We start from the raw sequence: 72,089 nt of genomic DNA on the forward strand, positions 1-72,089 counted from the left end.
TCTTCTGTTCATTGGGGCGGACCGCCACCTCCACCAAGCCATCGAAGAACTGCTGCACGACATCGTCCGCGGGCTCCTGCCAAGTTGGAACAATTCCATGCGAATCGCACAACGGCATCATTGCACGGATGCGGTCGAGCGAGGAATTGTTGCACAGCGGAACGACACCTTGCGGCAACCTGAACCATTCGGGATGCTGAGGGTCGTGCTTGAACAGCTCCTTGAGCATCGCGTCCAACTCCAGGACAGTGAAGTTGAAGTTGAGGCCCGGGTGCAGCCTCATGATGTCCGCCGGACCCCCGAGCATCCAAGCGGGTCTCCTCCTCTCCTGCAGGGGGGCGATGCGGCGGCGAAGAAAATCTGCGCCAATGGCGCCCACAGTAAGCCCGGCAAGCTTGAGGCGCAGGATCCGGGTGACGGCAATCTTCAGCCTATCGTCTTCCGGCGCCAAGCTGCTCCAATCGTTGCTGCGCACTGCTAGGGCTTGGCGCTGGGCAGTAAATGGCTGTGGGTTCTCCTCAACGATCCAGCACCAATCTGCTCTCCACTCCTCCCATTTGCTGCGGAGCTCCGCCTCCAGATAGGCCTCCTTCTTGCCGGCCCTCGAAATCCAGGCGATCCCGCCGGATAGGGGTCCCCCTCTCTCGACCCGGGGCATGAAGAAGTGGCGGAAGAGAGCTACATTTGGGTGGACTCCGACAAAGTTTTCGCAGAGATGTGCGAAAATTGCCATGGTCAGAACGGCGTTGGGGGTGAAGTCAAGGAGGTGAAACCCGTAGGTGTTCATGATATCATAGAAGAACTCAGAGAAGGGCGGGCAGAGCCCGCAGTAGAAGAACAGCGCGAAGAAAGGGTATCCGTTTGGAGCCCGTTTCAAAGCGGCGGCGGAGAGTACCTTCGTGCGCGGATGCGCTCGCGTCTCCGTCGACCAGAAGAGGTAGTACCACTCCCTCAGCTCCTTCGTGGCGAGCTCGGGGGGGAAAGTTGCCCGCTCCTTTCGCAGCGCCTCGAGCCGCAGCGCCTCGGCCGACTTCGCAGCCTTCCCGGTTTTTGGAGCCATGGCGGAGGTGGTGGGGGAGATCGAAGGCGTTGGTGGCACTGGCGGCGATGGGGGGCGGAGCGCCACTTTCTTTCGGCTTTGGAAGAAGGGGGGAGCGGCGGAGATTTCTGAGATTGGGGAAGCAACTGGCGAGATGGGGAAACTGCCCCTGTTTCCCCTGCTTATAAAGAGGGAGGAGGCGAATGTTACGCTTTTTCCGAATAAAGAACCACCCACGATCTCTCCCACGACCCCGCATTCGACGCGTGCCGTTAAGGGAGGGCGCGGTGGATACGGAGTGAGATACGGTGTAACCCAGGCCGCGCGTGCCCGTGCCCTGTTTTGGGCCTGGCCCAACTGCGCTCGGCACCGTGTGTGGCCCAGGCCCGGGGGCTCCTGTCGGTGTACTAGAGTAGGGGTACCCTAGTATCCCGAACTTGTGCACGGGCAGTCGCAGCACTCCGCGGCAAGGCTTGCCGGGTGACCGCCAAGGTCCTCCATGGTTCCTTTGGAGCCATTCAAGAACAAAGTGTTTAAGCCAAGGAGACAAGGCCCCGGCAAGAGGAGCTTGCCGGGAAGAACAAGGCCCCGACAAGAGGAGCTTGCCGGGAAGGCCAGCCAGGGCATCTCAAGAAACTTGCCGCGATGCGCTACGCGTCCCGGCAAGACCCGGCGAGCGACAAGCTTCCGGACGCGACAAGACAACAACTGCGGCAAGACGCTTGCCGCGGCAAGCTACCACTCTGTACCTACGCTCCAGCACATCCGTCAACGTGTCGCCCTGGGACCGTTCCAGGCGCGCGTGGCGAGAGGCTGTGCAGCCAAGCGGTGCGAGGTGGCAAGCGGAGATGACAAGATCGCCATCATGGCAAGCGGTGGTGCCCCTAACGGTCACTTTTCTGCACTGTTTGGGCGACACAGACGGGCATTTAATGCCTTTGTTCCCTGCCGTCAGGGTTAGGTATGATACACTGTGCAAGTAGGTATACCTACCGCACCTCTTTCCCATTTTTACCCTTGCATGCGTTGCCACCTGTCGGTGACCCCTTGAGCGTATAAAAGGAGGCCCATGCACAACGTAGAGGGGGGTTCAAAACCAGAAAACACTCACGCTCGGTCTTGTAGCTCTCAACGCTCCCGAGCAAGAACACAATACAATCCAACAAGCAGCAGTAGGAGTATTATCTCTCCGGAGAGCTCCGAAGATGGGTAAAATTGCTCGTGTGTTTCGCCTCGATCCGCTCTTCCTGCGATCTCCGCCCCCCGCCGGACCGAAAGGGGCCCTGCCCCATAGGTGTTCGTTCCCATGACGACAATGACCTACACCTTTATAAAGAAGGAGTAGATGGTATTATTAGACGTTGTGTACCTGAGCATGAACAGGAACAGATCCTAGGCAAGTGTCACTCCGAGGCATATGGAGGACACCACGCAGGAGATAGAACTGCACATAAGGTATGCAATCCGGTTTTTATTGGCCTACTCTCTTCAAAGATGCCCGTAAGTTTGTCTTGTCTTGTGATGAATGTCAAATAATTGGTAATATTACTAGACGTCAAGAATTGCCTATGAACTATTCACTTATTGTTGAACCATTTGATGTTTGGGGCTTTGATTATATGGGACCTTTTCCTTCCTCTAATGGATATACACATATTTTAGTTGTTGTTGATTACGTTACTAAGTGGGTACAAGCTATTCCAACTAGTAGTGTTGATCATAACACTTCTATTAAGATGCTTAAAGAAGTTATTTTTCCGAGTTTTGGAGTCCCTAGATACTTAATGACTGATGGTGGTTCACATTTTATTCATGGGGATTTTTGTAAAATGCTTGCTAAGTATGATGTTAATCATAGAATCGCATCCCCATACCATCCACAGTCTAGTGGTTAGGTAGAATTGAGTAATAGAGAGATTAAATTAATTTTGCAAAAGACTATTAATAGATCTAGAAAGAATTGGTCCAAGAAACTTGATGATGCATTATGGGCCTATAGAACTGCATATAAGAATCCTATGCGTATGTCTCCGTATAAAATGGTTTATGGAAAAGCATATCACTTACCTCTCGAACTAGACCACAAGGCATATTGGGCTATTAAAGAGCTCAATTATGATTTCAAACTTGCCGGTGAGAAGAGGTTATTTGACATTAGCTCACTTGATGAATGGAGAACCCAGGCCTATGAGAACGCCAAACTATTTAAAGAAAAAATTAAAAGATGGTATGACAAAAGGATACAAAAGCGTGAGTTTAACGTAGGTGATTATGTTTTGCTATACAACTCTCGTTTAAGATTTTTTGCAGGAAAACTTCTCTCTAAATGGGAAGGTCCTTATGTTGTCGAGGAGGTCTATTGTTCTGGTGCCATAAAAATCAACAATGCCGAGGGCACAAATCCGAAGGTGGTGAATGGACAGAGATTCACACATTATATCTCAGGTAATCCCATAGATGTTGAAACCAACGTTATTGACACCGTAACTCCAGAGGAGTACATAAGGGACACTTTCCAGAACGTTTCAGACTCTGAAAAGGAATAGGTATGTGGTACGGTAAGTAAACCGACTCCAAAAAAGTTCTAATAGCAATTTTTCTTCGTTTTTGAATATTTAAAAAATTAGGAAAATAAGAAGTAGTCCTAAAGGAACACGAGGCATCCACGAGGGTGGAGGGTGTAATGCCCCGGATTCGTTGCGCCAGGTGTCCACCAGTTACTTGCCGTTTTTGCCTTGTCATTTGCTTGCATGTTGCATTTTGCCATGTCATCATCTGCATTTCATCTGCATGCTTTTCAAAACTTGCATCCGTTCGGGTCCCCCCGGTTCTCTCCGTTGTCCGTTCCGAGCCCTTCCACACTCGCACGCGCCCGCGGCACCTCCGAAATATTATTTTATAAGTGGCCGAAAAATGTTCTCAGAATGAGTTGAAACTTGGCGTGCGGTCTTATTATAGTGTAGACAGAGCGCCTGTCAAGTTTCGTCGCATTCGGAGTCCGTTTGTTAGCCCAACCGTTAAATGTATAGCGGTACCGTTGTCGGTACCTTCGTCGGATGTTTCAGTGTTCGAAACTGTCGCCGGGCCTCTCTTTTTCTTCTCCTCTCAGCCCAACCCCTCTTCTCAGCCCACCTGCAGCCCACCTAACCCCCCCTCCGTTCTGGTTCGTCAGATCACGATCGGAGGCTCCGAAATGTCCTCAAACCCCCCAACCCTAGCCCCTCCATGCTATGGACACCCCCTCTCCATTTTTGGCTTCCCCTAGTCCTTCACCTACCCCTAGCCCTCCTTCCAACTACCGCCGCCGCCCCTGCCTCATCCCTGCTCAGGAGCGGGGAGGACGACGCCACCAACCCCGCTCGGCGCCTAGTGGGCCCTGGCCACCCCGCGGCCCAGCCCAGCGTCGGCCGCTGCCCCGGCCTGCCTCCTCAACCAACTAGGCCAGGCCCATGGTGAGCCAACCGCCTAAAACCCGCCCGGTCGCATTTTAGTTATTGTGCGCCCGTTCTGTTTTTCCATAAAAACTGCCAAGTCCCTTTAATTTCAGCATTTTGTGCGCCTGTTCATCGCATCATAACTCCATGCATACTGCTCCATTTCGTGCGTGTAATATATAAAATTGTTCGTCTCGACGAGTACTTCATTTCATTCCATTGCATCATGTTCATTTGAGTCCATCTTGATGCCTGAATCATCGCTGCAAAAGTGCTAGTTGATGTTAATCTGCTGAAACTGTTATAACTTGATGATTTGTCATTTTTGTTGCATTTGATGTGTGTATCCTATGAGCATGACCTCTACATGTGTTTTGAACTATGTCATGCCATATTCACAGTGGCGCCATCCATGTATTTTTGTGGGGCTTGTAGTGAGTGCATCGAGCTTGTTAAGTAGGGTACTTGTTGTTGCTATTTTGCTAGGCTGATTCTGTTATATTTTGATGCTATGTAAACCTGCTGCTACAAGTCATTCTATGCATAATCTGGAGATGTTCACTAAGGATATTTTGTTATACATGTCATGCTCTATCCATTGAAGCCCCTGGTTGCATTTGTAGCCTACTGTAACTTGTTGTAATCTTGCTCTCAAGTTGCTAAATAATGTTGTTGTCAGCCTGTTAACTTTAAGTTCAATGTTGCCATGATTGTTGCTAGTGATCCATGCATCCTATGAACTTGTTCTTGCCATGCTTAGCTTCTCAAACATGTATTCTTACTGTTGGTAACCTTTTCATGCCATGTATTGCTCTGTGGTGAGTGGTTCAAGCTCACCAACATGCTTACTTATTGTTGTTTCTGCCATGTATGAATCTGTCATATAACTTGCCATGTTTACATGGGTGCCATCATATCTTCTGTGCCTTTTTGGCTCATGGTCAGTAAGAGACTTTTGTTATATGGGATTAGTAGATTCATGCTATGCCTTTGTTTGCCATGCTAAGTTCCTTTGACATGTTTTTTGATAGCTCTAAACATTGCAACCTGATGTTATTTCTGCCAAGTCTGTAAACTGTTATTATTTGCAATCTTGCCATGTCCTTTTGAGCATGTTCTAGTAGTTTCTGGAGATAGCTCAGTGTTCATGTTTTGTCATGCTTTACCTGTACTTCATGCCCATGCCTTTTTTATTATGTTGGGGTGTTGTAGCTTATTGTTTGATGCTTTCAAGATGCCTAGTTGCTGTTTTGGACAGCTTGTCCTTTGAATTTCTAGAGTGTATGTGTTGAACCGTTGCTCCGTTTTGAGTGTGCTCTATATGAAACTTGCTTGATTTTGCATGTAGCTTAATATTATCATGTTGCATCCATGTTTGGAAGTGTTTGCTTGATGTTTGCATGCATTTTGCATCAATGCCATGTTTAACTTGTTTTGCTCATATCTTCTAGGCCGTAGCTCCAAATCTAATGAACTTTATATGTAACTTGACTAGAATCTCGTGTAGATCATCTTGGTGCATCTTAACTTGCTGTTTAACAACTTGAACATAAGGTTTATTCAGTTCTGGACCAATTTTAAATTTACATATGAGGACTTACCGGAATTGTTATATGTTGTTTCCGGCCTCATTTAAACTTGTTTTGATGTGTTGCACTTGTATGCATCATCTCTTGCCATGAGTAGCCTCATGTAGCTTTGTCATGCATCATGCTTGTTGTGCATCTTGTCTTGTCTATGTGTGGTGTGTTTACTATGTTGTGTGCTTCTTCTCGATAGTTCCCGTTTCGAGGATTCGTTCCTCTACGCTTGGTTCGTCTTCGTGGCTTCATCTTCTTCATGGACTCGTTCTTCATGACCGCTACCCTGGATCTCACTACTATCATTTCTATGCTAGTTGCTTCGTTCTATCGCTATGATGCGCTTCCTATAACCTATTCTTCAAGCCTCCCCAAATTGCCATGAACCTCTAACCTTTGTCACCCTTCCTAGCAAACCGTTGTTTGGCTATGTTACCGCTTTGCTCAGCCCCTCTTATAACGTTGCTAGTTGCAGGTGAAGTTGAAGATTGCTCCATGGTGGACAGGATTATGTTGGGATATCACAATATCTCTTATTTAATTAATGCATCTATATACTTGGTAAAGGGTGGAAGGCTCGGCCTTATGCCTGGTGTTTTGTTCCACTCTTGCCGCCCTAGTTTCCGTCATACCGGTATTATGTTCCCGGATTTTGCGTTCCTTACGCGGTCGGGTGATTTATGGGACCCCCTTGACAGTTTGCTTTGAATAAAACTCCTCCATCAAGGCCCAACCTTGGTTTTACCATTTGTCTCACCACCACCTACATTTCCCTTGGGAGTAATTAACCCAAGGATCATCTTTATTTTAGCCCCCCCGGGCCAATGCTTGTCTAAGTGTTGGTCCGAACCGAGTAGACTGCGGGGCCCCCTCGGGGAAACTCGAGGTCTGGTTTTACTCGTAGGATGTCTCATCCGGTGTTGCCCTAAGAACGAGATATGTGCAGCTCCTATCGGGATTGTCAGCGCATCGGGCGGCTTTGCTGGTCTTTGTTTTACCATTGTCGAAATGTCTTGTAAACCGGGATTCCGAGACTGATCGGGTCTTCCTGGGAGAAGGAATATCCTTCGTTGATCGCGGGAGCTTATCATGGGCTAAGTTGGGATACCCCTGTAGGGTTATAAACTTTCGAGAGCCGTTCCCGCGGTTATGTGGCAGATGGGAATTTGTTAAGTCCGGTTGTAGATAACTTGACACCAGATCCGAATTAAAACGCATCAACCGCGTGTGTAGCCGTGATGGTCTCTTTTCGGCGGAGTCCGGGAAGTGAACACGGTTTCTGTGTTATGTTTGACGTAAGTAGGTGTTCAGGATCACCTCTTGATCATTGCTAGCTTCACGACCATTCCTTTGCTTCTCTTCTCGCTCCTATTTGCGTATGTTAGCCACCATATATGCTTAGTCGCTGCTACAACCTTACCAGTTTACCCCTTCCTCTCCCTTTTAGCTTTGCTAGTCTTGATACCCATGGTAATGGGATTGCTGAGTCCTCGTGGCTCACAGATTACTACAACAATAGTTGCAGGTACAGGTTATGCGATGATCATGACGCGAGAGCGATGTTTGCTTGCTTGAGTTCTTCTTCTGCTTCTTCTTCGATCAGGGGATAGGTTCCAGGTCGGCAGCCTGGGCTAGCAGGGTGGATGTCGTTTGAGCTTCTGTTTGTTTTTTACATTCGTAGTCGGATGTTGATCTTATGTATGATGTGATGTTGTATTCGTGTGGCATTATATGCCTCTTGTATGTATCACCATCTATTATGTAATGTTGATGTAATGATATCCACCTTGCAAAAGCGTTTCAATATGCGGTTCTATCCTTGGTGGGACCTTCGAGTCTCTTTAGGATAGTATCGCATATTGGGCGTGACAAGTTGGTATCAGAGCCTCAACCGACCTTAGGAGCCCCCTTGATTGAGCGTGTAGTTTGGCCGTGGTTGAGTCTAGAAGAAAACTGATTTCTGAGTCTAGTTATATCGGAGAGTAAGAGTTCTTTTTACTCCTCTGCCCCTTCGTCGCTCTGGTTAGGAATCTTGACGTAGGTGTTTTGAATTACTCCTCTTCCCATTCAAACTTTTCTTTAGGTTCACGCAGTTGGTTTTCCGATCGTTGTTCCTCGGCTCTTTGCATCCGGTGCATTTCTCGTCAAGGTGATTCGACCCTCTCCGTTTTTACAAGTTCGATCCTCAGTTCGCTCTCAATGAAGTTGTTTTCCCATCCTCAGTTGTCCTTGTTTTTCTTCCCACCCTCCCTCCCTTCTTCTTCTCGGAGTCAGAGTCCATAATCAAGTATCCATCCTACTTGTATGAAGCCTTTGCTTTCTCTCCTCAATAATTTTTACCGGTGTTTTCTCTTCAAGATATTCGTCGGTTCCCCCTTCCGAGTTGCCTTTGTTTTCCCGCCCTCTCACCCTCTTCTCCACGGAACATGAGTCTCTTTCGAGCATCAATTTCATTCGTGTGGAGTCTCTTCAGTCTTCCCTCAGTTGTTCCAACCGGTGAATTCTCTTCTCGTTCGTCATTCTGCATCTCTTTCTTTTCCGGTGGACTCTATTCAAGTTTTTTTTGGGTTGATCTCATTCTTTTCCCTCGGCTCAAGTGTTCTCCCAGCTCGTTCGTCTCTCGCTAGTTATCCTTCCAGAGTGTTCAAGACATCTCAGGAGATTCATCTGTGTTCGAATTAATTCGAGTGGTAAAGCTACTGCCTTGTGACCATGAGGTCATGGGTTCAAGTCCTGGAAACAGCCTCTTACAGAAATGTAGGGAAAGGCTGCGTACTATAGACCCAAAGTGGTCGGACCCTTCCCTGGACCCTGCGCAAGCGGGAGCTACATGCACCAGGTTGCCCTTTTTTTGTCACCTCATTCAAATATTTCAATTGTTCCGGTGCATCATCTATCTGTTCAACACCCCTTTCCAACGGTGTTTCTTTTAGTGGGCCCTAACCCACAGGTCTTTTCCCAGGATCTTACCTGACTCTTCTAATTTCCCGGAGCTATTCTCAAATTCTTTTTGAAGTTTGACGTGAGAATGAATTTCATTAGTCAGATGCCATCTCCAAGATCGCTTTCAAATTCTTTTCATCTTTGGTTCAACCCTTCCTCTTTTACATTCTCCCGGAGTGCCTTAACAAATTTTGATGGTGTTTTCTCGTCGTCATTTGAAGACCAAAGAAGAGTTTGTCCTCTAAATCTTGTCCATTCTCCCGGAGATTCATGGTTCTAGCTTCATGTTATCCTCTCATATTATTCGGTTTGTCAGATATTCTTTTCTTACCCATCCGGAGTATGTCAGGAGTTGTTTTTCCATTTCTTTTCACCGGAGGCCGTCATTCCTGTTATCGTTCTCTATTTATCCCGGTGCTTCGTTCAAATGTCCTTTAATCAGCTCGAGTTCTTCATGTTCTTTTGCATCTAAATCCCCTCAAACATAATTGTTCTTCTAATTCTTCCCGGGGATTCATTCTCTTTCATCAGTCATTTTGAATCCTTACGGTGGTTCGTTCAAGATTATTTTTCCTTCATTATCATTTTTAATCCATTCGTTTCTTTCCAATCCTACTGGTGGTTCATGAAGACTTTCTCAAGTTTTGTGCTATACCACTTAATCCTTTTCAAGAAGAATAAGTAGTATGCAAAATCCATTGCTTGTCATCAATTTAATTTGATGAAGGATAAGCATACAATAAATCTTATTCTTATTTCCTCAAAGTGAGTAATCCCTTCCCTCAGAGTTTGTTCTTGGTGAATAAATTCTAGTTCCAAGTGTTTTCATCTTTTTCTTTTCCGGAGTTCAATTTCCTCGGCCATCTTGTCAGAACCTCCATCTAAATCATCGCAAGGTTCATCTTATTCTTTCTTCCTTCATTCTATCTCATCATCCTTTTGTTACCGGAGTTCTTCATGGTGGATCGTCATGATTTAATTCATTCTGCAAAGTGTTCATCAAGGTTCTTTTGGAGGAGCTCAAGAATCTTTCTTTCTTGCGTCTCAAAGTGCAATTAATTCTCCATATTCTTTTGAAGTGGAGTTTTGCATTTCTTCGTCCTTCTCAGTTATCCAATCATTTCCATTTTTGGCTGGTTATCACCTTATGATCTTGAGATGTTACCTATAAGTCCACAACAAGCTTATTCATTTCATTGTTGATTTTCTCAACAACTCCGTCTAATTCTTCCTTCAAAAGATGCTTTCAATTTCATTCATGGCACAAGTTGTCATTTTCTTCTCCGTTCTTTTCATTCAACTCTTTCAATTCTTTCCGGAGGTTTTGTGTCATGTCTTCATCAAGTGTCATTCCATCCTCCCAAGTTCATGTTCTAATCCTTCCTTTTTCAGCCGGAGTGCTGCCTAAATCCTTTTAGTCTTATTCATTTCTTATCTCGTTCTAACCGGAGTGGTTTCATAGTCTATCTGATTCCGTGAGTTTGCAATTCTTGTCATTCTCGTCGTTCCTCTCTTCTTCTCGAGTGCTCTCGATTCTTTGCTTCTTCTTTTGAGTTTTTGTTTCACCTCATCCCTTTTCCCTTCCGTCTCGGTCCTAAGATCTTGGGACGAGATCTCTTGTTAGTGGAGGAGTGTTGTAACGCCCTGGATTCGTTGCGCCAGGTGTCCGCCAGTTACTCGCCATTTTTGCCTTGTCATTTGCTTGCGTGTTGCATTTTGCCATGTCATCATATGCATTTCATCTGCATGCTTTTCAAAACTTGCATCCGTTCGGGTCCCCCCGGTTCTCTCCGTTGTCCGTTCCGGGCCCTTTCACACTCGCACGCGCCCGCGGCAGCTCTGAAATATTATTTTATAAGTGGCCGAAAAATGTTCTCGGAATGAGTTGAAACTTGGCCTGCGGTCTTATTATAATGTAGACAGAGCGCCTGTCAAGTTTCGTCGCATTCGGAGTCCGTTTGTTAGCCCAACCGTTAAATGTATAGCGGTACCGTTGTCGGTACCTTCATCGGATGTTTCGGTCTTCGAAACTGCCGTCGGGCCTCTCTTTCTCTTCTCTTCTCTCAGCCCAACCCCTCTTCTCAGCCCACCTGCAGCCCACCTAAACCCCCCCTCCATTCCGGTTCGTCAGATCGCGGTCGGAGGCTCCGAAACGTCCTCAAACCCCCCAACCCTAGCCCCTCCATGCTATATATGGACACCCCCTCTCCATTTTTGGCATCCCCTAGTCCTTCACCTACCCCTATCCCTCCTTCCAACTGCCGCCGCCGCCCCTGCCTCATCCCCGCTCAGGAGCGGGGAGGACGACGCCACCAACCCCGCTCGGCGCCTAGTGGGCCCTGGCCACCCCGCGGCCCAGCCCAGCGTCGGCCGCTGCCCCGGCCTGCCTCCTCAACCAACTGGGCCAGGCCCATGGTGAGCCAACCGCCTAAAACCCGCCCGGTCGCATTTTAGTTATCCTGCGCCCGTTCTGTTTTTTTTCATAAAAACTGCCAAGTCCCTTTAATTTCAAGATTTTGTGCGCCTGTTCATCACATCATAACTCCATGCATACTGCTCCGTTTCGTGCGTGTAATATTTAAAATTGTCCGTCTCGATGAGTACTTCATTTCATTCCATTGCATCATGTTCATTTGAGTCCATCTTGATGCCTGAATCATCGTTGCAAGAGTGCTAGTTGATGTTAATCTGCTGAAACTGTTATAACTTGATGATTTGTCATTTTTGTTGCATGTGATGTGCGTATCCTATGAGCATGAGCTCTACATGTGTTTTGAACTATGTCATGCCATATTCACAGTGGTGCCATCCATGTATTTTTGTGGGGCTTGTAGTGAGTGCATCGAGCTTGTTAAGTAGGGTACTTGCTGTTGCTGTTTTGCTAGGCTGATTCTGTTATATTTTGATGCTATGTAAACCTGCTGCTACAAGTCATTCTATGGATAATCTAGAGATGTTCACTAAGGATGTTTTGTTATACATGTCCTGATCTATCCATTCATGCCCCTGGTTGCATTTGTAGCCTACTGTAACTTGTTGTAATCTTGCTCTCAAGTTGCTAAATAATGTTGCTGTCAGCCTGTTAACTTTAAGTTCAATGTTGCCATGATTGTTGGTAGTGATCCATGCACCCTGTGAACTTGTTCTTGCCATGCTTAGCTTCTCAAACATGTATTCCTACTGTTGGTAACCTTTTCATGCCATGTATTGCTCTGTGGTGAGTGGTTCAAGCTCACCAACATGCTTACTTATTGTTGTTTCTGCCATGTATGAATCTGTCATATAACTTGCCATGTTTACATGGGTGCCATCATATCTTCTGTGCCTTTTTGGCTCATGGTCAGTAAGGGACTTTTGTTATATGGGATTAGTAGATTCATGCCATGCCTTTGTTTGCCATGCTAAGTTCTTGTAACATGTTTTTTGATAGATCTAAACATTGCAACCTGATGTTATTTCTGCCAAGTCTGTAAACTGTTATTATTTGCAATCTTGCCATGTCCTTTTGAGCATGTTCTAGTAGTTTCTGGAGATAGCTCAGTGTTCATGTTTTGTCATGCTTTACCTGTACTTCATGCCCATGCCTTTTTTTATTATGTTGGGGTGCTGTAGCTTATTGTTTTGATGCTTTCAAGATGCCTAGTTGCTGTTTTGGACAGCTTGTCCTTTGAATTTCTATAGAGTGTATGTGTTGAACCGTTGCTCCGTTTTGAGTGTGCTCTATATGAAACTTGCTTGATTTTGCATGTAGCTTCATATTATCATGTTGCATCCATGTTTGGGAGTGTTTGCTTGATGTTTGCATGCATTTTGCATCAATGCCATGTTTAACTTGTTTTGCTCATATCTTTTAGGCCGTAGCTCCAAATCTAATGAACTTTATATGTAACTTGACTAGAATCTCGTGTAGATCATCTTGGTGCATCTTAACTTGCTGTTTAACAACTTGAACATAAGGTTTATTCAGTTCTGGACCAATTTCTAAATTTACATATGAGGACTTACCGGAATTGTTATATGTTGTTTCCGACCTCATTTAAACTTGTTTTGATGTGTTGATCTTGTATGCATCATCTCTTGCCATGAGTAGCCTCATGTAGCTTTGTCATGCATCATGCTTGTTGTGCATCATGTCTTGTCTATGTGTGGTGTGTTTACTATGTTGTGTGCTTCTTCTCGATAGTTCCCGTTTCGTTGCGATCGTGAGGATTTGTTCGTCTACGCTTGGTTCGTCTTCGTGGCTTCATCTTCTTCATGGACTTGTTCTTCTTCCTTGTGGGATTTCAGGCAAGATGACCGCTACCCTGGATCTCACTACTATCATTGCTATCCTATTTGCTTCGTTCTATCGCTATGTTGCGCTTCCTATAACCTGTTCTTCAAGCCTCACCAAATTGCCATGAACCTCTAACCTTTGTCACCCTTCCTAGCAAACCGTTGTTTGGCTATGTTACCGCTTTGCTCAGCCCCTCTTATAGCATTGTTAGTTGCAGATGAAGTTGAAGATTGCTCCATGGTGGACAGGATTATGTTGGGTTATCACAATATCTCTTATTTAATTAATGCATCTATATACTTGGTAAAGGGTGGAAGGCTCGGCCTTATGCCTGGTGTTTTGTTCCACTCTTGCCGCCCTAGTTTCCGTCATACCGGTATTATGTTCCCGGATTTTGCGTTCCTTACGCGGTCGGGTGATTTATGGGACCCCCTTGACAGTTTGCTTTGAATAAAACTCCTCCAGCAAGGCCCAACCTTGGTTTTACCATTTGTCTCACCACCACCTACATTTCCCTTGGGAGTAATTAACCCGAGGGTCATCTTTATTTTAGCCCCCCCGGGCCAATGCTTGTCTAAGTGTTGGTCCGAACCGAGTAGACTGCGGGGCCCCCTCGGGGAAACTCGAGGTCTGGTTTTACTCGTAGGATGTCTCGTCCGGTGTTGCCCTGAGAACGAGATATGTGCAGCTCCTATCGGGATTGTCGGCGCATCGGGCGGCTTTGCTGGTCTTGTTTTACCATTGTCAAAATGTCTTGTAAACCGGGATTTCGAGACTGATCGGGTCTTCCTGGGAGAAGGAATATCCTTCGTTGATCACGAGAGCTTATCATGGGCTAAGTTGGGACACCCTTGCAGGGTTATGAACTTTCGAGAGCCGTGCCCGCGGTTATGTGGCAGATGGGAATTTGTTGATGTCCGATTGTAGATAACTTGACACCAGATCCGAATTAAAACGCATCAACCGCGTGTGTAGCCGTGATGGTCTCTTTTCGGCGGAGTCCGGGAAGTGAACACGATTTCTGTGTTATGTTTGACGTAAGTAGGTGTTCAGGATCACCTCTTGATCATTGCTAGCTTCACGACCGTTCCTTTGCTTCTCTTCTCGCTCCTATTTGCGTATGTTAGCCACCATATATGCTTAGTCGCTGCTGCAACCCCACCACTTTACCCCTTCCTCTCCCTTTTAGCTTTGCTAGTCTTGATACCCATGGTAATGGGATTGCTGAGTCCTCGTGGCTCACAGATTACTACAACAATAGTTGCAGGTACAGGTTATGCGATGATCATGACGCGAGAGCGATGTTTGCTTGCTTGAGTTCTTCTTCTGCTTCTTCTTCGATCAGGGGATAGGTTCCAGGTCGGCAGCCTGGGCTAGCAGGGTGGATGTCATTTGAGCTTCTATTTGTGTTTCATCCGTAGTCGGATGTTGATCTTATGTATGATGTGATGTTGTATTCGTGTGGCATTGTATGCCTCTTGTATGTATCCCCATCTATTATGTAATGTTGATGTAATGATATCCACCTTGCAAAAGCGTTTCAATATGCGGTTCTATCCTTGGTGGGACCTTCGAGTCTCTTTAGGATAGTATCGCATATTGGGCATGACAGAGGGCACGCCCCCTACCTCGTGGGCACCTCGTGTGCCCTCCGAACTCTGTTTTCTTGCACTATACTTCTTTTGGTTCAGTAAAAATTCATTATATGATCTCCCGAAGGTTTTGACCATCGTACCACGATGAAATCCGTTGTTTTTGTTTTGAGTTGTTTCTGCTGCAGATTAGAGCAATATGTCGTCCCAGGATTCGGATTGAGAAAGCTATGTGGCTGATTACCTTGCAAACCCCAAGGTCTACGGGGATTTAGAGCATTGTGGTTGGACCACGGAGGAAGAAGAAGACTATGATCCAAAGGGAAAGGAGGAGACGAGCTCAGATGAAGATGAAGTCCCATTACCTCAACCTGGGGACATGCACGTGAAGTTTAAAAACTCAAGCCTCCCTGATAGAGCAAAGAAACCTAACATCGAGTTTACCCCTTTTCGTCTCTTGCAGGAGAACAAACAGGAACAATACAAAAAGATATTAAGCCTTGAGCAGGAGATCGATGACCTAAGGGAGCAAAATTCTATCCTCAAGCGCAAATTAAGGAAGAAGCATACATCATCAACAACTCCATCATCACCACCCCCAAAGAAAGAGACATAAATACATGGGTATGGGCACTCCCCTTGGCAACTGCCAAGCTTGGGGGAGGTGCCCCGATATCGTATCACCCACCACACTTCTATCTTTACCGTTTTTCTTAGTTTGATCTTTTTGGTTATATCTTGATCTAGTAGAATAGAGTTTAGTATGATCTAGCGTTGAGTTTTGTGTTGATCCATATCTATGTAATCGAGTTTGTGAGCTATATATAATAAAGATTAGTTTTGAGTTGAGGGCTTTGCTATCTTGCTATGATCTTGAGGGAATAAAAGAAAAAGAAAGAATAAAAAGAAATAAAAAGATCATATTGATCTTATGGGGAGTAATGACTTCACATATATAGAGTATGATGAATAAAAGTTGTTGAGAGTTGACAAACATAGTTTTGTCACCGTTGCAATTAATAGAAAATAATAAAGAAAGAGAGGTTTTCACATATAAATATACTATCTTGGACATCTTTTATGATTGTGAGTACTCATTAAAATATGACATGCTAAAAATTTGATGTTGGACAAGGAAGACAACGTAATGGGTTATGTTTTCTTATATCCGAAATAAATTATATTGTCATTGATCATCGAACATGTTGAGCTTCATATCTCCCTCATGCTAGCCAAATTCTTTGCACCAAGTAGAGATACTACTTGTGCTTCCAAACATCCCTAAACCTAGTTTTTCCATGAGAGTCCACCATACCTACCTATGGATTGAGTAAGATCCTTCAAGTAAGTTGTCATCGGTGCAAGCAATAAAAATTGCTCTCTAAATATGTATGACTTATTAGTGTGAAGAAAATAAGCTTTATACGAGATTGTGGTATGGAAGAAATAAAAGCGACGGACTACATAATAAAGGTCCTTATCACAAGTGGCAATATAAAGTGATGTTCTTTTGCATTAAAATTTTGTGCATCCAACCATAAAAGTGCATGACAACCTCTGCTTCCCTCTGCGAAGGGCCTATCTTTTATTTTTGTCTTCTACCTTATACAAGAGTCATGGTGATCTTCACCTTTCTTTTTACACTTTATCCTTTGGCGAGCACTATGTGTTGGAAAGATCCTGATATATATATACCCAATTGGATGTATGTTTTCATAAAGTATCATTGTTGACATTACCCTTGAGGTAAAAGGTTGGAAGGCGAAACTATAAGCCCCTATCTTTCTCTGTGTCCGATTGAAATTTCATACCCATAAGTATCGCGTGAGTGTTAGCAATTGTGAAAGATTAAATGATAGTTGAGTATGTGGACTTGCTGAAAAGCTCTTATATTGACTCTTTCCGATGTTATGATAAATTGCAATTGCTTCAATGACCGAGATTATAGTTTGCTAGTTTTCAATGAAGTTTTTGATTCATACTTTACATCGTGAATAGATTGTTACTTAAGCATAAGAAATCATATGACAATATATATGTTGTTGTTCTAAGAATGATCATGATGCCCTGTAGCGACCTGACCTCAAACGGTCAAGTCTCTATGCTTAAGTGTCATCCCTGGATCGGTATGCTGACACACATAGTACTCGAGGATTTATAACAGAGGTAAATCACATGTATAAAGTAACACAAATACTATTACCTCAATCCATAAAGCAGAAGAAACAACAAGGTTGTGGATTCCCATCAACACCAACGGCAAAGTTGAGTGTAGGAATCGTAACCCTAACGTATCACTTACTCGTCGTAAGAATCCTACAACATAAGATGTTGTAGCCATATAGGTCAGTACATTGAATGTATTGGCAAATTCACACTATAGGATAATGATGAACAATAGTTATCACTACATGCATATTTGGCTGGTGGAAAAAGCTTTATAGTTATAATGTTTTTGCGAAAAGCCAATTTTTCCCTACCTCAATGGAATATATTTTATTTAACTCCAAAGTTTGTTGAAAACAATTGAGAAGGTTCCTGCAACTCAATCCAAAATTAATTATCATCAACCCAACAAATTATTTAAGTAACATGATAAGATCAACATGATAATCCAAGAACCATATACTCAAGATGTCCATAACCGGGGACACGGCTAACCATGATTAGTTTATACACTCTGCAGAGGTTTGCGCACTTTCCCCACAAGACTCGATCGGCTCCGTTGGATTTCTCGCGCTACAAGGTGTTTGAGAAACGGATGACCGAGACACAGTCTTTCAGAAGCATTAACTCTCTACTCTGGGTAGACAGTACCACCTACACTCCCTACATCTGCGAGTCTACCTCTTCAAGAGCTCACGCAACATACTCAACTATGCCAGAGCCCATAATGGCTTGTGGTTGCACACGGAAGTTTCTAGCATGAATAATCTTATGATCCCTTTGAGCCTGGGTGGCATTCCATAGGCACACGGGTCCTCCGGGATTCCCTTGGGCAAGCACTGGGTTCTCCAGGTGCCCGGGCAAACCACTGGGTACTCCAGGGTGCCCCTACCATTCCACCCAGATGTGTATTAAACTAGCCACCTTAATTTAACCATTAATAATAACTAGTAGAGTGCCCGTGCGTTGCCACGGACTTTTGAAATAGTTGCAACAGTTACATGTTAAATTTCACATGTACAAACAATATTGTGGCACTTGTGGAATCCACGCAGTAAGCATGTTAAATAATCTTACCCATTTGGCCATCTCGTAGATTATAGATGACTCACACATGTCGATTATGCCAATATTGTGACAAATATGGAATCCACGCAGTAAACATGTGATGGTGACTGGACTTGTTAGTGGTTGCAACATGCCTACGATAAAGAAATATTTACTCAAAATAAATATTTCCAGGGATAATTTATTTGAATGAAAACAAGATATTTGGGTTCATATCAAATTACCACATATATCTTAGGTAACAAATTTCATCAACTCGGCATCTAAAACAGGACTTCTTATTAGAGTTATTCCTTTTAAAGGTAAGTCACATAACACCTAGAAATATATATATTTTCCTTCCTCTTGGACACACAATAAGACGTGTCATTGTATATAGAGGAAATAAACTAATATAACTACAAACAATAGCGTTCTATTTTGCACAACAATCAGTATAAATATATTGTTATGAAATTGTGCTAACAGGGTCTTGGGGGTGGCTGCCGCACATGCGTCGCCCCAATGGAATCTTGCGGGAGGCACCGCTCGCGCCTCCCTAGTGCAGCCTTGGACATGCAGCACAACCGCCCCATTGCCGCCGCCACCTCGCGCCACAACATATCTTATTAGTTAGCAACGATCGCGTCAAACATGTACCATTAGGATCCTCACACACACCAGACGATATTGTTGATTTTATACCTTCTTCCTCCCCAACTATCTTCTCTTCGCCGTCCCAATCCAAACTCACCTCCTCGTCAATGACGCATTCGGCTCGCAACCTTCCACAAAGTTAAATTAAGAACAACACAAATAAACAAGCATCTAGTCGATCGATCTCATCTCACTATCCAAGTGGCCAAGCCCATGTACAATGCACATCAACAGCAATTCAAACGCTCGCTTACTGACGGATAGTATAGAACAATATAGAGATATTTATATACGAATAATCTCGAGTGGACATGCGGCTACGCTGCCGTTATCCAGTCCACACACTATCTCGTGATTCGTGCACTTTTAATACGAGCTCGTTGTATAATGAATGAGAACTCTAGTATAACAATCTGTATCCTGCGTATTCTCACGAAGCTGACACGCTCAGACGATGGGGCCGCAGCGCAGCAACGCGGTGTCCAATGGCTACTTGCAGCTGGCGCAACGGCTAGTTGCATTCATCTCCGTTTCCCAGTCTACATAAACACCTCGCGCAAATCATATTCGCACTCGTCCTCACTCAAATCCTCGTTCGCCCGCCCCGCTCAACACCATGTGTTCATCCAAGTCACAGCTTAGCTCCACCCCTCCTGCGTCGCACCACACCGCCAACCAGGTTCCCCCTCTACCTCTCATCCGTTGCCCAGAGTGCAACGCCGGATTCGTAGTGTGGTTTGTCTCTGGGACTGTAGAAAACCCAGGAAGGCACTTCTACAAGTGCGAAAGGCATGGAGTAAGTTGTCCAAGATCTATCTCCACCCGGTTCGCCCCCCACCCAACCCCCTTTGTGCTGATCATTTAGCTTGGCAGTTCGGCCGCTGCAGGTTTTGGAAGTGGGAGAACAAGTACATTCAGTACTTCAGCGCCCGTTGGGGACACCTCATTTCACATGCATCAGTCCATCGCCATGTATCTCTGCTTGAAGAAAACCAAGCATGGCTGAAGAACATCTTTGCGCTTGGCGTCGTCAACCTGGTGGTCATGGCAATGATTTGCACGCTGAAGTTCTAAGAGCGCCTGAGTCGATGTAGGTCACCGTATGGTTGTAGCTAGCTGTTTTTCAGAGTGCTACGTGGTTTTAGCTGCCTGGTCGATGTGTTTCGTGTCGTTGCATCTTGATGTAAGCACAGGGCCAATCAATAATACACGCGAGCGTTTTCTTTTCATGTAGTTGAGCACTGAGTTTCTTTTTCTAGGCATGCTGGACATTGCTTGCATGCCGCCCACGACGCGCGCCCAGATGCAATTATCAAACGAGTCATGGCGAAGTTAACTCACTGCCAATGAAATCAATTCCTCCATCTGCCCTGCAAATCATAAAGCCACCCGTCTATCATTTAATGCTCCATCAACGCAACGACTCTTCTAGAGGCCGGCTACGCAGTAGACGACCGCTTATAAATTGACCGGCCACACCACCTGTGGAAGCAACACCACAGTCAATCTCAAATCGCCAGCACCAAGTTGGAGAAATCTCTTTGCCCGTTGACTCCTTTGTTGTCCGTCGCCGGTGAGCATCAGCCCGCGTTCTCTATGATTTGCATGCATGGGAACGAGGCAAAATGCAGACAAATGCACACATGGTCACTCTTCCGGCGCTTGTTGTCCGCTCGTCAGGCATGCCATCTCTTCTGTTCCTGATAGACAAATGCACACATGGTTTTTTTAGGACCCAGCTTTGGTGTTCAGAGAACGAGGCAAAATTCCTATAACACGAAAACTTAACTTACCTCCTAACCCATCCCACCTTGTCATCAAGGGCAACATACTTGTTTTCATCCCTCTGAATCTGCTCCTCCGGTGGACGAACATCAACTAAATCTAACAAATCTGCAAACGCCCCGACTGGGTGGTCCTATGTCACCTCCCGTAGAGAATCAAGCATCCCCGTGTGTCTGCTAAGAAAATCTGGATCTGGCTGGAAATCCAAGCGCAGGGTATCGCTCAACGGCTCAGATCCACAACCAGCCCCCACGAGCGTCGTCGAGACCAAAGACATGCGTGCGCGCTAGTTTAACAGAGAACCAAGAACATGGATGAGGGGGAGGGCGCGGGGGTCCGGCATGCTAACCTTATCTCCGTCTGCGAGGAACCCATCGCCGCTCCTTCCTCTGTTCGTCGCGGGGAGCAAATTCAGGCACGCGCTGGGGGCAGCTGTTGCGGGGGCGATGATGATTCAACTATGCGCATCCACCGAAGGACGAGGGAGTTAATCCATCCCCCCGTGTGGGACCGGGCGTTTTTGTTTTTTCTCGTCAGATTCATTTAATGTGACTGTGCGGCCGGGGCGTATAACGCGCGTATTCGTGCCATGCGCGACTCCAGGCGCGCGCGTATTGCGAAAGTGCTATTAAGAGTAGTAATCACAACGCGTCGCCGGACGACCGTGATAACGGCAGCGCGTAGCCGCATGTCCCAAAAATCCACGTCCTATTTATATATAGTTAAAAGCAGGTGTGTTGCTATTACTCTTAAATCAATGTAAAGTTACTATGTATTTACTATCTTTTTCTCTCAAGCTTCTACAACAAAATTAATCAAGCAGTGAATTTTGGAAAAAAGAGAGCACAAATTACAACCTTAATCCTGTCATACGTTTTCTGTTCTTTGAAGATGATCAACACTAATAGTGAATTTGGAACATAAGAAAAGTTGAGGAACATTAGGCACTCTCCAGATTCTTTGCTCATGGCCAACAGACAAAATAATAACAACGATTCAAATAGAGAGATCAAAGTTCAGAACTTCAGAACCCCAATGGATGGCATTTCCTCCAATTCTGATTGAATGTTTCTTAAATGATGGTATAGTTTGGAACTATGGCCTCGATGAGAAAGCTTTCAAGGTAATCATTCATGGTCTACAGTACATGGCTTTTGTGAGTGCACTCTTTGCGGACCTTTCTTTCTGTTTGTCCGTCACAACAAGAATGATACTCCCTCCATTCCAGAAAATAAGGTGTATTGATATCCTCCAAGTCAACCATTTGAATGTTTGATCAAGATTATAGAATAAAATATCAACATCTGAAAAACCTAGTAGATAAAATATAAAACTACTTTTCATGACGGATCGAATGATATAAATTTGGTATAGTGGATATCGATATATTTTCTAAAAACTTGGTCAAACATGCACTCGTTTGACTTTTGAAAAAACAATTAGACTTATATTTAGGAAGGGGAGTATGATTTTTTCAGTTGTTCCAACTAACAAAAATGAGCTTCTTGAATAGATGAAGAATTTATGACAGAAAAGGAGATAAGGACAAGACAAACTGGACTAAGCCTTGATTAGGTAGAAGGAAACCCCAAACAGAGTTGGCACGATCTGAAAAGACTCTAGGTTGGCACAATCCTATTAACATACCGGGACCAACTTGTGATAATTCACCTATCTGAATATATACGACATAAAACAATAACTACATGGTTATCTTTCCAGGAAGTTATGTACACAGCTTATAATAAAATAGCTCGGTTCATCTACACTGATTTTTGCTCAGATCGATGGTGGCACATGACAGAAGGGTACACATAGCCTAAGCAAGAAGATTTAGAATAATCCAAAGTGGAAGGCAATACACCAACCATTAATCAACCAAGAATAGTCAAAAATTCAGAGCGTGTGTCATACTCATACCAAATGGAGAAAGATTGAAATGAGAAAATGCTTTTCTGTGAAGGAACAAAATTAAGAAATGGATAAAGTAAGAGGCTTGGTCCTTTGTGTAAAAGAACTGGGCAGGAAGTACAAATCTAACCTTGGAATGAGGATTGATTATTCATGTTTATCATCCAAACAAAGCATTCTCTCAACGCTTTCTCTCCAATGTAGCGTGTTAGCACTCTATAATGCAAAAAAAAAACATGAATATATTAGTATGTGAAAACACTAAACAATAAAACTCATGTATATGCATTAGATACTTGCCACATGAAGATACTGTTTTCTATGAGTATAATGACATGCATGGAAACATGAAACTGGTACGGATACAATCATTTAGACCCCTCTCCCTCTCCCTCTCCATCGCTCCCTCCCTCCCTCTCTCTCTCGCGCGCACCATTGGTGATACAACATAAAGAGAAAAGAGAGACTAAAACGCATGAGAGCTAGAGGATGTACATTTTATCTACATTTTTCATATACAAAGAAAAGTAACCATGGATGCCAATGTTAATGCAGTAAGGAATTTCTTAGTATCTTAGTATGATCTAGGATATATGAAAACAAAAAACAATATTCAAATGGAAATTACCAAAATCTGGTACATGTTGCTAACAACAAATTGCATGATTGATAAACTACATCAATTATGTCACAAGCTATCAGGCACTTCCAAATCATAATGAGTTTCACATTTAGTGTACATGAAGAGTCCAAGCAGTTAAGATACGATATAGAAAAATAAACATGTGCATTAACTTAAGTACTCTCAATCAAATTAAGCAATTGACTTCACAATTATGGGATTATAGAGAACCCTCCAATGATAAAGAACGTTTCGGGTTTAAAAATAAGCACGATCAGGACTAACCTGCCAAAACACATTTTAGAACCTTTCTTAGTATCTGAATATATTCATCATTCGACATATCCTTGACACTCATCTCTGAATCTGCATGTAAGGGTGCAAAGAATCGAGAATTACCACCGAAAGAAGCGACGACCAGTTGGCATTTCACAAGGCTGGCGACGTCGACAGAGCTCGGAACTCTGAACGCTCTATAAATGATGATGAAAGGGAACTTCTGGGTCACCTAAATCATGTTGCGAATGGCAATCTAGGTTAAAAAAACTGAACTTCAACAAACTGAAAAAATACATCACTAAAGTGGGAGCCAGCCACGGCCAACAAGAACTTAAACTCCTATCCGATTTCGACTTCGTGCTCTTGACTTTCCACATCGCAACCTCGAGAAACCATCAACATACATCCCCGCATCCACCCCTACCTCCTGCTGCCGCCTACATTGTTCTTGCTCATCAGGGAAGGGCCACAATCTCCTCTACGATGGCCACAAACAGGTCCACGGGGAGGACACAATCTTCGAGGGGCACTCAACCAAGCACGTCACCCTCCACATTCATCCTATCCCAACCCTAACAGCGTCAAGACCCTCCATTGGTCCATGAATCAGGCTCGTAGCGTCCAGGTTCGTTGCGACGAGTTCATAGTCGAAGTCTTGACTTTGGCTATCCCCACAGCAGCACCATCGGATCTTGCTTGCTTTTACCTTCACTTTGTCTCTCCCCAAGGCAACACCACCATGAATCAGGCTCGTAGCGTCCAGGTTCGTTGCGACGAGTTCGTAGTCGAAGTCTTGACTTTGGCTATCCCCACAGCAGCACCATCGGATCTTGCTTGCTTTTACCAATCACCACCACCGCTTGTCCAGATAGAATCATGAACAATCCCCATGGCAGTGCTGTAGGATCACCTTGGCGACCTCAACAGCAACCGCCTAGTCTAAAATCTAAGCGAGCCAATCTCTATAGAAATCAGTAGAAGCAAGGCACATGGCTCAGATATGTTCATTTTTCGATGCACGCGCCTCTCTGGAGACAGAGAGGAGAAGCGGCGTGCTTGCCCTACCACCCACCAGCTCCTGGTCTATAGCTCACCTAGCTAAATACTCTGCTTTGCCACCGGGCCAGATTTTTTTTTTGCACATTTATAATACAGTTGAGTGGGTTAAAACTATTGCAAAACAACACACACTTTTATAATCTCTAAATACATATTTAGTTCGGTCTATATGTATATCCGAAGTAACTTATCAACGTCTCCTTGTGCATGGGACCCAAATACTGTACGTCCGAAATCACGAACAAATTGACATGTTCGCTAGAATTCCACGACGGCATGCAAAATCACAAATAAGTATTGTCTTGTTGTATAAAGAGAAATTTCTTTGCGAAAAAACTAATATAGCTTGACATGTGGAACCTGGACTTACCCTCGTTGACACCACTAATATGTTAAATAGCTTCAAAATAATCAAACACATACTTGTCTTCGTATTTCCAGCCTCTCCACACAAGCGACATTTCCCAACAAGTTCCTAAAGGAGCTCATGGTCTGTCCATTTTAGTCAAACTGAACCTCAACAAATGGGGCAAATATAAGGACACCAAGTTTCAAGTAATTCATTGCAGTTTCAGTTCTCAATTTAGGTGCAGCTCACACAACAACCTGTAATTATATACCTATTACAGAATTATTTTGAAGGCATGTTAATACTTAGAATAAAAAATAACCCCACAGGAGGGTAACTAATTTATACCAAAGAGCATGCTAGCTCTCTCATGACCATAATGCTGCCATAACCCCACTGCAGCACGCCTTGCCCGCCATGGGCTGCCGCACACCCCTGAGCGCGTCCTATACTTCAGTCTTCTTATTCGTAGTGTAGATTTCATTACATGTTTGTAAACAAAATAAAGATTATTTGTATCAGCAATGTACATTTTCTTTAGGGCGATAGATATAAATTGATGTATTATCTAATACCTCCAACTATGAAACTGGAATAAGTAGAGTTGACATAAAATTGGAGATGGTTAACAATTAAGGAAAAAACCTAAAGAGGACCCCATGTGCACCTCTGATATCTATACTGACTCCACTCTGGTACATCATGAGTCGAAGCACATCGAATGAAGGGGTGTGGAGAAGAGGCGTCGAACGGGAGGCGAGAAGGGTGGTGGACCACCGAGCAAGGGTGCTCAATGGCTCTGTCCCTGCCCAATGGTGGCCGCTGCTCGCAAGGGCATAAGGGAGTCATGAAACAACAGATGGTACAGCTCCTTTGCAGTTCGATTCTTACTGTACAGGTACTGTAGCTGTTCAAAAAATTGAGACATGGTTATCTCAAGAAACTGGAAGGACTAAGTGTAACAAGAATGTTCATATATTGAACTTGTATGAGCAATGAGAAAGGAAGGCTGAATATAGAGCTTGGAAGGTTGGTAATCTGCTTCCTACATAATAACAGGAAGGATAATCAGAAGAGGCTAAGGCAAGAGAGATGTACCTGGTTCTTGGAGACTCGGAACAGTAATGTGCCATTCAAATAGACCAGATGTTTTTGAAAGAGCAACACTCCACTATATATGGAGATGGACAACCCGCCGTGGAGGAGAAATACTCTAGATGCACCTGGTTTTGAGACTTGGACTCATTTGCTAGATCTCTTAATCTTAGCCAAATTTAAAAGTATTTCAGAATGCAGTTAATTGTTTAAAGCAAAAGGCAACCTCATTCAAAGCAAATAGAGTATTTTAAAAAATATGCTATGTTTCAGAGAGCATTCAGCAGCTACGTCATGTTTTCTTTCAGAATACACGTACTGCGAACAGCTTGCATCTGAGTCAAGTACGCACATAAAAATATGCACAATACATGGAATTTTCAAACCCATAAACTACTTCATTTTAGTAGTTGTCTCACAAAGAATTAAATATTAAATTCATTTGTGGGGAAAAAATAACATCATATCATGAAGAACAGTACTGTATGCGTCTTCATTGGTCCTGTTTGGCCCTGCTTCTTGAATCATTGTGTGGGTTACAAAAAATTGTAGTATACTTTGTACTCTCTTCATTGCATGAAAGAAAAGAAAAGACTAATCTCTCACATATTTTTTCCAAATTAAAATTGCTATGACAATATCATCAATTGCTAGTACTGTTAACTGTATCCATGCCACTGTTATTGCCTGGATGCTGCAAATAATTCATCTCCAGCTATATTCAGAACCATTACATTTTTCACTTAGGAAACATGCATGCAACAATGTATTTCACGCACAAATCCAAAGCCCATTAACAGTAGGACTACATTTTGCTCATTACCAACAAACTGAAGAGAGTATATTTTGGCCACAATACCACGATTCCGTTAATCATCCTTTGATAAGAAAATTAACACATCAATCTTGATCCTAAAAAAAGCTAGTGAACATTACCCTACCAACTTATCTATCTCTAGATGTCAATTTGGATATTCCATGCTCATCAAAGAAGGAAAAAATGGAGATGTTTTATACTGCATATCACTATGCTCATGTAGAGTTGAAGATACAGCTTCAACAAGTATAGAGATGTTAAACTAAGAATTCGAAAACAGAAGGCTAAAACTACTTGTTCCTCCGATCCTGGAAGTATATATATATATCTGATGAATTTGACTACAGTTTGTTACAATAAAAAATAAAATATTCCACCATGTTACCACGATATTATCGAGTCAAGCCAGAATGACATTTAGCACAGCAAGCTGAATCTTCTCAGCATTCTTCTCATGAACCGGTGTACTATAAAGCAAAATATACAATCATCTTATTTTACGATTTAGTACATATACACTGAAGAAGCACCAAAGTGGGTAAAAGCAACAAAGTTTAATCACAATCCATTAGGAAAATATACTGTTTATAAATAGGATTTCATCGCAACAAAGTGTACATTTAGCAAGTATTGTAATTTGGGGAGCCATTATCATAGCTCATCAACACAAAGAATGATTATTTGCACAACAGAACTAACAAAGCATCCCATATGTATACATACATAAGTAGAAAGACGAACAAGATAGCCCCATTGGTTTATTTTCTGAAGGTATGTGCACTGATAAAAATAATCAAACCCTGATCATGCTACAAATGTTTACCATTCCACGTAGAGTGATCAAATAGATAATTTATGAAAACATGACAAGATTTGTTAAATTTAGCATGAACAGATCCTTCAACACAGAGTTGCATATAATCCAATCACCAAAGAGAGAGAAAAAGACAGAGCTGAGTAGCCCTTAATGAATGAGCTATACCTGCATCACCAGAAAAGGGGAAACCGTTAAATGAGTTCACTTGTTTACCTAGGTTGGAATTCCAAGACCTCGGCTAGCTTGTTCATGAAGGTGCACTTCCATTATCATTTGCCTTAAATATAGGGAGGCATGCTGCAGGCCATCATAATTTAAATCACAACAATTGCAATAGATCCAGCCAACAGCTTGAGGATGCCAAAGAATATGAATGTACTAACTACCAGAACCATTATCCGAATCCCTCTAAAACAATGGTCAAAATCCATGAGAAGAGGAAAACGTAACCCTTCGACAAGATCAGCCACTCTAGCACCGAACATGTGGAAGATGTGATCATGCAGAAGCCCAGCATAGACGACCATGGCACCCACCCTCATCTAATCACAGAACCAAAGACCAAACCAAACAAGATTCAGTGACTAATCCAGAAATTATTGAACAAGGGAAAGTGATAATCTTGCATGGGGTTTCACCCGGCCAAGTGAATTGATAACAAGTAGTAAGAGTATAAACCACGGCATGGTATATCTCACCAATTATCAAACCTGAATTGCGTTGGTGTAGGAGTGCCACATGAAGCCGATGATTGTGATGTACTTGATCGTTCCCATCATCCTCTCCCGTTTTCACTTCCACTATTTCCAACGTGCTCTCCTTGTCATCAATTCATCCCAAAAACTGAACCAAATATCCATGAGTTAGGTTCTCCACAATGTTCTCTCGAGAAATTGCAGAGCAGAGCCAGATGGCTTAATGCACGAGACTACCCTGACTTGGATTAAATTAGGGTGATCAAGGACATGGCAAACAACCAGCAGTCTGCCACAAGAGGAGCCATGTGGAGGCCTTGACGACATAGTCAGCAGGGCGTCTACCTCGTAGGCTCCTAACTCGCTGTCGTCAATGCCACAGTAGTTGACGGAGACGCACGGCAGGGAATGAGGTGGTCGTGGCCGCCGACGGCGAGTTGCTTGACGATCTCCGGCACCCACCGTCGCAAGGACTGCTGCTGCTGCGCCGACGTTGAGGCTCTACGGTGGCTCCCCCAACCGGATTTGGCCAAAGTGACCATCGGAGTGGCAAGGCTTGGCCCTCTCTCCGTCAGATCGGGTCAGGGAGGGGAAGTCCTGGGCTTGGACGAAGGAAGGAGGGAGAGGAGGGCGGCGTGAGGCCACGAAGGAGTGGTCGGCGTCACAAGGCCGCGGAGGAAGGGTCGGGTGTTCCTTGCGAAGGAGAGGACGACAGCGTGAGGCCGCAGAGGAGTGGCCGGCGTCTGATGTGACGGCGACTGCGAGGAGCCGAGGAGTCGCCGGCGACGGCGGGGCGCCAAGGAGATCATATCGAAGGAGAGGGGCGGCGGGGGGACGATGAGGAGGGGCAGTCGTCGGCGGGATCTGATCTAGGGCGTGCGTCAATAGGCGCTCGAGGGCAGGAGGCCTCGCTCGTAGGGCGCGCACGATCTTGTCATGGTTTTTTTTCGCTGGTTAATTTTTGTAGGGTTTTTTTCGCTGGTTAATATTTGTAGATTTTTTTTCTTCGCTTGTCTTGGGTGCGATTGGAGGTTAGGCCGCGGGGGCGGGTGGGGACTCGGTATGAGTTTTTTTTGGTTCATGGCGGCTCAGCGTGAGGTGGGAGGAGGTACCAAAATAGGTACCAAAAAAACCGGATGAGGTGGGATGAAAATAAAACCCAGAATGCGACCTACCAACTGAGACATTAGGAGTAGAGACTCTCACATCTGTCATGAATCACTCAAACCAAACCACGTCTACGAGCATCAGTATAAGCATAACGTAGTAACTCCCGGGGTTTTGATATAAAGGATAATAGGTTCTACCTCTTCAACTACTTCCCAATACCCACATATAATCAATCCTACTCATGCAATGTTTGAGTGTTGAAACTAATGCATAAAAACTGGGTAATGAAGGGATATGATCAAAGTGTGAACTTGCGTGTACGGTTGATGAAGATGATTCGCACTCATAACTTCTGATAGTTCTACTCATCACACTCCGGTCAATCTATCGCAAGCAAGCAATTGCATACATAAGCACTTGTGCAAAAGAATCAAAGAGAAGATCTTGGAAAACTTCGAAAACAAACAATTTACTCTTGCAACATAAAACAATTTCTAACAGTACCAAAATTAAGTGAATTTGGCCTTATCAGAAAGTTTAGGTCAAGAGCTTCGATTTGCAAAAAGAATCAACTCAAACGGAGTTACGAAACTCGAGAAACAGACGAAACAAGAGTAAATTGTCAAAAACATGTTCAAGTTGCTTTACTGGACAGAGAGGATCATTACGAAGATTTAGGCGTTGGTTTCATCGAAAACGGAGGTACGGATAAAAAGATATGATCAAAAGAATTTTGGGTATGAATCTGAATAAATTTCGAAATTTGAAAATTTCAAAAAGTTATTGGGATAGGTTCGCTGGATAGGTGAAATCAAGACGAAAATGTAGGCGCTGGTTTCATCTAATTTGGATGAACGAGTAAAAAGTTATGGCTATTTGAAAAATCAGGGCCAAACTGTTTTACGAAATAAGAAAGGCTATGACTAGTCCTAAAATGTAAATACAGGGACTAATTTATAAATCTAATTCTACCGTACTAGTCTAAAATTAATAAGCTACGGAGTATCTATATAAAAAAATACGAAGAAAGATACCTTTATAAGGTAGGAAAAGACGACTTCCAGAATTTCCGCCGGAGAGGAGAATTTTTTTTTAGTGAATCTAGTCAAACCAAAATATATTGATTTAACCCGAATTGGATGATTTTTGAAGGCTCTATGGATCTATATTTATAGATGGAAAAGAGGCTAAAAGGTCAAAGGCTAGGCAATATGGGATTAAACGTAGACGAAAATAAACGAAACAGAGAAGAAAAAGGCTAAACGCCTCACACGGGCCTAAAGGCCTCGGCCGGCCTGTAGTTTTTGTTAAAATAAAATTCGGCCTAAGTAAAATATGATGGGTTTACTGATGTTTCAGAATACAAGTTGAACAAGGTCCCCTTGTGGGCCAGAATCAAGGGCTTACCGGATGGTTTGACAGCGAAGAAGGAACTGGCAGAGAAGATAGCAGCCAAGGTTGGTGAACCGCCTTTTACGGTCATTGTCAATGAAGGAAAGATCAATCCAGCTAATGCCCTGCGAGTTAGAGTTTTTGTGGATGTAAGCACGCCTCTGGTGAGGTTTGTGCTGATTACCCTAAGGGGGTTAGAAAGATATCCTGTCTTTCATGATAAGTTGCCGGACTTTTGTTTCTTCTGCGGCCTGATGGGCCATATAGTGGAGGAGTGTGGAGACGGCATACATGATCCTCGCACCTGCGAGTGGGGCGAGTGGCTTCTTTGGGGCTCGGAGCAACCGACCTTTGTGTCAGGAGGAGGAGGAATTATGGAAGGACGAGGTGGAGGAGGCAGATCAAGAGGAAGAGGGGGAAGAGGTGGAAGGCAAGGAAGAGGAGGACGTGAGGGTTTTAGAGGAGAGGGGGCTATGCATGATACCACCGGGGGCCACACCCAGCAAGAACCTTCTACTGATAATCCCAGTGCGCGCAAAAGGCTTGTCTTATCAGATGGGACGGTGAATATAAGGGGTCAAGTGCTCCCAAATATGGCTGGCAGAGTTGCTGGTACCGTTCTTCTTCTGGAAAACAATGACAACGAACTGAATTCTGGGGCCTCTAGCACCCCCGGGAAAGCCCCGATAGTAAAGAGGAGAAGGCAAGATGGAGTTGTGAATGATGATGTCATGGTAACTGATGATCAGGCGGCCTCCGTTGGTGAGGACCGCCGATCCCAATGAGGACGCTTTGTTGGAATTGCCGCGGGATTGGTGACCCCGCGACAGTCAGAGAGCTCCACGATTTAGTGGAGGCATGTGCGCCGATGGTGCTTTGCATTGTGGAGACACAGATTGCGAAGTATGGGGTGGAAGGTTTGGCGGGTAGTTTAGGTTTCTCGGGTCGTTTTGGAGTAGATAGTGCAGGAAGAAGTGGTGGCTTGTGCTTGTATTGGAAGAGTAATGTTGATCAGGAAATTAAAAAAATTTCTCAATATCATATTGACTCGGTTGTGAAGGAACCGGGAAAAAACCCGTGGCGTTTGTCTTGTTTTTATGGAGCAGCTAACAGGAGCCTGAGGTTCAGGACTTGGGGCACGATGAAATTCTTACGGGGCGAAAGCACACTGACGTGGCTTTGCATCGGCGATTTTAATGAGATACTGCGGCCCGAGGAGCAAATGGGTCCAAATGAGAGAGATAGCGCTCAGATCGAAGGCTTCAGAGAAGCAGTAGATGTGTGTGAGCTGGCTGATCTAGGGTACAAAGGCCTGGACTGGACTTTCGAGAAGAGAGTCACTGGAGGAGAGTTTTGCAGGGTTCGGCTTGATCGAGCTCTAGCTACTGCCAGTTGGTCATCCTTGTTTTCGTTCGCCTCAGTTGAACATCTCACGGCGACGAAATCTGACCACAGTCCCATACTGTTGATGAATGAACTTGAGGCTAGTAACATGCGAATTGCACTGAAGAAACCATTCAGATATGAGTGCTGCTAGGAAACAGACAACAGGTTTGATGCAACGTTGAAACATGCGTGGGAGCAGGATTTACCTGCGACCAACCTGACAGAACTAGCAGCCAAACTAAACTCGGTTGGCTCCGCACTGAGGCATTGGAGCTGAGCGAGCTTTGGGTCAGTAAGGGAAGAACTCCGGCGGCTGCGCCAACAACTGGCAGAACTGCGAGCTAACCCCCTGCGAACTGGACCGGGAGAAGAAGAGAAGCAGGTTCAAGACCGGATCGTAGAGATCTCATACAGGGAGGAAATAATGATGAGACAGAGGTCCCGTATAGACTGGCTCCATGAAGGCGATAGTAACACTCAATACTTCTAGAGGAAGGCCAGTGCTAGGAGAGCTCGCAACAACATATCCCGGCTAGAGAAGCCGGACGGGACAGTTACATCGGATGCCGCTGAGATGGCAGAGATGACGAGCCAGTTTTATGAAAACTTGTACCGATCGGAGGGACGTATAGGGATGGAGGAGGTGCTCTCTCATATCCCAGTCAAGGTAGATGCAAATATGAACGGCAAGCTGAATGCACCTTATACTAATAAGGAAGTCAAGGAAGCTCTTTTTCAAATGTTCCCAACAAAAGCACCGGGGTCTGATTGGTTCCCCGCACATTTTTTTCAGCGACACTGGGATCTTTGTGGCGAAGAGATTAGGGTATGATAATAAGATTGCTCAATGGAGATGACTCACCGGATGATATCAATCGCACGTTCATCATTTTGATTCCTAAGATAGCTAGTCCAAAAATCCTCGGACAATTTCGGCCTATATGTCTTTGCAACGTGGTCTACAAGATAGCGTCAAAGGTCTTAGCCAATAGGTTGAAGATCATTCTCCCAGAGGTAATTTCCGAGGAGCAGTCGGCCTTTGTGCCTGGTCGCCTTATCACTGATAATTTCATAACAGCGTACGAATGCTTGCACTATATGAAGTCAAGGAGAATTAAGAAGAACCGCTTTGTTGCCCTAAAATTAGACATGATGAAGGCCTATGACCGTTTGGAGTGGCCTTACTTAAAGGCGGTAATGCTGAAGATGGGCATTAGTCCGCGTTTTACAGAGACGGTAATGCGTTGTGTTTCATCTGTCACTTTCTCAGTTTTATTTAATGATGGTAGCCTGCAAGATTTTATGCCAATGAGGGGAATGAGACAGGGGGATCCCATCTCCCCGTATCTATTCTTACTTGCAGCTGAAGGCCTGTCATGCCTACTAAAGGCTCAGGTTGGTGGTATACGAGGTTTGTCGGTGGCAGAATTAGCTCCGATAGTTAATCATTTGCTCTTTGCAGACGACAGCCTTCTGTTTTTTGAAGCTAACAGTGAGAGTGTTGTGCGTGTGCGAGACATCTTGAGAAGGTACTGTGATGCGTCGGGGCAACGTGTCAATACAGAAAAATCCTCGATCTACTTCATCAAGGGTGTACCAGATTCAATGCGTGATGAAATCAAGAATGTTTTGGATGTACACACCGAATCATTGTCAGAAAAATATTTGGGACTTCCTACAGATGTAGGTAGGAAGAAGGAAGGTAGTTTCAGATACCTGAAGGACAGGATATGGAAACACATTCAAGGGTGGATGGAAAAATGCTTGTCAGCAGGGGGGAAAGAGGTTTTGATCAAGTCAGTAGCACAATCTGTACCGACATATTCAATGTCATGTTTTAAGCTTTGCTGGGGACTAACTGAACACATAAGCAGCTTGCTGAGGAAGTTCTGGTGGGGAAGCAAGCAACGTCAGAGAAAACCGGCATGGGTCTCATGGAAAACCATGTGCAAACCTAAGAATATGGGCGGGATTGGTTTTCGGGATATCGAGTTATTTAACTTGGCTTTGCTAGCACGTCAAGTTTGGCGCCTGCTTCAAGAACCGGAGTCTCTAAGCGCTCGAGTCTTGCGAGCTAGATATTACCCACACGGTAGCATCTTGCATGCTACTATTGGCGCACACCCTTCTCAGGTGTGGCGCTCGTTGTTGGAAGGAAAAGAGATTCTAGCTATAGGTTTGATCAAGAGAATTGGCTCGGGTTTGAACACGCGCATCTGGAAAGACAATTGGCTGCCACGGGACTACAAGCTGAAACCAATATGCTCTATATCTGTTGATCCCCCGTAGCTTGTGGCAGAGCTAATTGACGAAACATCCAGAACATGGAACACACAAAAGCTAGTTCAGCATTTTATTGCACCGGATGTGTTGGTTATTCAGAGCATACCACTGAGTTCTCGAGTACAGCCCGATTTTTGGGCCTGGCACTATGATAGAAGAGGAGTTTTTACGGTCAAATCAGCCTACAGAATGATCAATGGAATCAAACAGCAGCGAGAGGATTGGCTCGAGCATAGGCCGAATCACTCAAACACCGAAGCTGATAGCAAGTCCTGGTCACAACTTTGGAAAGTGAAAATACCTTCAAAGGTTAAGGTTTTTGTCTGGAGACTAGTCCAGATGTCACTACCTACGGGGTCCCTCCGCCATGAACGCAATATGGCCACATCCCCTGAGTGTGGCCTATGTCAGGAAGGGTATGACTCTTGGCGCCACTCTCTGTTCGAGTGCCGAATGGCACGTTGCGTATGGGCACTATGTGATGATGAAATTGTGGAGCATATAATATCAAACAGAACTGAGGATGCACTTCTATAGCTCTTCTGGCTTTTTGACTCAATGAACCAGCATGATCTTGCTAGGGTTCTAATCACCATGTGGGCCATATGATGATGAATTTCAGAGTCCATTATCTACTATGTGTTTTGTGAACAACTATCTCGAGGATCTTCAGATAGCCACAAAACGAGAACCAATGAAACATTCAAGAGAAGCAACACCAAGAGTTCGGAGATGGATACCTCCAGGAGAAGATGTGGTAAAGATCAATGTTGATGGAGCAGTTTCCCGCTCAGGAAGGACGGGGGCAAGCGCGACAATATGCAGGGATAAAGATGGCAGCTATATTGGTTCGTCGGCTGTAGTATTTGATGGCCTAGTGGAGGTAGCAAGTTTGGAAGCTCAAGCATGCAACGAGGCCCTCGCCCTTGCTCAAGATCTCCTACAATCACATGTGATAATAGCTTCAGATTGCTTGCAAGTCGTCTCAGATATTAATGGTTCTGCGCCATCTTCTTCTTATGCTTTTGTTTTGGATGAGATTAGAACTAGAACTTTAGATTTTGTTAAAGTAGTTTTTCTCTTTGAGAATAGGGAGGCAAATGTTGAGGCACATGCCTTGGCAAAGGCAGCCTCGACACTCCCTGTTGGTCGACATGTGTGGCTAGGGAACTTACCAGACATTATCTGTATTCCGCCTATTTTGGTTGATGAATAAAGCCCTAGTTTCACCTAAAAAAAAGTAAAAAAATGAAATGGCTGGCTGGACCTGGCCCATGTAGGAGAGAAGAAACATAAAATGATGGGGCGCCCGATGCCACTATGAAGCGCACGTGGGCGGCTGTTAGTTCCAGGCGCACGCGCAGTTTTATTTTTAGTAAAATAGAAATAGAAAATTGAAAAACGAGAATAAAAAAAGAAATTTTATATAGGCATATTATACATCATAATTTTGAGAAAACGATTTTCTACAATATGAACATTTTTTAACATAAAATAAAGTCCGGAAAAATTTAGATAAAGCAAACAGTGCTAGTGTTGCAATAAAACCCAATAAAAATCATTTTAAATATACCGAAATAATTTCAAATTTATTTATCTCCAATTTTCTGATGTAGGGAATCATTTTACCCTATTTTCCATATATTTTATTTCTGGAGAAAAATAATTTGAATAAAATCCAAATAACTACAATTTGAAAATAATTTCAAAAGGGCTTTTTAATTTGAAATCTTTGAAACTTCCAACTCATATTTCATATAATTTGAAGAAGTCATTTTATCTTCTCTCGTGAAAATCATTGAGTTGCATAAAGTTTCAGAATTGGAAATATTTTCCAAATGAAATTCAAATATTTTTCAAAACCATTTTCATTTAATTAAATTGAAGAAGTCATGTCATCTTCTCTCTAGGGTTTTATGATGAAATGAATTTGAATTCATGGAGATCATAAATGAAAAATGAAAGTTTGGGAAAGTCTTTTTATTCCCTCTCATTTAACTTTCATAAAGTTTTGAATTTCACTCAATTTCACTCAAGCAATCAAACAATCAATCAAAACTATCTATTTAATATAACATTCCAAAATTTAGAATTTTGGGATGTTACAAACCTACCACCCTTAAAATGAATCTCGTCCTCGAGATTCGGAGAGGCTAGCAAGAAATAGGTTAGGGTCGGGGTCTTCTCAAAATCCATCGATCGTCTCCAGAGGTCTGGGGTGCTACCACCCTTAGAAACATGGTTACGGTTCCATCAAAACTTATATACTCCATCCTTTTTGTTGACAGGGTCGGTCTTCTCAGATTCTTGGGAAAATTCCTTCTATGGGCTCTTCCGGTGGTGGCATAACCTATTCCTCAATTCCTCTGTCCTTTCATCTTGGTAAGGTTATTCCATGACTGGGCCTTCTTAGCTGACGGGTCTGGCGCCAATACTAAACAGCTATCGATATCTCATGGTGGTCTTTATGGTTGCTCCTGCAGGAAATGGGTCTGGGTTGAACCTCACCGTATATCCTATGATTGGCAACAACTACCTTGTACAAGGGAAAGTACTTATACCATTCTAAGGTTTAAACATGGTTTTGATCATCGTCTCTCTACTATGGGTAAGTCACTCAGATTTACCGTCCCACATAGCAAGGCGAATAATAAGAGTAAGTCGGTATGGTGATCAATCCATCCCGCACCCAAATCATTTCCTTGTATATGGTTTAGCGAATCTAGGATTCTAACACTCGGTCGTCCTCACAAGCATTGCAGAATTTCTCTTGTCGACGAACCAAGTTCGGATAAATCCATGGATTCTGCAAGCCAAACAACCATCTATCGTTCCTTCACAACTCTCAGGTTTTGCGTAGACTCCTATAAGATCGTCGGTGAGTAAGGTCGTAATCTCCTTCCAGGGTTTTTCCTTCAGCAAGAGTGTGATTGCTCTTGGCAGGTCCTGGGGCCTGTGGGTTATGGCCCATCTCATCACTTGTAAACCTTAAACTCATCATCGGGGCAACTGATCATTATTCCAACATCCAACTTCCAGCATTCTTAAATCCATCCAATTTACTGTCTCTCTTCCTTCTATTGGCACCAAACTACTCATCATGGAGTTACACTGGCTCCATATTACCAACATTCTACCTCCTTTATATCCAATAAAACTTCATCCCTTCATACTCTTGGGGTATCCCACATATCGAGATAAAACTCATACTTAGTTTGTCCAAGGTCCACTCCGTGGAATATCATAATCCTCTCTAGAGGTCAAGGGTCCTCACAGGGTACCTACCACCTTTAAAATGAACAAATCTTCCATAGACCATATTTGTCATATCCTAGAAAATGGTCAAAATCCTTCTTCATAGAGTAACAACTCATAAGATCCAAATAAGTGCCAATGATGCTAACTTTATTGATTCTCAAAGTATTACAATCTCCTGCATTTCCATTACATGCCTCAACTCAACACCTCAATGTAAAAGAAATGTTCCCTCTACTACTACTACATTTCTTTTGTTGCAAACTCAACTATTTATCACAAGTCTCCTTCTCTTTGGGACAATCTCTGGCAAAGTGCCCTGCTCCATTACAACGAAAACATATTACTTCTGACAAGTCTCGAAGTTTCCTTGTGATTACATAGCCTCCTTGGGTCCTCGGCTTCCTTTTTGGGCAACTGCTAAAGTAGTGCCCTGACTCTTTGCACCTAAAATAGGTGATGTGGCTCAGGTCCTTCCTGGAATCCAATCTACTTCTCTTCATGGACTTTTCCGTTCCAATCAGGGCTTCTATTTCCTGTGTGTCATACTCTACTTCCTCTGTCGGGAATTCTACTAGATCTCCATTAGACAATTCTGGGAGATGTGTCCTTCTTCTCCACATGAATAGCATGACTTAGTGCATGGTTTAATTGGGTCTTCTTCGGGTGTGCCCTCCACCTCTTCCTTCATCACATGTTCTTCTAAAGTTTCCTTGAGGGATCCTTTCATTGCTTCTTTCTTTTGCTGGATGGTTCTCTGTACCATGGGGTAAATGTGACACTGAGCAGGGTAGTGGGTAGTTCCTTCACACAAGAAACAAGTAATCTGCCTAGTTGGGCATTTTTCAGCTGGGTGATTTCCTTCATAATTAGGGCATTCATCCTTGTGTTCTTTATGGTTGTGTCCTATTTCTCCATAGAGCTTGCAACCACAAGATTTCTTCATGTCATCTCCGTAAGGCTCCAATCTCTGGGACACAAACCGAGACTTTGGCAAAGTCAACTTAAATTCTTCCCAAGTGGTTACTCCTTGCCATCCATTGATGGTTTGGTACATCCTCCACCAAGTAGCAACACCTCTTTCAAAGCACTGAAGAGCATGTTGGGCCATATCCTTTCCGGCTATAGGGTTATTCTTCATGTGATCCTCCATGTTCTGAATCCATGGGTCCGTCTCCAATTGACTCATCGGTCCAAATAATATGAGCTCATCTCCATTCATCCTCTATTGGGTCCAGGGGTTTTGGGGTGAGATAATAAAGATAGAGAGGGATACACATAAACAATAGTTTTGAACAGACAGATTTTATTTGTGGTTGTTGGAAAAACATCAAACAAAAGACAGCTCACAATCGTCCCATCTAACATAAGTATATAACGGGGTTTGGTCTTATAAAGGTCAATAAATCTTCAAAGTCGCCAAATTCTTATTGTTCATGTCTCTGGTGGCTTCTTCCGATCGTGCTTGTCCTTCTCAAGTTCTTTTGCAAGATCATCTTTGTTGACGCGAAGTCCCTTGTGACGTCCTTTAATATTCTGGAGTTGCATTCCAAACTTCTGGGTTTCAACATCCTTGACATGAACCATGGTCATACTGTCCTTCAGTTCCTAATGAATCTTCGGTATCTCGATGTTTTGCTCCTCCAGCTTGGCTACTTCCAGCTTCTGGTTCCTGAGTTCTTCACGAACTGCTTCCTTGTCAAATACGGCTTCCTGCAGATCCATCTTAAAACTCCTGATGTAATTCTCCAGATCCTGGTGATACACCAGCTACGTTAAAGCTGCATCCTTTGCTGACAGATGCTCCATCAGCCTTCTTCTATCCAATTCTTCAATGCATCTGTATGCTTAACTCCGTATGGTGATAATAGCATAAGCAGGCAATAACACCATGGTTAGCCATGTCTATGCCCATGGTTACTGCCATGAGCTATCATTCCATAATTGATATCTCCTGTCTTAGGGTTTTCTTGACAAAAACTTTGAGTTCTAATGCTCCATGTTCCGGACTTTCTCCGATACACCTTGATCTCGGGTATTGACAGCTTCCTTAGTCTGCCAAGTTCCATAAGGGGTGCCTTCCTAGGTCATACAAATCTGGAAATTCTTCAAGCCTTCAAATTCTCCTTGTCTTCGGAGTCTTCACCGTTGTAGTTTCCATCATTGTAATGCACAGTAAAAATCCTCTTTATTCCAAAGTAGTCTTAGTTGTTCGATATCTTGTACTCCTTGGAGTGGCCTCATCAGCCGAATCTTCATGTGGTCAAAAGGGGAAAGGGTATAGTCTAACTAAAAGGGAAAGAATAAGCTTAGAAGAGAAGAGAGGTAAAAGATCTTTTTGAAAATGAAGTAGTAGAGAAAATCTTTCCTATGGGCTTGCTAGTTTCTAGGGTCACGTCCTACAGTCAACATGTTCTATGATACCATCTCGTAGCGACCCGACCTCAAACGGTCAAGTCTCTGTGCTTAAGTGTCATCCCTGGATCGGTATGCTGACACACACAGTACTCGAGGATTTATAATAGAGGTAAATCACATGTATAAAGTAACGTAAATACTATTACCTCAATCCATAAAGTAGAAGAAACAACAAGGTTGTGGATTCCCATCAACACCAACGGCAAAGTTGAGTGTAGGAATCGTAACCCTAACGTATCACTTACTCATCGTAAGAATCCTACAATAAGACGTTGCAGCCATAAAGGTCAGTACATTGAATGTACTAGCAAATTCACACCATAAGATAATGATGAACAATAGCTATCACTACATGCATATTTGGCTGGTGGAAAAAGCTCTATAGTTATAATGTTTTTGCGAAAAGCCAATTTTTCCCTACCTCAAAGGAATATATTTTATTTAACTACAAAGTTTGTTGAAAACAATTGAGAAGGTTCCTCCAACTCAATCCCAAATTAATAATCATCAACCCAACAAATTATTTAAGTAACATGATGAGATCAACATGATAATCCAAGAACCAGATACTCAAGATGTCCATAACCGGGGACACGGCTAACCATGATTAGTTTGTACACTCTGCAGAGGTTTGCGCACTTTCTGTTGGGGAACGTAGTAATTTCAAAAAAATTCCTATGCACACGCAAGATCATGGTGATGCATAGCAACGAGAGGGGAGAGTGTTGTCCACGTATCCTCGTAGACCGAAATCGGAAGCGTTAGAACAACGCGGTTGATGTAGTCGTACGTCTTCACGTCCCGACCGAAAGCACCGAAACTACGGCACCTCCGAGTTCTAGCACACGTTCAGCTCGATGACGATCCCTGGACTCCGATCCAGCAGAATGTCGGGGAAGAGTTCCGTCAGCATAACGGCATGGTGACGATCTTGATGTTCTACCATCGCAGGGCTTCGCCTAAGCACCGCTACAATATTATCGAGGACTATGGTGGAGGGGGGCACCGCACACGGCTAAGAGATCAAGAGATCAATTGTTGTGTCTATGGGGTTCCTCCCTCCTCCGTATATAAAGGGGAGAGGAGGAGAGGGCCGGCCTAGGGGAGGAGGCGCGCCCAAGGGGGGCAATCCTACTCCAAGTAGGATTCCCCCCTCTTTCCTAGTCCAAGTAGGAGAGGGGAAGGAAGGGAAGGAGAAGGAGAAGGAAGGAGAGGGAGGAAAAAGAGGAAAGGGGGGCCGGGCCCCTAGTCCAATTCGGTTTGGGCTAGGGGGGCCGTGCGCCCTGCCTCCTCTCTTCCACCACTTGGCCCATGAGGCCCATTGCTTCTTCCTCGTATTCCCGTAACTCCCCGGTACCCCCGAAAATACTCGAATCACCCGGAACCTTTCCGATGTCCGAATATAGTCGTCCAATATATCGATCTTTACATCTCGACCATTTTGAGACTCCTCGTCATGTACCCAATCTCATCCGGGACTCCAAACTACCTTCAGTACATCAAATCACATAAACACATAATATAACTGTCATCGAAACCTTAAGCGTGCGAACCCTACGGGTTCGAAAACTATGTAGACATGATCGAGACACGTTTCTGGTCAGTAACCAATAGCGGAACCTGGATGCTCATATTGGCTCCTACATATTCTACGAAGATCTTTATCGGTCAAACCGCATAATAACATACGTTGTTCCCTTTGTCATCGGTATGTTACTTGCCCGAGATTCGATCGTCGGTATCTCAATACCTAGTTCAATCTCGTTACTGGCAAGTCTCTTTACTCGTTACGTAATGCATCATCCCACAACTAACTCATTAGCCACATTGCTTGGAAGGCTTATAGTGATGTGCATTACCGAGAGGGCCTAGAGATACCTCTCCGACAATCGGAGTGACAAATCCTAATCTCGAAATACACCAACTCAACATGTACCTTTGGAGACACCTGTAGAGCTTCTTTATAATCACCCAGTTACGTTGTGACGTTTGGTAGCACACAAAGTATTCCTCCGGTAAACGGGAGTTGCATAATCTCATAGTCATAGGAACATGTATAAGTCATGAAGAAAGCAATAGCAACATACTAAACGATCAACTGCTAAGCTAACGGAATGGGTCAAGTCAATCACATCATTCTTCTAATGATGTGATCCCGTTAATCAAATGACAACTCATGTCTATGGCTAGGAAACACAACCATCTTTGATCAACAAGCTAGTCAAGTAGAGGCATACTAGTGACACTATATTTGTCTATGTATTTACACATGTATTATGTTTCCGGTTAATACAATTCTAGCATGAATAATAAACATTTATCATGAACTAAGGAAATAAATAATAACTTTATTATTGCCTCTAGGGCATATTTCCTTCAGTCTCCCACTTGCACTAGAGTCAATAATCTAGTTCACATCGCTATGTGATTTAACATCAATATTCATATTTGTATATGATTAATACACATAGTTCACATCGTCATGTGACCAACACCCAAAGGTTTTACTAGAGTCAATAATCTAGTTCACATCGCTATGTGATTAACACCCAAAGAGTACTAAGGTGTGATCATGTTTTGCTCGTGAGAGAAGCTTAGTCAACGGGTCTGTCACATTCAGAGCCGTATGTATTTTGCAAATATTCTATGTCTACAATGCTCTGCACGGAGCTACTCTAGCTAATTCCTCCCACTTTCAATATGTATCCAGATTGAGACTTAGAGTCATCTGGATCGGTGTAAAAGCTTGCACTGATGTAACTCTTTACGACGGGCTCTTTTATCACCTCCATAATCGAGAAATATTTCCTTAGTCCTCACTAAGGATATTCTTGACCAATGTCCGGTGATCACTCCTAGGTCACTATTGTACTCCCTTGCCAAATTCAGAGCAAGGTATACAATAGGTCTGGTACATAGCATAGCATACTTTATAGAACCTATGATTGAGGCATAGGGAATGACTTTCATTCTCTTTTCTATTTTCTGCCGTGGTCGGGATTTGAGTCTTACTCAATTTCACACCTTTGCAATACAGGCAAGAACTCTTTCTTTGACTGTTCCATTTTGAACTACTTCAAAATCTTGACAAGGTATGTACTTATTGGAAAACTTATCAAGCGTCTTGATCTATCTCAATAGATCTTGATGCTCAATATGTAAGTAGCTTTACTGAGGTATTTCTTTTAAAAAACTCTTATTCAAGTATCCTTTTATTCTATCCAGAAATTCTATATCATTTCCAAACAACAATATGTCATCTACATATAGTATTTAGAAATGCTACAGAGCTCCCACTCACTTTCTTGTAAATACAGGCTTCTCCAAAAGTCTGTATAAAACCATATGCTTTGATCAACTCATCAAAGCGTATATTCCAACTCTGAGATGCTTGCACCAGTCCACAGATGGATCGCTGGAGCATGCACACTTTGTTAGAACCTTTAGGATTGACAAAACCTTCTGGTTGTATCATATACAACTCTTCTTTAATAAATCCATTAAGGAATGCAGTTTTGACATCCATTTGCCAGATTTCATAAAATGTGGCAATTGTTAACATGATTCGGACAGACTTAAGCATCGATACGAGTGAGAAAATCTCAACGTATTCAACACCTTGAACTTGTCGAAAACCTTTTTCGACAATTCGAGCTTTGTAGATAGTAACACAACTATCAGCGTCCGTATTCCTCTTGAAGATCCATTTATTTTCTATGGCTTGCCGATCATTGGGCAAGTTAACCAAAGTCCATACTTTGTTCTCATACATGGATCCCATCTCAGATTTCATAGCCTTAAGCCATTTCGTGGAATCTGGGCTCATCATCGCTTCCTCATAGTTCGTAGGTTCATCATGGTCTAGTAACATGACTTCCAGAATAGGATTACTGTACCAATCTGGTGCGGATCTTACTCTCGAATACCTACGAGGTTCGGTAGTAACTTGATCTGAACTTTCATGATCAACACCATTAGCTTCCTCACTAATTGGTGTAGGAATCATAGGAACTGATTTCTGTGATGAACTACTTTCCAATAAGGGAGTAGGTACAGTTACCTCATCAAGTTCTACTTTCCTCCCACTCACTTCTTTCGAGAGAAACTTCTTCTCTAGAAAGGATCCATTCTTAGCAACGAATATCTTGCCTTCCGATCTATGATAGAAGGTGTACCCAACAGCTTCCTTTGGGTATTCTATGAAGACGCACTTCTCCGATTTGGGTTCGAGCTTATCAGGTTGAAGCTTTTTTCACATAAGCATCGCAGCCCCAAACTTTTAAGAAACGACAACTTTGGTTTCTTGCCAAACCATAGTTCATAAGGCGTCATCTCAACGGATTTTGATGGTGCCCCCTTTTAAAGTGAATGCAACTGTCTCTAATGCATAACCCGAAAACGATAGTGGTAAACCAATAAGAAACATCATAGATCACACAATATCCAATAAAGTGCGGTTATGATGTTCGGACACACCATAAAGCTGTGGTGTTCCAGGTGGCGTGAACTGTGAAACTATTCCACATTGTTTTATATGAAGACCAAACTCGTAACTCAAATATTCATCTCTACGATCAGATCGCAGAAACTTTATTTTCTTGTTACGATGATTTTACACTTCACTCTGAAATTCTTTGAACCTTTCAACTATTTCAAACTTATGTTTCATCAGGTAGATATACCCATATCTGCTCAAATCATCTGTGAAGGTCAGAAAATAACGATACCCGCCATGAGCATCAACACTTATTGGACCACATACATCGGTATGTATTATTTCCAACAAGTTAGTAGCTCGTTCCATTGTTCCAGAGAACGGAGTTTTAGTCATCTTGCCCAAAAGGCACGGTTCGCAAGCATCAAATGATTCATAACCAAGTGATTCCGAAAATCCATCTTTATGGAGTTTCTTCTTGCGCTTTACACCGATATGACCCAAACGGCAGTGCCACAAATAAGTTGCACTATCATTATTAACTTTGCATCTTTTGGCATCAATATTATAAATATGTGTATCACTGCGATCGAGATCCAACAAACTATTTTCATTGGGTGTATGACCATTGAAGGTTTTATTCATGGAAACAGAACAACAATTATTCTCTGACTTTAAATGAATAACCGTATTGCAATAAACATGATCAAATCATATTCATGCTCAACGTAAACGCCAAATAACATTTATTTAGGTTTAACACTAATCTCGAAAATATAGGGAGTGTGCGATAATGATCATATCAATCTTGGAACCACTTCCAACACACATCGTCACTTCACCCTCAACTAGTCTCTATTTATTCTGTAACTCCTGTTTTGAGTTACTAATCTTAGCAACCGAACAAGTATCAAATACTTAGGGGCTACTATAAACACTAGTAAGGCACACATCAATAACCTGTATATCAAATATACCCTTGTTCACTTTGCCATCCTTCTTATCCACCAAATATTCCGGGCATTTCCGCTTCCAGTGACCATTTCCTTTGTAGTAGAAGCACTCAGTTTCAGGCTTTGGTCCAGCTTTAGGCCTTTCCGCGGGAGTGACAACTTGCTTGCCATTCTACTTGAAGTTCCCTTTCTTTCCCTTTGCCCTTTTCTTGAAACTAGTGGTCTTGTCAACCATCAACACTTGATGCTCTTTCTTGATTTCTACCTTCGTTGATTTCAACATCACGAAGAGCTCGGGAATTATTTTCGTCATCCCTTGCATAATATAGTTCATCACGAAGTTCTAGTAACTTGGTGATGGTGACTAGAGAACTCTGTCAATCACTATCTTATCTGGAAGATTAACTCCCACTTGATTCAAGCGAATGTAGTACCCAGACAATCTGAGCACATGCTCACTAGTTGAGTGATTCTCCTCCATCTTTTAGCTATAGAACTTGTTGGAGACTTCTTATCTCTCAACTCGGGTATTTGTTTGAAATATTATCTTCAACTCCTGGAACATCCCATATGGTCCATGACGTTCAAAACGTCTTTGAAGTCCCGATTCTAAGCCGTAAAGCATGGTGCACTAAACTATCAAGTAGTTATCATATTGAGCTAGCCAAACGTTCATAACGTCTGCATCTGCTCCTGCAATAGGTCTGTCACCTAGCGGTGCATCAAGGACATAATTCTTCTGTGCAGCAATGAGGATAATCCTCAGATCACGGATCCAATCCGCATCATTGCTACTAACATATTTCAACACAATTTTCTCTAGGAACATATCAAAATAAACATATGAAAGCAACAACGCGAGCTATTGATCTACACCATTGTCGGTGTCAAAACCGGCGGATCTCGGGTAGGGGGTCCCGAACTGTGCGTCTAGGTGGATGGTAACAGGAGACGAGGGACACGATGTTTTTACCCAGGTTCGGGCCCTCTCGATGGCGGTAAAACCCTACGTCCTGCTTAATTAATATTGATGATATGGGTAGTACAAGAGTAGATCTACCACGAGATCAAGGAGGCTAAACCCTAGAAGCTAGCCTATGGTATGATTGTTGTAATGTATGTTGTCCTACGGACTAAAGCCCTCCGGTTTATATAGACACCGGAGGAGGCTAGGGTTACACAGAGTCGGTTACAATGGTAGGAGATCTACATATCCGTATTGCCAAGCTTGCCTTCCACGCCAAGGAAAGTCCCATCCGGACACGGGACGGAGTCTTCAATCTTGTATCTTCGTAGTCTTGGAGTTCGGCGGATATTGATAGTCCGGCTGTCCGGACACCCCCTAGTCTAGGACTCCCTCAGTAGCCACCGAACCAGGCTTCAATGACGATAAGTCCAGCGTGTTTATAGTCTTCGGCATTGCAAGGCGGGTTCTCCCTTCAAATTCCACGTACCTGCCAAACAGTGTCTGGCTTCATCTTGAATATTGTGTTCCTTGGCTTCTACGCCAAATAATGGCCCTCTTCCATGCGTCGCACGAATGCGAAAAGCCAGGGTGTCTTTTGCATTTCACCCCCTAATTGTGCGAGTCGCCCGCCTATAAAAGAGGCAAGAATCCAGATCCAAACCACACCGTCTTCCTCCCGCGAATACTCCATCGAAGCGCCTTTGACCTAGAAATCCATTCCACCATGGATCATCAACGCGGCTCTTCTTCACGCGCTCCTAGCCCACCGCCGGGGAATTGGAGGAGGTGCTCTATTTCGCACAACGAGCTAGTGAAGCTCCAAACGGGGGGATTCCTCCCTCCGGCCTTCATGGTCCCAGTCCGGGCCGGACTGGTTACTTATCAAGGTGGGAGATAGGCGGAGGACACTCCAAGCCCCAATAAGGGGGAGCGAGTATGTTTTGTCCCTTATCTGATAAGGGGACTCGGATTTCCAATACATCCGTTCCTCCGTGGGCTCCTAAAGTTCTACGGACTCCAGCTTCACCACCTCACGCCCGCCTCTGTCCTGCATATCGCGGGCTACGTAGCTCTTTGCGAGCTATTCCTGGGCATCGAGCCCCATTTTGCATTGTGGAAGAGGCTGTTTTGCCTCGTACCCCGTTCTCACCAGGGGTCCATATATCAAGTGGGCGGCGCCGAAATATGGCGCATCGCCGGGACTGGATACCTATCCGGTACTCCCAAGAAGGCGTCCGAACACTGGCCCTCGGAGTGGTTTTATATAGGTGACGCTCCGCTGCCAGACCCAGTTCGGATCGGCCTCCCGGAGTTTAGTGCTGCTCCCTTGAAGAAACGCCTCAGCTGGCGCCCGCGGAGCCCCCGATTGGAGGAAGACAAGAGCGTCCATTACTTGATGGGCCGGATAAGATTAATGGCTCATTCCGGCTTGACCATGATCGGAGTCATGGCGACATGCATCAAGCGAGGGGTACAGCCACTGCAATACAGAGGCCACCCCATGTGGGATTTCAACGGGGAAGACGATGCTACCCTGCACAGCCGCAAAGGGCCGGATTCGACCGAGGATCTGGTGAAGATCCTGTCCAGCCTGTACAAGGGGGAGAAGGAGGACTTCCTTCGAACGAACCCTTTGAATGGGTTTTCCATGATCAACCCCAGAGGATGGGTAAGTGAACACCTTGAAGGGCTCAACCCATGCTTTCGAAGTTTAAGCTTCTTACATTATGTCTTCGACGCAGGATCTACGCCGGTCTGTGGAGGACATGGTGAGTCCTGCTCCGCAACCCGAGGATCCAGAAGGATCCCTGGATCCGGCCTCCGAAGAGGACCCGGACATCAAGGTGGAGCTGATCGACGGGGTGTATCACCAGCTCAGCATAGACAATGCTTTGGTCGCCATTACGGCGGACTACCCCGGGCTAAGTCCGGCTTCCCAGGTGACCGCGACCGAAGTCCGGACACCATTATCTCATCCCTGCCCATTTCTGACCTTCGCGAACGATGGTATTTTGCAGGAAGCGCCTTTACGGCAGGAAGCCGAGCCCGCGGCGGCTGACCAACAGAGGTCAGTCCGAACCAGCAGGAGGAAAAGGAGCGCAGTGCGGGCGGAAACGTCGCCGCAAAGGTATAGCTCGTATTTGAATTTTCAGAGCAACGTTCCGAGGAAACATCTGAGTGCTCATGATCTTTGTAGGAGAAAAAGCGCTCGCCGGACTGCGAGCGCAGGAATTGCCGATCCGACCAACACCGGCCAGGCTCCAGCGCCCGGCCTGGAGGGGGAGGCAAGCGCAAGACGCGAGCCAGATCCTTCTCCAACGGAGGATACCGACAGATTGTCCGCCACCAAGTCTGAGGCGGAGAGCGCTATGAACCATAGGCGCCGCCGGACAATATTTCGTGAAGCATGCTTTTCCCCTGAGGCATTGGATGCCTTTAATGCAGGGGACGCGCATCTACGTGCTGCTCAAAATGGTTTTACCAGAGCCACGGAGCAGTATGTGAAAGACATACGGGTAAGGGAATTTTAACGGTTGTATATACCAGTAGCCCCCGAGACTTAAAGTAGTTATGCTAACTGATTTAAGGATCATTTGAAATTGCAGGCACTTACCGAGAAGAATGCCTAGCTGTCTCGAGAGCTGCAAGATTGCAAGGCCCAACTTGAGGCCGCACTTGCTGCCGCAGGAGGAGACGGAAAACCCCCTCCTGGTAACACATTTTTATTAATAAATATAAGCGCGCGAGTCTAATAATGACATTGCAGGTTCCGCCGGATAAGATCCGGACATGCAAGCATTGCTACGCCAGCTAAAGGCCGGCGAGAGTGTGCTGAATCGGGTTCAGCAGGAAAGGAACAAGCTCCAGGATGCCAACGCCAAGCTCGGAGAAGAGCTGAAAGGCGCTCAGGCCGAGCTGTCCGGCTCCGTTAAGGAGAATCAGCGGCTTCGTCGCGGCATTTATAGTAAGTGCTTGAGCGAACTTTTTTGAAAAGAAGAGTTCGGCGAGGAAGTAATTTGATATGATATGTCTTGTAGGTATTCTCACGGGTCGTCCTGTAGAGGAGATGCCCATATCAACGGGTCATCAACTTCCCGAACTATTGCAGCTACTCGAACGAGTTCGGCAGGCAATGAGCGGCGTCGTTCAGGCTTTATGGCCATCCCTCACCCTACCCGAGGGCCTCGGGGAGTTTGCGGAGAAGCTGCAGGGAGTGCGGCAGCGCTTCCATTTATGGAAGATTTCGGCTTGCCGTCAAGGTGCCAGGGAGGCTTGGGCCATGGTGAAGACGCGGTACAAGAAGGCGGATCCCAACCACATGGCCGAAGTTGGACCGGTGGGGCCCGACGGGAAGGAGATCCCTGTGAGTTTAGTGTACAACCAAGTAGAGTTGGCTGCCAAATTTTCCCAACGGGACTGTAAACTAGATAGCCTGTTAGACGGGATTGAGGAGGAATACAATCAATAAATTTGACAATGTATGTTATCCTTTAAAGTGACATGTGAAATGCCTTCCAGCCGGATTGTAGATCGTTTGTCTTTGCCGACCTTTTCGCTTCGACCTCGGGACCCTAGAGTCCGGAGTGTGTCCGAATACCTTTTTGGTTAAGAAACAACCGTGGTATGCATGGAGACCAGGCATAGGGGTCATTAGTGCTTTATCAGACAAGTGCCCAACTAGTTATGTTATATTACATGGTTAGTAAGAAACATCTTCCAGGGAGAATAGTTCCGTTAAGGGTTCCTTTCCCTGGGAGGCATGCCCTAAAGTGCATGTCCGGACTGCAAAGAAAGCAGTAAAACATCTGGGGGCAAATATATAAATAGGTAAAAAGTCATCTTTTAAGTCACCGACCGAATATTCCCTTAAGAACGCTAGCTTTCGGCTTCACCCAGTCTGAGGTACACATCCGGCTGACCCGACAGTAACAATCGCAGAGGTGCTCCCTTTACCTCCTAGCCGAACAATCGGGAACGTAGGGGTAAGCACAGGAGCCAGGCAACCCAGCTTGGCCAAAACTTAAGTCATATCGATGCATATAATGGCGAGTAAAAGGTACATGTGGAAGCTTGACACATGTGTTGGGTATGAAACCCGTATAATTAAGCTTCTGTAAAAGAAGCCCCGGAATAATGAGTGCGGATGGCACATCATGCTTATGCAAAAAAAAGATGCGAAAATAGGCCCGTAAGGGCTTTTAAATAAAAAGGCATAAAAAGAGAAATGAAAGACAGCCGAAGTGTAAAAGTTTGGACTAGGGAAGGGGACGAACTCTTAGTCCGGCGCTAGGCATAGAATCGTCGGAGGCGGGCTGCGTTCCATGGGTTCGGCTCGAGTCGGTTATCTGACGCATTTCGTAGACGGTATGCTCCGCCGGTCAGGACTTGATCGATAATGAAGGGACCCTCCCATTTGGGCTTGAGCTTGTCCTTTTTCTTGTCCGGCAGGCGTAGAACTAGTTCGCCAATGTTGTAAGTCTTGGCCCGTACTTCTCTGCTTTGATATCTTCGGGCCTGCTGCTGATAAAATGTGGAACGAGCCTTCGCGACGTCACGTTCTTCCTCCAATGTGTCCAAGCTGTCCTGCTGATCAAGCTCGGCCTCTCTTTCCTCATACATGCGCACTCGAGGTGAGTCATGAATAATGTCACAGGGCAAGACTGCCTCTGCGCCGTATACCATAAAAAATGGTGTGAATCTGGTAGTACGGTTAGGCGTTGTCCGCAGCCCCCGTGAGTACGGAGTCGAGCTCCTCGACCCATTGTGTGTCGGATTTAGTAAATGACCTCACTAATCTGGGTTTAATGCCGCTCATGATTAGACCATTTGCTCTTTCCACTTGACCGTTGGTTTGAGGGTGATAAACTGAAGCATAGTCGAGCTTGATGCCCATATTTTTGCACCATGACTTAACCTCGTCGGCTGTGAAGTTCGTGCCGTTGTCAGTGATGATGCTGTGGGGGACTCCGTAACGGTGTACTACCCCTGATATAAAGTCTATCACTGGTCCGGACTCTGCCGTTTTGACCGGTTTGGCCTCTATCCATTTGGTGAATTTATCCACCCGGGCGCTCTCCAAAGCTCTCTTCGTCATACTGTCGCAGGAGCAAACGAAGGAGATCACCGGCACCCCCCGGGCCGCCCTCCGCCGCCACGACCACGAAGCCGGCGCGCGTGCGCGGGCGCATCCGGAAGCGAGGAAGAGTAGTACACGGTAGGTCGCCGCCGCTCTGGTCCCGGGAAGGCCACCGCTACTCCACTCAGTCGACGCCAAGCTTGGTGGGGTAAACATCGGCGGCCGATTAGCCGCTTGACGGCGACGTGGAGGTGGAAATCTTCATAACCTTGTGCTCCGGTCAGAGGAGGAGGTTATCGAGGCGGATGAGGAGGAGGCAAAGGCAATGGCCAGCTTTCTCAGGTTCATGGCCGGACTTGGTGGCCGGGCGCTGGTGATCGTTTAGATTAGGTTTACAGTAGGTTTAGTACGGTTTGTGCGAAATATGTAATGAATTTCGTCCAGTTTGTAGGAAAAGTTTTCGAAATGTAATGAATTTCATCCAGTTAATTTCATCCGGTTAATTTCATCTGGTTAATTTGAAATTTGCTTTGTTTGCACGAATTTCCTCCAGTTAGTTCATATAGTTGTCGAAAGGTATGCGGGCAGCATCGGATGGCATCCATCAGTGTCCTCGGACAGATGCCGGTGTAAATTTGTGGGCCAGCACTGGAGATGCCCTAAGTATCATGCTATAATCGCTAACAATCCTCCATTATTTGGCAGGGAACAGTTATTCGTCGATCAAAATCAGATCCGCGGTGTTTCGCACTCCTCCCGCGTACGAGTGTAAACTCTTGCTTACATAAAAATGGAGCAAGTGGACGGCACTGTAGCACGTCATATCACTCGAACTAGCCCGCCTAACGAGCTGGAGAGCATCGCCCTCGTCATTTTGTTCTGGATTTCTATCGATCGATCGCGCGAAAATGTTACGCTTCGCAAGTTCTAAAGGAAAAGGCGGCACACTTACGACTCGTACGCGTCGCAACCCTGACAGTCCGGCTCGCACGCCGCTCACCAAAGGGTTCACGCGTTGTCTTGCAATTTCACTGACATGTGGGACCGTAATTGAATAAACCATCGATAGTCGAAATCTAATCGCTCGGCGGGCGTCGGCTGAGAAGAGAGAAATGGGGAAGGGAGAAGACATTGCCCGCCTGCCGCGCACAGACTCCAAGAAATATATGGTGATAATGTGAGGTGGGCCATGCTGGAGTCCGGACCGCTTCCGGAGCCTGCTCTCACCGCCTTGGCCCCTCAAGACACCAGCTGCCCGCTGCATGCATAGCAAGTAGTCCCCGCTTATGTGGAGAAGAGAGAGGCATTGACAAAGTCAAGGAGTAATAGTGGAGACAATAGCTTTCATCAAAAATAAACAATGAATACTTGTTGCTCGTCCTCTATATCGGGAAGAATACTTTCATTTGCTGACATGTGGGACATCGACCATCCTGGTCCACCTGCCATGCACAAAATTATCCTGGTCCACCCCGGTCGTATCGCAGGCCCAACCTTTCCCACCGTAAGTTGTTCGGACGAAGGAACCATCATGACTTTGTTGAATTCCGCTTCTTCAAGAAAACTTATTGTACCCGCAATACTGCTACCACACGCGAAGACTGGACGACACTGTACCACGTCATATCACTGAAACCCACTAGGCCAAACTAGCCCGCCTAGGTCATCTATTTTGGAACGGAGGGAGTACGTCTCTGCACTGCTATGATTTTGTGTTGCACGTTCTCTGTACTTTTGCTACGATTTTCCTACCCTATGAACCAAATGAGGCCTGAATGTATGTCGACTATTGTCTGATCGATCGCTAAGCCTACAATTTTAGGAGCTAGGGCTATTGGTCGATCGACGAGGGATAAGTATAAGCGTACCACGAGCTCATCAGCCCCAACGTTTCTCTTCGGTGAGTGTTTTGCAAGTACTATAGCTCGCACAGTAGCTAGCCTACTAACACCAAGAATCATCAAACAAGCCCTGCTGATATGATAAACAGTTCAAACTTACATCTAAGCATGCCATATATTACATCAAAAGCTGGTGAGGATACATCTGTTTCCATAACTCGGAGAGGGTTCGCATGATTCATCGCATGATTCACTATCAAACAAAAGTTGCAAGATCCGCCCACACAAGACAGTGCACTAGCCCTAAGATGGTTTGATAACACGCATCGTTCTGGTAATTAAACACAGGGCAATGCAAACTACCCTGAAGGGTTAGCGCGACCAATTATTTGTTGTCATCGATCTCTCGGGCAATGACCACAACACGGACAGCGGCATGGGAATCGATTTCTGGGGCGATGTCCACAGGACTGACCGCGACGTCGGAATCGATCTCTGGGGCGATGTCCACAGGATGGACAGCCGCATCAGAATCGATCTCCGAGGCGATGCCAACAGGACGGGCCACGACATTGCAATCATCAAGGACAACCACCGGCACCTGCACAACACCAACATATTAGCAAGCACATTACAAATAATCAAAAAGCAAGCACATTGCAAATAATCAAAAACCACAACTATGGTAATAAACCATTATTTTTTACCTTGTGCAGCTCACCGGGGGATCTCATCCCTCCGGGGGCCATCTCCTCGTCCTCGATGGGGGCCATCACCTTGCCAGGGGAATACTGCTTCTCAACGGCGACTATCTCCTCAAACTCGGTCTTGAGCCTCACATAGGTGGCAATCAAAGCTCCTGGGGTAGGCACGGTGGGGCCCTTGCTGTTCTTCCAACTTTCTTTGAGGAGTTCGTCTGCCAACGTCCTCAACTCTTTGGCCAGTGCTTGTTTCTTGGAGTTCTTCGTCTCCATGGGTTGGCCCGCCAACATGGTCAACTCGTTGGTCGGTGCTTGCTTCCTGGAGATCGCTGTCTCCAGTGGGTTGTCCGCCGGCAACTCTTTGCCTAGTGCTCCAGGATCCATCAATGAACTGACAAACAAAAAGCAATCGAAAGGAAACCACAATCGCAATGAAAACGGGAAAAGAATAGGATGTGAGAATCGGTCGGTGCTTCGCAAAAAGAAGATTATTGGAATGAAAAATATAGCAGCATAACTGATTTGCCCACCTTTCCTTCGTTGGTAGAGAAGAAAAATGGCAGAAGTGAGTAGCCTAGAGTGAGGTTTCTTCAAGAAAGGGAAGAAAGGGCTTGAACGAGCGTTCCAATGAAATGATGGTTGCTTCGTCCAGTCCAACTTGGAGGCCACCTTACCACTGCTGGTAAAGGTGTGGGTTTTGTGATATGACGGGTCATGACGGCCACATCGGGGTGACAGGTGAGTCTCGACTGTAGCACCTCGCTGTGATTTGGTGGATGGCACGCGGGCCTGGATGCTTTGAAATGTCATTAACTTGATTTTAGTCTCTTTAGTATTTGGATCCAAGCATGGATGAGGCTAACAAGTTTTAGTCCCACTACTTTTAGTCATGAGACTAAAACGTATCAAAGCACTCTCTCAATATTGTGCACCGCGACCAAGGCGGAGAGGAAAACGAGAGAACTACGTAATTAATGCATGAGTTTAATTAGGGTAGTTTTGTAAAGTACGAGATACATTCCTCCAATCGCAAAATGCCTTGGTTCATGAGATTTGAGATTTGAGCCCTATAAACCGGAGGGGAGGGGGTACTGCACACGGTGTAGTCTAGTCACTTGTTTTTTTTGAGCCGAAGTCTAGTCACTTGTTGAAATCTCTAGAAAGGCAAATACTCCTTTCCGGTTTACAGGTCTATACTACTCCCTCCGTCTAGGTGTGTAAGTCATCTTACGAAAACCAAATAGTCCCAAAACACTTAGGCGCGGTGCATTAACTTCTACCTTGTTTCTTGTTTCTTGACATACGTATCAACCAATAAGAGATGAGAGGTGTGCATGCTTTTAATGACTTGCAATGGCTAGTTCATTGCATGGAATGCTATTAATTAGCAAATAAACATTGGTGACCCCAGGAGGAAACGGTGCTAAGCGCGTGGACCTATGCAGAATGAGTATCAACCAATGGATAATGGAGTTTAATTGTTAAACAATAGCAATTTTGTCTCATGCAAGAGCCTGGCTAGTACTCCAAGGAACCGCACCACGCGAGCGTTCGCAACTGCCACGTTCGGTTTGCACTTGGCTCTTCGCCTCTTCGAGAAGACGAACAATGATGTTACTCCTACTTCTACAGTATCGAATCCACTGCTGCATGTCCGTCCACCTCGTGCGGGAGGGATAGCGTGTAGCGAAAGCTTCTACTTACTGCTCCTGCCTTTGCGTCCATGACAGGTGGGCCCAACAGGTGGTTGGCCCACCTGTCATGCAGCCAAAGGCAGGTGCAGTTAAGGCACCGGAGCTCAGTCCGCGAGGGAGAGGGCGTCGTAGTAATCAAATTTCTCGGGCTTGTACGAGTTGACGCGACACATCAAAGCACTGCATTCGATAAAACTCTTTTTACACATTTCAAATGGGCTACTTCGTATGTAGGAGTAGACATATTCTGCTTCGTATGTACTCCCTCCGTTCCAAAATATAAGTCTTTTTAGAGATTTCACTATGAACTACATACGAAACAAAATGAGTGAATCTACACTCTAAAATATGTCTATATACATCCGTATGTAGTTTGTAGTGGAATCCCTAAAAAGACTTACATTTAGGAACGGAGGGAGTAGTCACTTGTTGCAATCTCTAAAAAGACTTATATTTGGAAACGGAGGGAGTACAACGCATGCATGCATGCCGTGACTTTCCTTTTGATACTTGCATGTGTTGATTTGATGCACCTTGCCAAATTTTGACTATAAATTTAACTAACCAAATTTTCATGCATGTCACAAAAAATCACGGGGCTGTTTGGATTGTGACTATGTTTGTCTTATGTTGCCACATTATTTTTCCCACACTTGCCACACTTGCCTAACCTGAGTTGCTCAAATTGTTAGACACACTTTGGCTTGCCTAAGGGAATCTTGCCACAATTTTTGTGTCTATGACATGTGGGGTTCACTGCTAATAAAAAAATTCTTGTCTTAGGTGTGGCTAATAAAAAAGACTTATATTTAGGAACGGAGGGAGTAGAAAATATAAATAATAATGCATGTTGGGGCAACCCACGTTTCCGCTAATTTTAGCCGTGGGCTTGTTCACAATTTTTACGAGGGGGTGGTTGTTCATTTAATGGAGGGACTTGTAGTACTACCAGACTTGAACGATACAAAGTGCGACCTGGCACACCGTAACACCACTTGGAACAAGCGGGTAGCTATCTCAAAAAACAATCAACAACTAAAAAAACCGCGACCTGGCATGTAGTAGTACACAATTTTAAACGATTGTTTTGATGGAGTGAAAAAGGAAAACTACCCCACTACTTATATATAGGCCGGAGCCTCCGCGCTTGCTTGCTAGGGCTGCTCTATTCACACACTCTCATCCTCTCCAGATCTAAACAAGATAGGGGTAGTAACCCTGTCTTTCTCCCTTCAAAAAACACTGGCTTTCTATCCTCACCGCTGGTTACAGATCCGGACGTATCCCCCTCCGCCGGTGAAGGGGAGGAGGGGCAGCGTTTAGGCCGTCGTCGACAGCGAGGGAGGAGACCCACTGCCGGCCGCACCGTTATCTCTGGCCGAGCGCCGGCGCGGGAGGTCCTCCGATCCCTTCGTCGTTGCCTGTGGGCGGATCCGGCCTCCCGCCGCCCACCTATCCACATCCCGACGACCTTCAGGTATATCTTCGTTCGAAACCGCCTTAGCTCTACTTCCCCAGCTCGCTACGTCGCTGCATGTGCATCATTTTCTACCTCTCAGCCCCTCTCGATCGGATGGTCCAACGTCACCTATTTTTTTCTTCTATTGTTAGAGGTAAAGCTACTTCATGGAGTCGAATCTTGTACTCCCTCCGTCCGAAAATACTTGTCATTGAAATAAAGTGGGGGTGGGGGAATTTAGTATGTACATCGGACTTGGTACAAACAGGAAGGAAAGGGGATGAAAGTAGTACAGACTGGTCATCCAACCGGTCTCTTGGTCGAAAAGGGAAATATAGGGGTAACGCTGTACACAGTGGTATGACCAGGACTAGATTTGCTATCCACACATAGGAGTAGGTGGCTAGAGTGAACAAAAATGGGACCAACCCAGATATGTTTCTTGGATGTTTGTTTCTCGGGGCAACAAACTATGAATCACCACTTTATGCCCCTGTTTACGTACATGGTGCTGTACTGCTGGTGCACCCACTGTCCCATGCCCTTATACCAAATATTTAGGCTCCGGTCGGAATAAAGGGGCAGAAAACATAGGTCTTGATGAAAATAGAGGAATAGGAAAGGAATGTAGGTATAAAACTATGGAACAGCGAACCGGAGGAAACTCTCAAGAGAATGTGTTCGGATGGACTACGAAATGTACAGATTTGTTTTTTAGAGTAGCATGCTTGGCAGTATGAGATGCTATTTGTTTATTCAGCTGCACAGTGACTACTCTTGTCCTCACCTCACGTACCACACATAGGTTGATTTTTTTATTCCGGCAAACACAGCACAGCAACCTGTCTAACGCATGGCAGCGAGCGCCTGCCTCGGGCTTCCGCCCAAAAAATGAGCAGCGCGTGGATGTTTCTAATCCGATGGAATCAGTACTACCAGACCAGCTTTCCTATGAAACACTATTCACCTTTCCCGTGTTCCGAACGGTTGGAAGGGAAAGAATACGGTAGGAATTGTGTTCCTACGAAAATCCTGCACCAAACCTGTGAACCGAACGCAGCCTTAGCTGTTCTTAATATAATGTCCCTGGTAAAAATGAAGCCATGCCACTGTTTTTGCCTGTAATTGTTTGAGACTCTGACAAGTTTAGCCAAATGTTTTTGCCTGTAATTGTTTGAGACTCTGACTGTTTCCTCTGTGCCTTTTTGTGCAAACAGGGATATCCAATTCACCTGGTTGCTGTTGTGACCTTTTGGTGCACTGCACAAAACTCTTCTTAAAAGAAGTGACTTTTGTGCTGTTTAACTGGAATGTCAGATGGAACAGTTGGTTCATTTTGGTGGAACTGCACAAAGGGAGATCTGTGTTCCAATCCTCATCATCCATATTGGCGCCATAACCTTCCTTTAGGTAAGAATGATATTTAATGCATGTGTTCATCTCTATTTTCCGACTGCCATGAGAAAATAATGTTGTTTTTTACTAGTACACTTGTACTCCCTCACTGACAAAACCAATTCTGAATTAGAAGGCCAATCATGTACTTGGTTTCACCAACTGGTGAGGAGAAAGAGAAACAGAGCATGAAGAGGAAGAAGAAGAAGAATAAACAGTGCCAAGGCGATCTTGCTGAAGCCAGAGGCCTCAGTCGAGGCTATTCAAGGGCTCCGGCAACGACTACCTTACATGTGAGACGATCCTCCAGGGAGCCCTTCCACTTCTGCTGTCTCACTTAATTAATTAGGAGCACTTAAGTACCACTAATTTATTACTGCCTAATTTTCCTGTTGGAGTTAAACAAATCTTTAGTAGGACCCTATGCTGAATCATGTACGTGTGAATGTTTGTCTATGGAGGTGAATCATGTGGTGGAGCAGGGAGGGAATATTATTAGTGTCATGACATAATAGTGCTATTGTTTTGCATGTCAATTTATTGCCATTGGTTCAATGAGGCAATGTTTTGCGTATTGTCCATCATGAATTTGATGCTACTGTTTGAGTAATATGCTAATGTCTTCCTATCCTTTCTCACTAAGCTAATGAAGGTTTCACCTTGTTCCTACTTGTGCAAACAGGGATCATGTTGTGCCAATCATACATTTTAGTGGAACTACACAAGACAATACAATGAACTGTATCCCAGCCAGTGCTTTAACTCTGCTGGAAGTTCTTGATAATCTTTCGATATAATCTCAGCACTGGTAAACAAGAGTGATTTCAACCATACATTTGAAGTGCACAAAAATATATACTATTGTGTGATTCCAGTGAGTGCTTTATCATCTCTTATGGGACTACATGAATAAGCTTTTTTTCTCAGGTTGGTACGGGCCTAAGGCCTTCATCCATATTAGTTTGCTGTCATCTCTATTTGTATCGTGCTACTGTCATGAGAAACTCCTTTATCTTTGCACTTTTAAGTTTTGCAACCTATGATAAATGGCAATGCTTTGAGTGTTGAGTTGAGCTAATTGGCACTGATTAAATAAACTAATACCTCTCTTTAAGCAAGACTACTATGTTGCTAACTTTACCCATTAAGATAATGAGGGTGCTTCTATTTGTTAGTGTATGTTTCATCAACTAGTCCCACTATTACAGTAATCTCACTCTCTCAATATATGTGCCAACAGGGATGCTCGATTTTGGTGGAACTGCACAAAAACTTTGGGTGCTTCATTGCCTCGACAGCTTCCGTCCTTTCCTGTCAGTCGCTAATCTCCGCTTGCTTTCTTCCTTTGCTGTCAGTCGCTTGGCTTATCTCGGCTTCCAGTCAAAGGAAATAGTAATTGATATGCTACCTCACACAGGTTGGTACTGGTCTTTATCCTGATTATTGTGCCTGTCATATGTATTGGTAATTTGGTATTGTGCTACTGTTTGCCGATTTCATAAAGGAGTAATTTGGAGCCTGAACTCGCAGGCAAATCATTACATCGGGTGATTTCAGTAGAACTGCACAAAATGATCAGATGGACAGGTACTTATGCTGCTGCTATGTACTCCAAAGTTCACTCAGACAAGCATCGATGTTGACAAGAAGTGCCTATATTCATTCGAGTATCAACCGGCGTCAACCAATTGTCAAACTCCAAGTATTAGGAGAGTGAACGCCAAAAATATTGCTTGGTGCATAGCCCAGAAAAACGCAGTCCAGTCTTTGGTCCCAACTTGTGCCTTTTGGTTATCGGCACATATGGTAGCGAACTATATGGCATGGAGTCTAAAGATTCCAGACAAGTTGGTTGACGCGTATATTCATCTGGGACTTAATCAGTCTGCACGCCAAGGATGCTCCATTTCAGTTGAACTGCACAAAAAATTTGGGTGGTTCATTTTCTCAACCGCCTCCTTTCTCGTCTGCAATGTAGAATTTTGGCGAGATACAGGACCAAGATGAGCCAGTAAACTAGTTGGATGAAAGTAGTGGCCAAGTTGCTCAAACCTCCGTCGGCACGAGGCCACTATTTGAGGATAAACCTACAAGCAAAGTTCAGATTGTCTGTGCTGCCTCTTATGTACTCGAAAGTTTACTCGTACAAGAACTAATTTTAGCAAGAAGTACCTCTGATTGAACACCATTTACCAGTCTGTACCCTAGGTAATTAAAGTTCGTCCATGGATCATATTGGCTGTGATCTCAATCATTTGGATGCATAAACATACTGAACATGTGTATATCTGAATCTTTTTGTGAATTATGTATGAATATTGTCGTGTGATCTATCAATCATTTGGATGCATAGATATGCTGAGCTTGTGTATATATGAATCTTTTGAGTTGTTGATAGTGAATGTTGGCTATGAATATGAACGTGTCCTGTGAACCTGAGTTTGATATGAATTGCAACAGAACCAGTTATAACCCTTCTCCTCCTCTCAATCTGCGACTCCACTGCCGCGTTTTCCCATCTCCGAGTCGTTCCCGTCCGGGGCCTCGCCGTCGTCCACCGCCTCGCTGTGTTCGGTGCGGCGTGGTCAACAAACGAGAGTCATCGGAAGAGGACTGTACGTGGAGAGCCTGACGGCTGGGACCCACGAGGTCCATGGTCGCACGCAAGGAAAGTTCCTCCTTATTAAGCTGAAAAAAATGTTTCCTCCACCTGACAGCTGGGACCCACCGGCTGTATCTTCGCACGGAAGGAAGTGCCTCCTTGTTTTGCGAAAAAAATTATTCATCCCGTTGACAGCTGGGACCCGTCAGATTTGGTGACTGACTTGTGGGCCTGCTAAGCGGACGTGTACGCACGGCTTTGTCAACTTAATCAACAAATGATTCTAGCAGCTGGACCGTTGGATGTTAATCCAACAGCCGTGCTCCTTCTTCAACCTCTGTTCTTGCTCCTGTCTCCCGTGGGCGGCACCGCGGCTGTGCTGCCGCGCACCCGAACCAGTGAAGTTTCCCACTCCTCTCCATCTGCGACTCCACTGCCCCGTCTTCCCCATCTCCGGGTCGTTCCAGTCTGGGTGCGCTCGGCACGGTGTGGTCAACGTGGTCAACAACCGAGAGTCATCGGAAGATGACTGTACGTGAGAGGCTGACAGTGGGGACGCACCACGCCCATGGACGCATGCATGCAACGGAACGCGGCGAGGTCAACGTGGTCAAGGAACGACTTCCATCAGAAGTATACTGTACGTGGAGAGTCTCAGCTGGGTCCACGGCCGCAGCAAGTAAGTGCCTCCTTATTACGCGGAAAATAATGATTCCTCCAACTGACAGCAGGGACCCACTGGACGGGCCACCGTATTTTGCAAAAAAAAACGTTTGCCCCCTGACTGCTGGGACCCACCTGACGGGCCACTGTATTTCACGAAAAAACATACCCCCCGCTGTCAGCTCGGACCCACCGGAAGTGCCTCCTTATTACTCACAAAAAAATGAATACTCCCCTGCTAGCTGGGACCCACCTTGGTGGGAGGCTGACTTGTGGGCCTACTAAGTTGACAGGGACGAAGGGCTTTGTCAACTTAGTCAATATGAACGATTCTAGCTCCAGTGACCGTACGATGTCCATCCAACGGCCAAGTGCTTCTTCAACCTGTGGTCTTCTTGCTCTAGCCGTCCAAACCAGCGCCGGTCGTGCCTCATGCTCCTACCTCCCGTGGCCGGTTGTGCTGCCGCGGAGGACTCACCGCCCCCTACTATTCCCACCGCTGGCCAGGCCCTGCGGCGACGACAGCCTCACACCGCAGCCGAACCAGTGAACCCTCGTACTCCTCTCCGCGCGGGCTTCCACTGCCGCGTCTTCCCCGGCTCCGCGTTGTCCCCTTCCTAGGCCTCGCCGTCGTCCACCGCCGTGGTGCTCTCCGCGCGGCGTGGTCAACGTGGTCAAGGAACGACTTCCATCGGAAGAGTACTGTACGTGGAGAGGCTGACAGCTGGGTCCACGGCCACAGCCCAGTTTTTTTGTGATTTGCCAAGTAAGTCGCTTTGTCAGGCCTGTTGGGCTGCAAATCTTTCAAGACGAGGAGAGCTTTCATTCGGCTGGCCGAGAAAATGGCCCATCAGTAATGAGAAATGGGTTGTACATTTTTAAAACACATCAAAGCGGCAATTAGTTTCAAATATCTTTTTTTTCATTTCGAGATTTTAAATTACATTAATTTTTATGCGTGGAGAATTTGTTGGATTTTATATTGATATACATTTAGTTTTAAAATCAGTTTGAATGTGAGTCGAAATTTCGGGATTAAAAACAGTTCGGACCGCACCGAAATATGCAAAATTTCGTATAATTTTTTAACCGTGGCCACAATATGGGCTGTAATGCTAACAAAAAGAATATGGGCTCCAAAAAAACCTTAAGAATTAGCAAATGGGCTGTAAATTATTAGAAATAATGGCAGATGGGTTGTATGCTGTTTTCCACAGATTTGAGGCTTTCCTAAAAAAAGGTTGACGCACAAGCAGTGACTGTTGGATGGCCATCCAACGGCCGTCGTGCTTCTTCAATCTCTGCTCTTCCTGCTCCAGCCGCTCAAACAAGCGCCGGCGGGACTGCCTGCTCCCTCCTCCCCGCGGCCGGCTGTGCTGCCGCGCAGGCCTCACCGCCCCACCGTACTCCCATCGCTGGCCTAGCCATCCCTCTACTCACCCACACCTGCTGTTATTCTCCGGCGACGGCAGACGAACCAGTAAACCCTCGTTCAGTCGTACTCCCCTCCGCGTGGGAAACAACTGCTGAGTCTTCCCTGCCTCCGTGTCGTTCCCTTCCTAGGCCTCGCTGTCGTCCACCGCCCTGGTGCTCTCGGCGCGGCCTGGTCAACGTGGTCAACGACCGACATGCATCTGAAGTGGACTGTACGTGGAGAGGCCGACAGCTGGGTCCACGGCCGCACGCAAGGAAATGCCTCCTTATTACGCGTAAAATAATGATTCGTCCACCTGACATCAGGGACCCACCGAAAGGGCCTCAGTATTTCGTGAAAAAAACGTTACCGCCGCTGACAGCTCGGACCCACCAGCTATATCTTCGCACGCAAGGAAGTGCCTCCTTATTACGCACAAAAAAATGAATACTCCCCCTGTTAGATGGGACCCAGTATAGTGGCTGGCTGACTTGTCGGCCTACTAAGTTGACAGGGACGGAGGGCTTTGTCAACTTAGTCAATATGCACGATTCTAGCTCCAGTGACCGTACGATGTACATCCAACGGCCGTAGTGCTTCTTCAACCTCAGGTCTTCTTGCTCCAGCCGCCCAAACTAGCGCCGGTCGTGCCTCATGCTCCTGCCTCCCGTGGCCTGCTGCGATGCGGCGGAGGCCTCACCGCCCCCTACTACTCCCATTGCTGGCCAGGCCATCCCTCTACTCACCCACACCCCCTGTTATTCTGCGATGACGGCAGCCTCACACAGCAGCGAACCAGTGAACCCTCGTACTCCTCTACGCGTGGGCATCCACTGCCGCGTCTTCCCCGGCTCCACGTCGTCTCCTTCCTAGGCCTCACCGTCGTCCACCGCCCTAGTGCTCTCGGCGCGGCGTGGTCAACGTGGTCAAGGAACGGCTTCCATTAGACATGGACTGTACGTGGAGAGGCCGACAACTGGGTCCACGGCCGCAGCAAGGAAGTGGCTCCTTATTACGCGCAAAATAATTATTCCTCCACCTGACAGCGGGGACCCACCGGACGGGCCACCATATTTCGCAAAAAAAACGTTTCCCCCCTGACTGCTAGGACTCACCAGCTACACCTTCGCACGCAAGGAAGTGCGTCCGGGCAAAAAAAAAACAAAATGATTCGCCCCCCTGACTGTTGGGACCCACCAGCTACATCTTCGCACGCAAGGAAGTGCCTGACAGTCGGGACCCACCTGGTCGAAGCGTACGTAGCATTGTCATTCTGGTCGCGAACGTGTACGTACATATATGCTGGTGGATGTAGAGGCGCGCACGTGTCGTAGTAGAGGCGCGCACGTAGCATGTACACGTACGTACAGCAGCGAGGGTGCAAGAAAGAAAATACGGCCACGTACTTACATACGGGCAGGGTCTCTAACGCCTATTGAGTATACGTACATGGCTGGGTCAAAATAGAGAAACAACATCGTCGTCGTGTTCATGGGGAGCCAACCGGCTGGGTCGGAACGGAATGTGTGGTCGTGTTCATCGGGAGGGCTTGGACAGAACAGGCAATGGAAACGAGGCCTGGCATACCGCACAACGGAGGAAACGGCCTTGTGTTCAAAACGGGGTCCTGTTGATCGGGAGGGGCCTGGCGTACCGCAAAACCGAGGAAACGGACCTCCTACGGTCGAAACGGGGGTCCTGTTGATCGGGAGGAGTGTGGCGTACCGCAAAACGGACGAAACGGACTTGTGTTGGAGCGCTACGGTCGAAACGGGGGTCCTGTTCATCGGGAGGGGTGTGATGTACCACAAAGCGGATGAAACAGACTTGTGTTGGAGCGCTACGGTCGAAACGGGGGGGGAGGGGTGTGGTGTACCGCAAAACGGGACTCCACGGGATACTGTTCATCTCCACCGTTGACCTCCTCCAGCCTCCATGGGCTACCGTCGACCTCCTCCAGCTTCCACGGGCTCCTGTTCATCCAGCCTCCACCGCGCGCTACTCCACCGCCTACTGTTCAACCACCCCTCCACGGGCACCCCTCCACCGTCTACTGTTCATCCAGCCCTCCACACCACGGGGTCATATTCAACCACCCCTCCACGGCCACCCCTCCACCATCTACTGTTCATCCAGCCCTCCACACCACGGGTTCCTGTTCATCCAGAGGCAACGCCACCGCTCACTGTTCATCCACCCCCCCCCCCCCCCGCAACGCTCACTGTTCATCCCATCGATTGGCTTCAGTTAGCAGCAGTAGCAAAGGAATCGCTCCATCGGGTTCAGTTAACAGCCATCAATCGATCGCTCGGGTTCAGTAACGCGTAGCCTACAGTGCAATCGCTCGGGTTCAGTTAGAGCCCAACGCCTCGCTCGGGTTCAGTTAGAGCCAACGCCTCGCACACACGCGCGTACCTGTACGAGAGAAACGCGCATCGCTCTCCCATCGTAACCGGCAACTCCCCAAATTTTCCTCCCCCTCGCTTCTACCATGGTTTTTTCCGTCATGGACGGCCCAAAGAATGTCATGCAGCTGCGTCTCCGGCCCGCCCAGGACGAAAAGCCTATTTTCTGTCATGATTTTTTGTCATAGAAGTTGGAGCCCACCACATCTATGATGATATCGGGTTTTGTCACAATTATCGTCCTAGAAGTGTCATATGTACTTCAGAAAAAAAATTCGTTCGGCCCAAAATGTCATGGATGTGTCTTTTTTTTGTACTGACTATCAAGCACAGCGCAACCTCGAGAGGAACTCCCTCAGCCACCTGCCAAAGGAGCCCCGGCCTATGGCTTGACCTCGGGAGGGCGCTTACTCCTGGTGCTAGTGCCTCAGGAGGGGTGCTGGACCACGAAATTCAAGGACTACCTGATGCAAGGGGCGCTACCAGAGAAAGAGGAGGACGCGGAATGCGTGGCTCGGCAGGCCACAGCCTACTGCATCCAAGACAGAGAGCTCTACCAAAAGCGGCCGAATGATGTTTCCCTGCGTTGCATCTCCAAGGCACAGGGGAAGGAGTTGCTGGCTAACATACATGGTGGAGATTGTGGACACCACTCATCGTCAAGGACCCTCATTGGCGAGGCATTTCACAGCGGGTTCTACTGGCCTACGGCACTCAATGATGCAATCGAGCTGGTGAAGGCCTGCGAAGCCTGCCAATTCCATGCCAAGCAGATCCATTAGCTGGCTTAGGGCCTGCAGACCATCCCACTCTCATGGTCGTTCACGGTCTAGGGGCTGGATATCTTGGGCTCGTTTCCTCGATCACCTGGGGGCTACCGCTACCTCTATGTCGCAATCGACAAGTTCACCAAGTGGGCAGAGGCGGAAGCCGTCTGCACCATCGCAGCTGGTTCTGCAGTCAAGTTCATCAAGGGCCTCGTGAGCCGGTTTGGGGTCCCTAAGAGCTCATCACCGACAATGGTTCGCAGTTCACCTACAATCTCTTCAAAACATATTGTGCTAACCTTGGAATGCAGATATGCTACGCTTCGGTGGCACACCCACGGAGTAACGACAAGGCCAAACGCGCCAACGCAGAGGTCCTGAAGGGCCTCAAAACCAGGACCTTGAAAAAAGAAGCTAGAGGCCTGCGGCAGGGGCTGGTACGATGAGCTCCAGTCCGTGTTGTGGTCCATCCGCACTACCGCCACCAAGTCGACTGGCGAGACCCCGTTCTTCCTCATCTACGGAGCAGAGGCGGTCCTCCCTAATGAGGCCAGGCGTTGCTCTGCATGGGTCCTAGCGTTTGTTGAAGCGCAATAGGATGCCATGCGGGGGATGGACCTCGTGCTAGGGGAGGAGCGTCGTTGAGAAGCCGCACTACGAGCAGCAAGATACTAGCAGGCACTGCGGCGGTATCATTGCCGCAATATCCGCCCCAGAACTCTCGAGGTAGGTGACCTCGTACTCAGGCGGGTGCTCTCCAGGGAAGGGCTACATAAGCTATCGCCAATGTGGGAGGGCCCGTTCAAGGTTGTCCATGTTTCCAGGCCTGGCGTCGCGTGCCTGGAGACTCAGGAAGGGGTGCCCATTCCAAATGCTTGGAACATTCAGTACCTCCGAAAGTTCTACCCTTGAAGGAAGGCCCAGTGCCTGCGAAGAAGGCCCGTCGCCAGTGAAGCTCGCCGCCCAAAGAAAGGCCCAGTGCTTGTGAAGAAGGCCCAGTGCCTGTGAAGCGCGCCGCCCGTGACACTCTCACGTAATAATGAGTTGGGGCTGTACACGCCCCAGAGTGTCCGGAGTGCCGCCCTTAGGTCTCGGGGGCTCCCGCCCACGCCTAGTGGCAGCACTTAGCTCCGCGCTGGTGAGAAGACGTCGAAGACTAGACTAGGTGCCGGACGCAGCTTTTCATTTACTTTCCGCAGTCGGCTTGTTCTCCCTTGTTTGAACCTTTATTGAAGTTGCTTCTAGTGTTGTTTGCCGTCTTCTGCCCTGTTCTCTGTCTTCGGCTTTTGTCTGGCTCGCTCTCTCTCTCGCAAGCCTCACGAGGGGGCTGCGCGGGCGCCGTAGTGATCCCTTTCTCACCTGATTTTCGCGAGGCTCCCTCGTTCAAGTTCACAGCGGGAGCACTCCTCCCAGTCCATGCCCCTCGGGCATCGCGACGCAGAGCACCAGCCATAGCCGGCAACCCTCGCAACCAAGGTTCGGAAATGATTCTCCCAACCGATTTTTGCAGCTCTTAAGGCGCCCGGCGAGGCCTCAAGTAGGCACCTCACAAGGCAGAAACTACTGCAAACATCCCGAGCTAAGTTGTTCCTACGCGCAGGCACATAACCACGATACCATAACACAACACAAGGACAATGAGTGTAGCATGATAATTAGGGGATCATAGTCTTTTGCACGCCCCCACAAGGCTCCATACTTCTCTCTCTCTCAATGGAGGAAAAGGAGAAAAACAAAATAAAAACAGCGGATAGCTCGTGAGAAGGGATCTACGTCGTCCTCCTGAGCTCAATCAGACTCCCCCTCGCACTTCACCGGGGAGCGGCGACGGGATGACCCGCTACCACCCTCGAAGAGGGCGCGGCAACGTGGTGGCTGGTCGCGGCCACCGCTGGAGGAGCTATCACTGGAGGAGGAGCCGCTAAAGCTCGGTGAGGTGCGGTCACCGCCGGGAGCGGGTTCGCGTTCGCCCTCGTCACGGCCATCGCCAAGGCCGAGCACCCCGTCATCGTCATCGTCTTCAGGGCAGCACCCAACACGGCAGCCATATTCTTCGAACACCCTCACGTAGAGGGTTGCGTCGCCATCGTACTTGAAGTGCAGGTTGCACCGCCGGCCCAGGCCACACGCGCGGGCAAACGTCTACCAGCCCCAGGTCAGGGCCACGTTCCCCGCGACGGAGATCTCCACCGCAACCCAGGAGGCTCTGCTGCAGCAGCCATCCGCCTGCAGCCAGAGCCCGCCGGGTCCAGTGGCCTGCAGTTCGTCGACGAAGAAGCAAGGGAGCTGGAGCCAGTTGCCACCGGGTTGTCCGACCACACAACAAACTCCAGAAGCACCTCTGCTGAATGGAAGCGCGGCCGGGGACACTGCGCAGCCACGGCACGCCTTTCTCCATCGACTGGGCTACCTCGATACGGGAGGCCACCACCGCGTGAAGGGCCACCACCGTGACCACGAGAAGCCATGACGGGAGTCACGGGATGCTTGCGGGGACGGCCGTGGCTGCGCTTGGGTTGAGGAGAGTCAGGCCCTTCCTGGCGAGCCTTCTCCTTCTCCGCGGCCGAGAACCTCTTCACGGGCGCCATGGCACACTGCAAGCAACCGGAGCGAGGAGGAAGAAGAAGCAGGCGGGGAGAGGGGAGATGTGCAATAGGGGCTTTTGCCTCTCCCCATTTATAGCCCAAGGGAGGCCAACCGTCGGCCTCCACGATCACAGGTAATGATGACTCTTTTCGCATGCAGCAGGGACTCGTCAAATCGGGCAGCTGCCGAGGCAGCGTGGGGAAGCGGAGACGCCCATGTCCAATCAACCGCCACGCGGCGACCAAGGCCGCAGGCTGTGGGGGCACGCGGCGCTCCGCACTTGCCCTTTGGCTTCGCTGCTAAGCCAAGTCCGAGCGCACCTTGGGTCCGGGGGCTACTATCGGCGTTCTGGGAACGGGGGTCCCCAGACTTGCCTGCCTGCGGCCTGCAGCGTGGCTCACCAGCGGCCCAGTACGGCCCGTCTTCATCAACCCAAGTTCAAGACCCTCACGAGGGTCCAAGCCTCGCAGGGCGGACGACACAAGGCCTCCTCAGGGGTGGCCTCACCAGGCAGGCTCGCGAGGAGGCGGAGAGATCAAGGCAAGGGGTATCTCACGGCTGCTCATGACGCAAGCCATGATGATCAAGACCAGGCGGGCGCTAGGCGAGTGCCAGCCAACGCAGTGTCCTCGTTTCCTCTTTGGTGCAAAGGGGGCAAGCGCAAGCGCGGAGTACCGAGGCATCAAGCAAAGGTTTCCATATTGGTGCAACGAGACCAAGACCAGCAGGACGGCAGGACGGATGTCACCGTGGAGCCCAAGACGGCGCCATCACCAGTGCCTTTGGCAGTCGAAGACCACCTTTAGTCAGGATAGCTTGTACTAGTTGTCCCCTTTCAAAATGGCCATTGTTGGCTCCCTTCCCGCTCAATATTTGGGAAGAGGACCAGAGCCTTGATATGTCTCCAACATATCTATAATTTTTGATGTTCCATGCTATTATATTACCCCTTTTGGATGTTTATGGGCTTTATTTTACACATTTATATCATTTTTGGGACTAACCTACTAACCGGAGGCCCAGCCCGTATTGCTGTTTTTTTGCCTATTTCAGTATTTCGAAGAAAAGGAATATCAAACGGAGTCCAAACGGAATGAAACCTACGGGAGCATGATTTTTGTAACGAACGTGATCCAGAGGACTTGGAGTGCAAGTCAAGAAGCGATCGAGGCGGCCATGAGTTAGGAGGGCGCGCCCACCCCCCTGGCGCGCCCCCCTGTCTCATGGGCCCCTCGGGCGGCCACCGACGTACTTCATCCTCCTATATATACCCACGTACCCCAAAAACATCCAGGGAGCCAGTGAAAAACAATTTCCACCACCGTAACCTTCTGTATCTGCGAGATCCCAACTTGGAGCCTTCGCCAGCGCTCCGCCGGAGGGGGAATCGACCACGGAGGGCTTTTACATCAACACCATAGCCCCTCCGATGAGTTGTGAGTAGTTTACAACAGACCTTCAGGTCCATAGTTATTAGCTAGATGGCTTCGTCTCTCTTTTTGGATCTCAATACCATGTTCTCCCCCTCTCTTGTGGAGATCTATTCGATGTAACTCTTTGTGCGGTGTGTTTGTCGAGATCCGATGAATTGTGGGTTTATGATCAAGTTTATCTATGAGAAATATTTGAATCTCCTCTGAATTCTTTTATGTATGATTAAGTTATATTTGCAAGTCTCTTCAAATTATCAGTTTGGTTTGGCCTACTAGATTGATCTTTCTTGCAATGGGAGAAGTGCTTAGCTTTGGGTTCAATCTTGCGGTGTCCTTACCAAGTGACAACAGGGGTTGCAAGGCACGTATTGTATTGTCGCAATCGAGGATAAAAAGATGGGGTTTATATCATATTGCTGGAGTTTATCACTCTACATCATGTCATCTTTCTTAATGCATTACTCTGTTCTTATGAACTTAATACCCTAGATGCATGTTGGGTAGCGGTCGATGTGTGGAGTAATAGTAGTAGATGCGGGCAGGAGTCGGTCTACTTGTCACGGACGTGATGCCTATATACATGATCATGTCTAGATAATCTCATAATTATTCGCTTTTCTATCAATTGCTCGATAGTAATTTGTTCACCCACCGTAATACTTATGCTATCTTGAGAGAAGCCACTAGTGAAACCTATGGCCCACGGGTCTATCTTTTATCATATAAGCTTTCAATCTACTTTTATTTGCATCTTTACTTTTCCAATCTATATTATAAAATACCAAAAATATATTTATCTTATCATACTATCTCTATCAGATCTCACTTTCGCAAGTGGACGTGAAGGGATTGACAACCCCTTTATTGCATTGGTTGTGAGTTCTTTGTTTGTTTTTGTAGGTGCATGGGACTTCTGAGGAGCCTCCTACTGGATTGATACCTTGGTTCTCAAAAACTGAGGGATCTACTTACGCTACTTTTGCTGCATCACCCTTTCCTCTTCAAGGAAAACCAACGCAAGCTCAAGACATAGCAAGAAGGATTCCTGGCGCCGTTGCCGGGGAGGTCTTTGCTCAAGTCAAGACATATCAAGTACCCATCACAAACTCATCTCCCTCACATTTACATTATTTGCCATTTGCCTCTCGTTTTCCTCTCCCCACTTCACCCTTGCCGTTATATTCGCCCTCTCTTTCCCAATCTTCTCCTCTCTTTCCTGCTTGTCTTTTTGCATGCTTGTTTGTCCTTATGGATTTGCCTAAGAGTGCCGACCTCCTTCTTAGAAGGTTGGAAGAGATTGAATCAAACATTAGAAGTTTTATGACTCTGCAATTTGAGCATAATAATTTCTTCAGAAAAGAGCTTAAGGAACAAAAAAGTTTTTTGGGTTTTATGAACAAAGAGCTTGATGATATGTCTAAAGAATTTTATGGTGTGAACTCTCAAATTACCCGGCTTGAAAATGCTTTAGCCCAAATTTCTGATAAGCAAGCTACCTTAGTCAATAAGATGGCTGCCAAACCAGAAAAGTTAGAAGGAAATAATGATGAAGATCTTAAAGTTATTGATGTGTCTCCTATTAGATCTTTGTTTTGCAATATGAATCTTAATAATAATGGGAATGGAGATGAGTCATCTTTAGTTAGAAGGCGTCCCAATAATTCGGAGTTTTTAGATCTTAATGCTAAAT

The 72,089-nt window shown here is 45.9% G+C and overlaps 2 long non-coding RNA genes across 33 annotated transcripts; one reads left to right on the forward strand and one right to left on the reverse strand.

Moving 5' to 3' along the window:
- Positions 1-18,871: 18,871 nt before the first annotated feature.
- Positions 18,872-19,963, forward strand: LOC123070444 (uncharacterized). Its single transcript, XR_006433720.1, has 2 exons — positions 18,872-19,530; positions 19,608-19,963. It is a non-coding gene; the product is annotated as an uncharacterized lncRNA (long non-coding RNA).
- Positions 19,964-20,060: 97 nt separating this feature from the next.
- On the reverse strand, positions 20,061-29,075 carry LOC123070443 (uncharacterized). 32 transcript variants are annotated; one of them, XR_006433717.1, is made up of 5 exons: positions 28,167-29,075; positions 27,682-28,010; positions 25,838-25,962; positions 20,528-25,646; positions 20,061-20,434 (listed from the first exon to the last, which is right to left on the reverse strand). It is a non-coding gene; the product is annotated as an uncharacterized lncRNA (long non-coding RNA). The 32 variants fall into 32 exon arrangements; XR_006433716.1 differs by having other exon boundaries at positions 20,528-22,646; positions 23,452-23,560; positions 25,407-28,010; XR_006433707.1 differs by having other exon boundaries at positions 20,528-24,996; positions 25,088-25,197; positions 25,407-28,010.
- Between the last annotated feature and the right edge of the window lie 43,014 nt (positions 29,076-72,089).

Source organism: Triticum aestivum, chromosome 3B (assembly GCF_018294505.1).
Source record: "Triticum aestivum cultivar Chinese Spring chromosome 3B, IWGSC CS RefSeq v2.1, whole genome shotgun sequence".
NCBI lineage: Eukaryota > Viridiplantae > Streptophyta > Magnoliopsida > Poales > Poaceae > Triticum > Triticum aestivum.